This window comes from Uranotaenia lowii, chromosome 1 (genome assembly GCF_029784155.1).
Source record: "Uranotaenia lowii strain MFRU-FL chromosome 1, ASM2978415v1, whole genome shotgun sequence".
NCBI classification, from domain to species: Eukaryota; Metazoa; Arthropoda; class Insecta; order Diptera; family Culicidae; genus Uranotaenia; species Uranotaenia lowii.
In genome coordinates, this window is record NC_073691.1 from 87,474,012 (window position 1) to 87,546,100 (window position 72,089).

At 38.6% G+C, this 72,089-nt stretch overlaps 3 protein-coding genes across 3 annotated transcripts; 1 reads left to right on the forward strand and 2 right to left on the reverse strand.

Moving 5' to 3' along the window:
- Positions 1-12,133: 12,133 nt before the first annotated feature.
- Positions 12,134-13,354, reverse strand: LOC129737597 (uncharacterized). Its single transcript, XM_055728757.1, has one exon. It carries the CDS (start codon positions 13,352-13,354, stop codon positions 12,134-12,136), a length of 1,221 nt encoding a protein of 406 aa, XP_055584732.1.
- Positions 13,355-45,116: 31,762 nt separating this feature from the next.
- LOC129737598 (uncharacterized) lies at positions 45,117-51,681 on the forward strand. Its single transcript, XM_055728758.1, has 2 exons — positions 45,117-47,835; positions 47,894-51,681. Exons 1-2 carry the CDS (start codon positions 45,117-45,119, stop codon positions 51,679-51,681), a joined length of 6,507 nt encoding a protein of 2,168 aa, XP_055584733.1.
- Positions 51,682-64,710: 13,029 nt separating this feature from the next.
- Positions 64,711-69,153, reverse strand: LOC129737599 (uncharacterized). Its single transcript, XM_055728760.1, has one exon. It carries the CDS (start codon positions 69,151-69,153, stop codon positions 64,711-64,713), a length of 4,443 nt encoding a protein of 1,480 aa, XP_055584735.1.
- Between the last annotated feature and the right edge of the window lie 2,936 nt (positions 69,154-72,089).

A 72,089-nucleotide genomic window follows, 5' to 3' on the forward strand; every position in this document is an offset into this window, starting at 1 on the left:
TTGTTTTGACCACTTTAACGGTATACTAAAAAATTTTCGTAAAAATTTTGCTTCCAGTTGAAGATCAGTTCTAAAGTCTCGCTTTTCAAAAACGAAGCGGATAAAAAGTCTCTTTTATGCAGCCATGTAACAAAAAAACACTTTTCATGTTAAGTACGTACTTGAATTGGTATGTAAGCAAAAAGTACGATGGTTTTTTTCAGAATTATTTAAAATAAAAAGCTCCCATTTTCATTTCTAAATTCGTTTCAGTTGTGTTTTTTTGGCTGAAATAACAATTTCTAGAAGAAAACATAATTTTTATTTTTTTTAACAGAAAAAGTTGAACGTTTGAACATGTTCTAATGTTCCTTGAATGAAAAGTCGAATGCTGCCTACATTAACACGAACTAAATATGGAAGTATTTTTGCAAATCTTTCAATTGGTTTTGATTCGATTGATAAAATACCAATCCGTGTCACATCTAGGCGTCATTTATTACCACGTGCAATTAAGCAAGAAAAAAACACATCTAGGTTGCATATCGCTCCCACGTGCATAAGAAATAAAGGTACTTGGTTGAGAAAACGGCGCCTGATTTAGTTACTATCCACTTGCGACGACGACGTTTGCTTGACCATAGAGACGAAAAACAAACCCCTCAAATAAAAGAAAATCTCACAAAATGGATGCCATGACTTTTCAATTACAGTTTTGACAAAACAAAATGTAGGTATATGTTTTAATCGATCGGCAAAATGTCAACCTGGGTCTCATCTAGGCGTCATTCATAACCATGTGCTGTACAAATGAGCTTGAAATTGAGTAGAAAAAAAATTACATCAAGGCTTCATATCGCCACCCCTTGCATTGAAAATATGCTTGGTTGAGAAATACGCGCCAAAATATTCCCACTGATCAGTATGCTATGCCATGGTTACTATCCTTTTGCGACGATGGCTCGCGACGCCTCGACCATGGAGACGAAAAACAAACCGCCCAAAGGATGAAAAATCTCGAGAAAATGTATGTCATGACTTTAATTTGTTCCGAAAAACTACAAATTTAGTATGGAAGCCCCCCTTCCCTTAAGTCGGATGGAGTTTTGACTATTACAGAAACCATCCCCGGCCTCAAAAACCCTCAGATGCCAATTTTGACGATGATGGGTTCTGTAGTTTCCGAGTCTATAGGGAACAGACAGACAGACAAACATTCATTTTTATATATATATAGATTAAAAGATGGCTCCTAGTGTAAACAACAATCGCTCCGAAGAAACTAGTACGATAAAATTTGAAGGAGTCAAGCAATCTCGTTTGTACCCGGCAGTGTTGCTGGTTTATTTGAATTGCCTTCAATGCCAAAAGACATACCTTCATTAAATAGGTTATAACTTCGTTGTCTGAAGAGAGAATAAGTTACGATCTTTGAACAATGTTGTTAAGCGGAAAATTTTCTTTAACAAATTTATAAATTGGCACAAAAAGGGTTGACCACGCGCCATGTATTGGCGTCCTCGCACATCCTCCGCACGATGTTGTCGGCTGTCGTGTCCGGTCCGCAGGCGGCAAGCATGTTAGCACGTACCTCTTCGAACCTTGGACAGCTGAACACTACGTGCTCTGGCGTCTCATCTGTCTCCGCAGGTTAGACAGGATGGCGAAGCCACGTGCCCAAACCGATGGTGGTACTGCATGAAACATCCGTGACCAGTCAGGAACTGTGTCATGCAAAAGTCCACCTCACCATGTCTTCGATTCATCCAGGATCCGATATTAGGGATCAAGCGATGGGTCCACCGGCCACGTTCCGAGCTGTCCCACTGGTGCTGCCAGTTGGACAGCGAGGTCTCTCTGGCATGTTTCCGCACGTCGGGCATGTGCCTGTGCTGGTAGCAGAAGGTATCTTCCTCTAGCAAGACCGAGCTGGGCATGAACCCCGCCACAACATCAGCAGCTACCGAGGACACCGTTCGGTATGCGCTATTTACACGCAGGTTCATCAGCCGCTGCACACTGCAGAGCTTTTGCAGATTACACTGCCTGCTCAAGGCTGCCACTCCGTAACGCAGAATGGACGAGGCCACACTCGCCAGGACCCTCCTTCTGCTGCAGCGGATCGCCGAGTTGTTCGACATGGCCCGTGAGAGGGCTGCTGTCGCCATTGCCGCTCTTTTGCAGGCGTAGTCGACGTGGGCCGTGAAGCTCAGCCGGTCGTCGATCATCACCCCCAGGTATTTTACCGCACGCTTGGACTCAATTGTGCACGGTCCAACTGCGATCGTCCTTGATTGTGCTGAAATCAGGTTGGTGATCAGCACCATCTCGGTCTTGTGGTGAGCCAGGCGTAGGCTCTTGGAGCGCATCCAGTTTTCCACCTTGTCAATAGCTACTGTGGCGAGTAGCTGGACTTCCTCCGTTGACGGGCCCGATGCCAGGAGAACTACATCGTCGGCGAATCCCACAAGTCTCACTCCTGTGGGGAGACGCAGTCTCAGCAGTTCGTCGTAGACGATGTTCCACAATACCGGGCCAAGTATCGATCCTTGTGGAACCCCTGCCGAGACTCTCACTGTTTCCAGTCCCTCGCTGGTCATATACTGTAGTTGGCGGTCACGGAAGTAACACTCCACCATCCTACAGATATATGCCGGAATCCTCATGTTGATGAGCGACGACGCAATCGCTGCCCAACTGACGCTGTTAAACGCCGTTCTTGACGTCGAGAGTGACCACTGCGCTCTCCTCTCCGTTTTTTCAACCTGGCTTCATCTGCCCTTTCGATGACCAGTCGAATGGCATCCACCGTGCTACGACCTTTCCGGAAACCGAACTGTTTGTCGGAAAGGCCGTTCGCACCTTCGTTGTAGAGCTGGATCCTACTCTGTAACACCTTTTCCAGAACCTTGCCAGCAGTGCCCAAAAGAAATATCGGGCGATACGCTGATGGTCCACCAGGTGGCTTGCCCGGTTTTGGCAGGAGCACCAATCGCTGCCGCTTCCACACATCTGGGAAGACCCTATCATCCACATACTGTTGCAGTGAAGACCGGAACATTTCGGAATGTTCCATGAGCGCAGCCTTCACTGCCACATTAGGGATGCCATCCGGACCCGGAGCTTTGTTCAGCTGAAGGGACTTAGTGATGTCGCGCAGTTCCTCCAGTGAAATCTGCTCATCTTCACTCGTATCCCAGTCGAATGGGACCCTCGGCCATGTCACTACCTCGTGCTGTGCTTCCTGTGGCGCACCTCCGCTCCGCGTTTTGACCATGACAATCCTGTAAGCGTCGCCCCAGGGGTTGTCGTTGGCGTCCTCGCAGAGTTGCCTGAATCGTGCCTTTTTACTCGCCTTAATTGCCCTGCAGAGAGCAGACCTCACAATTGCGTAGGGTACTCTCTGCTCCGCTCTCGCTGACGGGGACGTCGCTCTATGTCGCATATGTCGCCTAGCCCGTAGGCAGCTAGTACGTAGGTCTGCGATTTCAGCCGTCCACCAGTAGACGGGTTGTCGAGTGTCCTTCCGCTTCGCCCTCCTTGTCATCGCAGCGTCGCATGCGCGTGCGAGTACCCTCGCTAAGTCTTCCGCGGACAGGTTTTCCAAGGTCCTCTCCCAGTTTAACACCTCGACAAAGATGTTCTGGTCGAATTGTGTTGTCTTCCAGAGACGTGCTCCTGTTGTCGTACCTCTTCTACCTGCCGCTAACTTGTGCCCACACGATAACGGATCGCGAAGTAATCGCTATCGGTGAACACGTCGCTTACCCTCCAGTCGCTCGTCCAGCCCGGACTGCTGAAGGTGACGTTGATGATGGACTCGCTCCCATTCCTGTGGTAGGTCCTCGTGTTGCCTACATTTCCCAGGTCAACGTAGGCGTAGCAGCTACAGACGAAGATCCCGTTGACCTTGGCTATAACGAAGCCTTCCTCACCAGCGGAAACCACCTCTTGTACGGGGTATCTTCCTGTAACCCATATCGCGGCCAGTTTGGCTCTATCGGTTACCCAATTGCTGCCATCCGTGGTCCTACGATACGGGTCTGCTACTAACGCCAGGTCCAACTTTTCCTCAAACGCCAACTGGCACAACAGCTGGTGTGCCGAGTGGCAGTGGTTGAGGTTGAGCTGAACCGCTTCTATCCCCGCGAAGGTGCAGCCGACGCCTTTTGAAAGGCGGGACACCTAGGGTTGCCAGCCCTGTGTCCTCCACCGCAGTGGAGACACTTTGCGTTTTTGGTGCAGCCAGCCGCCTGATGGCCAGCTTCGCCGCACCGCCAACACAACCCGCTCCTATCTGCGCCCTTGCACGCAAAAGACTTGTGCCCATATTCTACACACCTGAAACACCTTTCCGGTTGCTGGGGGATGGCTATCTGGCAGATAGACCAACCCACCTTTAGCCGCCCACACTTGAGTGCGGCTTTTGCTGCCGCAACCGGAAGCTTCACGAAGGCCACCTGTGTCTCGCATCTCGACCGAGATCTGGTCAGTCCCGATCTTGCACAGATCCCTCAGCGCATTCTGCACCTCAACATCCGTGGCTATCTCGTCAAGGTTTTTCACCCTGACGGTAACCGTGGTCTGGAGGCACTCTTTCATGTACACTTGTCCGTTCATCGTGTCCTGGGTCACGTGCGAGAAGCGGGGTGCACTTCTCGCGCGTGCAGATGGCTTGCCAAACCAGGAATGTTTGGACATCTTCTGAGGGCGGACATTCTCCAAAATGCTGAACTTATCCTTGCCCGTGAAAAACAGGTAGCCGGGGATCAGTTTGAAGTCGGCCTTCACATATGTTTCGTCGTCCATGATGCAGCATTCAACTTTCATCAGCATGTTGAGGTACAACTTCCTGGCACGGATTTTTGCGGACTTGTTCTGCTTCTCGTCGCGATTAGGTGACTTTTTTACCTTGAACGTTCGAAGTCCAGCCTTATTTTTGGCCTGCTGGACAAAACTTCAGCTTAGATGCAGCATCTTAGCCACATACCGAACGGAGGCGTTCGGGCTTCGGTTAAAGGCCCCAACTACGCGGTTGTGATTTTTGCTGTTGTACGGAATACTTTTCCCTTCACTCCTGGGCTTCCGATCGGTGATCAATCGTTCCTCGTACCACTTAATCACTCGTGATACCGTGGAATTCGCAATTCTCAACGTTTTTTTATTTTTTAATGTCTTTATTATAGAGATTTTCAGCTTTCAGCTGCTTCATCTCCCCCAACGTTTTAGCGATGGAATGATGCGAAAGGTCCTTGTTTTTGTGATGAATGCGCAAGATTTTATCACGTACGTTCTGTTCTTTCGACTCCATTTCCGCGAGTTGTGATCACAGGACTTTAAAATTTGCAGGATGTAAACAATGCACTATGAACTAAATCGACCCAAAATTTCATTAAATTCTACCAACGGCTAAAAAGTTAGAGCAATTTCATTGTGTGGCAATTTCATCGTGGACACCCTTTAAGACCTTGCTCGCGAACGTTTCGGCAAAATTCCTTATATAAGATTAATGTTCGTCTCTAGCGAATAAGAAAAGATGGACAAAACATTTTTCATTTAGCATAAGAAAACTTTACAGATAGTAAAAACGTATTTTAAGTTCTAAATGTGTCTAAAAACACCAAAACAAAAGTTGCCCAAGATACCCCACAAAATGTGGCCCACGATTTCCCACAAGCAATGATTTGGAAATTGGTTGCGTTTGTGTGACTTATTGATGTTTCATCAAAAATTCCTTTTCCACGTGAAAGAACATGACAAAAATTAGATCATAAGCATATGAGCATATTTTTGTTATGTACTTTAGGTCTCCCACGGATGCAATTTTGCGGGTGCTTGTTTAATTATGTAAGTATATTTTTCTAGGCTAGGTAAATAAAAGAAGCATATGATACGTACATAAGTCAACAACATATAGAAAAACATGCTTACGCAATGCGACGACGATGACAGTTGGATTGAGTTTGATGTCTCAACACACAGTTGAGAATTTTAGAGTGGCTCACGTTACCCCACTCTCCCCTAGTAATGTTGTTGGTGAAAGTTTTCATGAAGAGCTCGTGGCCCACCTACGAAATACAAAATTTAGTTTGATTGTTGACGAGTCAACAGACATAAGTTGCAAGAAGTCGCCGGGTGATGATCGTGAGAACTTTTCTCACATGTTTTGGTTCAACTGCCTCTAACCAATTCTATCGAACACAATCTCATGTGTTCGATTCGTCTGTAGCTGGTTGTGGGTAGCATGTGGCTTCTTCGTCACTTGCTACAAAAATTTAGCTGGCACTGGGACAGAGAATCACACAAATACAGTAGAACCCCGCTAATCCGTACTCAGGTAATCCGAGCTTCCTCGTAATCCGAACCACCATGTTCACACAAACTCCATGTTGTTACGAGTTATGCGCCTGGATGATATGTGTTGGGGCTTAGGTTTGGCTTACCAGATGTTCGAAGGGTTTGCTACAGTTATACACCGCTATATGCTACAAACGGCCCAGAAAAATAGCAGACGTATATCGCACTTCCAACAACTTGGATGATGATGAAAATTTACCGCAATGACACCGATATTCCGCAATCTGCGACTGCACTTAACACCGCACAACAACGGCACACCTTGCCGGCATAAATCAACGGGTTTTCAACGAAATTAAATAGGGTTTTTTTACTTCTTTTGGGGAATTTTAGGCTTAATCTTTGGTGGATAAATAAACGCGCAACCGAGCAGCATAAGGTTCTAACTATACTGGTTTATTGAACTTTGTACATTTCTGTTGTACCTTGTACAAAGGTACACAATTTGAGAGCTTTACTCAGAGCTTACTTTAAGCAATTTCGATTGTGAGTAGGCTCTATTAAGATGACAAAAATAAATTATTTAGAATTTTACGTTTCATTTCAAAGATCTTTTCGTTAAGGTTTTTGATTGGTACCAACATTCCGGCCACCTTGAAATGGCTTATTTCAAAATAACAAAAAATGATACTTCTCCTTCGACATATCTTGGGACTGCTGATCTTCAGCAGGGCTAGCTGGAAGCTGGATTGCTATAGCGTAGGGGGTTGGCCGCAACATAGGGAACACGGCCGTCTTCAGGTGGATGCCAACTATCGCAGTCAGCGTACGTACAGATGATCAACACTTCTGGCTGGATGGATGATCACGGGAATTGTCGACCGTTTGGAACATCGACAGGACAAGGCTCACTCACGGACTTGGATCTTGGAATTTGGCAGCGTTACTTGCTACCAGGCCACTCGGGCGGATACGGATAGGCACAACACTGTGCCACGGAACCTCTGCAACTGGGAAAAGAAAGAACAGGTAGATCGAACGATTGGATTGGAGTATTTGGAACCGCAATTACCTGTGATATTCCCACGAGCGCCTCGAGCAAATTTCGGCGTGCTCTACCAGGTCTTCATTTCAGGATTCATTGTTCAGCTGGCGGATCTGGCATTGGAAGCAGGGCCAGCTTGTTGACACACCTCCTTACATCTTCTCGTTTTCCGGTTCGTAGCGTTACCACTCGAACAACGCCGTCCTTACCGAGGTGCAGTTTCTTGACGATACCAAGCGGCCATTGAGCGGGTGGCAACAAGTCATCGTGGATTACGACCATACTTCCTTCTTGGATGACTGTTGCTGGCTTCTGGTGCTTCGTTGCTCGGGATTGTAGTTGCTGAAGGTATTCTGGGTACCATCTCCTCCATATACGCTGGAACCTTTTTTGGGTTAGCTTCCAGTGTGTCAAATGGTTATCGGGAACTTCAGCAACATCTTCATCGGGTGGTGCTCGCAGGCTTCCTCCAACTAGGAAGTGTCCAGGCTTAAGAGCTTCTATGTCGTCGGGCTCAGTTGGAATTGGGATGAGTGGTCTTGAGTTTAAACACATTTCAAATTCTAATGTTGTCATGTCTTCATACGTGATGTTGGTTTGCCCAATCTCCCGGAGCAAGTGATGTTTTGCCGATTTAACCGCTGCTTCCCACAATCCTCCAAAGTGGGGGGAGCGAGGTGGGATAAATTTCCAACATATACCTGCTTCGGCACACCAGTCGAGAATCTGTTTTCTACCATCAGCGTCGGACTTCAACATCTAGTGAATACGTCTCAGTTCGTTGTGGGCACCTCGGAAAGCTGTTCCATTATCGCTATGGATTTCGTGTGGTGTGTTCCTTCGAGCGGCAAAACGTCGTAAGGCTGCGATGAAAGCTGATGTTGACAGGTCTGAAACCAGCTCTATATGCACAGCTCGGGTAGTGAAACAAACAAAAATTGCTATGTTGGACCTCGGTTCCGCACCAGGGATTTAATGTACACTGGGCCGCAGTAGTCAACACCACAAACTGCAAATGGTCGTCTTGGAGCAACTCGGGAAGTTGGAAGATCTGCGGAAACACCTATGGCACTGGTGATAAACACGACGGGCTAAATCACGTGCACCTATGACCCAGAACTTTTGGCGAATTGTTGCTAACATTAGCTGCGGGCCGGCGTGGAGTACACCCAAAATTCAGCCTCTGTGCCTATGGCGTGTAGTCAATTACATAGCATCATTGGTACAAGAAGATAACGCGACCGGTGCTGATTCGCTTTGCTCCCACCGGCATTAACCTCCCAAGTCAACCGAATTGCTTATGTCTGAAAGAAACAAAATAAAAACGTTTGCACGTCCCTCCCTATCGCATCATAAGACGAAGAAAGATGGAAACAAATACCGGCCAACATCAGGCAGCCAGCGAACCGAGCACTGTGCGTGTGAATGTAGCAAAAGCAACAACAAAAACATCCTTCTAATTCAATCCCTTCAATCAACCGGCAAACAACCACGGCCAAGCTGTGCGTGTGTATGCAGTAAAAGCAACAAAAAAGACATTGCTTCAATTCAATCAACCGGCAAACAACCACGGCTAAGCTGTGCGTTTGTATGTAGCAAAAGCAACAACAAAAACATTCCTTCAATTCAACCGGCAAAGCTGCCCGGCTTTAGCAGCTGTGTATATGTAGCGTGTGTATGTAATAGCAGGCAGTAAGCAAAGCACAGTTCTCATTCAATGGGTTTCCCTTTGCCTTCACTCCCGTTCCCTTTCCCGTTACCATCGCAAGACAAAGGACTACCTTGAAAGGCGGCCAAACGCCGGGAAGCCACCGCACAGTGGGGATTTTTGATCAAAAAAAGGTACCTATTTCTGTGACGATCGCCTAAACTGTTCTAAATTTTGGAAAACTATTATTTCTTATGCAAAAAAACACGAGGAATCGAATGGTCTACACCGCTTTCTGATAAAATGACTCTTAACGTCGCATTTTGCCCAATTTCCCCTATTTTTTTGGGTGCAAAGATATAATTTCGATTGTAGCCATCTACCTTGCCACCAAAAAATCATACAAACCATACTTATTTATGTAAAAATGTCAGCTGAATCGATTGGTGTACTCCAATTTTTGTTTCTACTACGACAAGTGGCTCATTTTGCCTCTTTTCCCCTTATTTAAGAATTTTTTCAAAGAAATGCAGTCAAACAAAGTGTAATCCAACAATTTTTCATCATGAATGATCATTTTTGGTAGATTTATTCATATTATAGCTAATCGCGTCACTTTTTTGGACTAGAATGAATATAAATGGCTAAATATCCCCAACCTCCCCTAGCTTTTTTAAATTTATGCATAAATTTCACTGTAACAATCGAGCGATTCACATACCAAATGCAAAAACCAAGTGATTTAGTGTAAAATTTGTCGCTGAATTGAGTGATGTACACCGCTTAGTGCTCAGCTTACGAGAATGGCCGCAATCACCCCGATTTCCCCTAAAATCGAGCGATATGTGAAAAAAATCATTATAACTAATGACAATGTATCATAAAATGCACAAAAATGATTGAAACAGGTGTAAAACTTATTGCAGAATCGAATGATGTACACCGCTTAACGTTCAGTTGACGAGAAGAGCCTCAATCACCCCGATTTCCCCTAAATTCATTAAATTTCTTTGAAAAATACATTGTTACAAACGAGAATTTAATTTAACAGATACAAAAAACATTAAATTGGTGTAAAACTTATTGCTGAATCAAATGATGTACACCGCTAAGCGTGAAGTTGACGAGAAGAGTCATAACCACCCCAATTTCCCCTAAATTCATATAATTTCTTCGAGAAAAAATTGTAACAAACGTGTGACTTTGAGTTTTACTGTCGAATCGATGAGAAGAACCTCATCATGTTCAAACCAATATCAATTATCAATTCAACAAATTATTTTTCAAATTTAGGGGAAAAGGGGGTGATCCAGGCTTTTTTCTTCATCTTAACGTTCAGCAGTGTACCTTTTTCTGTTCAACAATTAGTTTTTCACATGGTTCAGTTATATCTGTGCACTTTCTGATGCATGCTCGAAAGTTACAAGATTTTTTTTCTTAAATTGCAAGTGTTTAGGGGAAATTGAGTCAAATAGGACTTTATTCATCAACAGAATTTAAGCGGTGTCCATTATTTTATTCAACAGTTTGTGTCACATATGATTTAATGTTTTTGTACCTTTTTCGATGCTTTCTCATTTGTTACTACGATTTTTGGTTCATATTGTATGAGTTTATGAATGAATTTAAGATAAATTGGGAAAAATGAGACTTTTCTTGTCAACTCAGTGCTAAGCGGTGTTCTTCATTCGATTCAGCGATAAGTTATCCACCTGATTCAATATTTTTCTCATATGTTCATTTGCATTTTCGTTTGTTACAATGTTTTTTTCCAAGAAACTGCATAAATTTAGGGGAAATTGGGGTGGTTGTGACTCTTCTCGTCAACTTCACGCTTTGCGGTGTACACCATTTGATTCAGCAAAAAGTTTTACACCCGATTCAATGTTTTTTGTATCTGTTAAATTAAATTCACGTTTGTAACAATGTATTTTTCAAAGAAATTTAATGAATTTAGGGGAAATCGGGGTGATTGAGGCTCTTCTCGACAACTGAACGCTGAGCGGTGTACATCATTTGATTCAGCAATAAGTTTTACACCTGTTTCAATCATTTTTGTGCATTTTATGATACATTGTCATTTGTTATAATGATTTTTTTCCACATATCGCTCGATTTTAGGGGAAATCGGGGTGATTGCGGCCATTCTCGTAAGCTGAGCACTAAGCGGTGTACATCACTCGATTCAGCGACAAATTTTACACTAAATCACTTGGTTTTTGCATTTGGTATGTGAATCGCTCGATTGTTGCAGTGAAATTTATGCATAAATTTAAAAAAGCTAGGGGAGGTTGGGGATATTTAGCCATTTGTATTCATTCTAGTCCAAAAAAGTGACGCGAATAGCTAGAATATGAATAAATCTACCAAAAATGATCATTCTTGATGAAAAATTGTTGGATTACACTTTGTTTGACTGCATTTCTTTGAAAAAATTCTTGAATAAGGGGAAAAGAGGCAAAATGAGCCACTTGTCGTAGTAGAAACAAAAATTGGAGTACACCAATCGATTCAGCTGACATTTTTACATAAATAAGTATGGTTTGTATGACTTTTTGGTGGCAAGGTAGATGGCTACAATCGAAATTATATCTTTGAACCCAAAAAAATAGGGGAAATTGGGCAAAATGAGACGTTAAGAGTCATTTTATCAGAAAGCGGTGTAGACCATTCGATTCCTCGTGTTTTTTACATATAGAATGGTTGTTTTTTCATGCAAGGCGTTCTTGCCTGAATTGGGTACCTTTTTTGGCTCGAAAATCCCCACTGTGCACCGTCTTGCGTTTTTTTTTGTGATTGTTCGGCGGCAGAAAGCCTATGACAAATATCCCTCGTCCTGTATGAAGCTCAAATAGTACACTGGTTAGAATGTCGGACTGGCTAGACGATCTTGTTGGTGATGTGAGTTCGACTCTCCCTACGGGCGCTGTAGTTTATATTTTTATTTTCTTGTTTCTGGGATGAATTATCCAATAGGAAGGAAATCCCATAAAATGTTTTTCTTGTTTCGCTTCAATGTAGTGGTCATGCATAATTTTAGTTGGGAGCCGAGTCCTTATGCCAGTTACGGTTTTTCAAACATATCATCTTCGACACAGTGCACATTTCAGCGCATTATCGGCACAGAGATTTGCTAAATAGGCATTGGATTTTTGCAACCTCTTCTATGGGTGTAGAGTTCGGTGATAGTAATCGGATAACAGGCTCGCCAATGGGTGCTTAGCAAGCAGAACTATTGAATGTTTGACATGATCAGGAAGGTGTGCATTGCTCAGAACACCACGGAGTCGGATTATTCCGTCAGGGTCGAGTCTAGCGCGTAGATATTTCAATGGCGATGATGCAGAAACACGACCGCTCTTAGTTAGGCTGGCTATCTCTTCTGACAAGTGCTGCTTCTGAGCTAGACGACACAAAGCTAGTTCTGCGTCCTTCAAATCGGTAGATTCCAGATACTGAAATGGTTCGAGTCTCTCGTTTCGCCTAACAGCCTTCACGGCACGTAGATATCTCATACAGTAGGCGACAGTGCGGCGCAATTTGCTGTAACTGGAGTATAAGCCGAATAATCTAGAGGCGAAATCTTCTGTTTGATCGGATACAGCTAAAGACACCACAGATGTTCTTTCTTCGGGGATGGAAACTGTTTTAGCACTTGATAGTTCTGTTTGAGGCCAATCCTTCGTTGGCAAGGCAAGCCATGGAGCTCCAGTCCACCAGAGTGGATGGTCAGAGATTTCGGTTGGACTGATTCCACGTGATAAGGCATCGGCGGGGTTTGATACACCGGGGACGTGTTTCCAAGATTTGATATCGGTTTTGTTCTGAATCACGGATACTCTGTTCGCAACAAATGTCTTCCAACGTGCCGTGGTGGACTGTAACCAATGGAGAACGGTGGTGGAATCTGTCCAAAAATAAACGTCAGCGCTAACCTGGAGAGCACGTGAAACCTTCTCATACACCGTAGTCGACAAAACTGCTCCACACAGTTCTAGGCGGGCTATAGAGTGGTGGCTGGTTAGGGGGGCTACCTTCGACTTCGATGTTAACAGACAAACTCGTACTGTTCCGGCACATTCGGAACGCATGTAGCAGCAGCTGCCGTACGCCTTCTCAGAGGCATCTGAGAAAAAATGCAGCTGGATCGACGTTGCCTGGGCGAGTGATGTGAATCGTGGAACCTTACTGGTGGTGATGGTCTCTAGCGTCCTGTGGAATGTTTTCCAATCAACCTTGTACTGCGGCGGTAGTGGACGATCCCATTCGTATGTGTGGCCTTCTTCGGTTTTAAGCGACCATAACAACTGCATGAACAGTTTAGCAACTGTGATTATAGGACCCACCAACCCGAGGGGATCAAAGATCTGGGCAATATAGGACATTATTTTCAAGACTGTGAAAGCGACGTTCAGCGATAGCACGGGAGGTTAACTTATGTTAGCTCGAAAGAAATTCCATTTTCAAAGCCATTACTAGAAGCGTTGAACAAAGGCAACAGTCTTCGTCAAGAGCCTTCAAAATGGCTTTATAGTTAGACTTTTGCTTAAATTTTGCGTGTTTGAATCACTTCAGTAACGAGGAAGAACAAGAAATTCATAGAAATGTAACAAAATAAAGGAATGAAAGTAATTTCATATTATTGAATGATATACCGTATGACCCTTAAAAAATTCGAAAACTTTAAGCAGTCTTTTGTGGGTTGTTCTTTACGATAAGTTCTAACTTTCGTCTGACGTTCGTTGACGTTAACAATGCAGTAGTACAGTATACGCTTTATCGATAAGATGTACGCAAAGGAGATAGTGACCAGTTAGATAAAATAGCTAGAAACAATTCAAATAGAGAAGTTAATTAAATCCATTTTATTTTTTAAATACGAGGTACGAGTTATGTTTTGCCAAAAAAAACAGAAAACAGCTATTCTACTAATTAAAGCTACATTAATAATGCATTAAATCAAAAGAGAAAAAAACAATTTTAATACCAATACCGGCATTTCCAGGTAGTGATGAACGGCACGACCTTTTGACTTTTTTCGACTGACCTTTCTCGATAATCATCAATTGGAAGCCTTTGATTCCGGTAGGATTTTCTGAAAATCCCCCGGCCGCCAAACGGCAACAGAAATTAATCGAAAGAGGACAAAACGGGGGCGATGGCGATGCACGTTTTGTCTCAACAACAGTTGAACCATAATTAGGGGTTTGTTACTTGACGAAGGGTTGTTGTCCCTTCCTTGGTTCGGGAGGAAAAAGGGTTCACCTCCTACCCTTGTAGCGCCCTTTCTTCTGGCGTTTCGGCTTCGAAGCTTTTTTCAGTTATGTTGGTGCCCAACCAAAGCTTCAACGAGTTCATGTTGCCGTTGGAAGTTCTCGGATCCCTCAGATTGGATACACACCCCGGGAAACCCGTTATCCCGAAGGTCGGAGGCCGGTGTTCCGGTATGGGTATTAATTACCGAACCCAAAGAGTGAAACGTGACAGAGTGCTGACTCGTGGTTAAGTGAGAAATTTTACGATACCTACTCGTGTTCTTTCTGAGGACGATGGATTCGGAACATTATGATTTCTGTGCACCACACTGCTGGGACAAATAATTGCACGACGACGCCTATCGGTTGAAAGGACGTTCTCCTGGAAAATAGAGGAAATGCTGTTGGGTTGATGGGGGAAAATGTGACAACGTCGTCGTCGTCATTGTCAGACCTGTCATCGCACCTTTTCAGCCAAGTGACAGGCGTCAGAATGTCCTTGTTTGGAAAATATTGTTTTAAATATGAATGTTACCGGGTTGTCTTCCGATATTATCACACACACAAATGTTTTCATCAGAATAACCATTTTCGGTACATATGTTTAATCTTTCGTAGAAGCAGTTACGTGCGGAATTAAATGCATTTACCCATCATCGTACACACATAATATCGCTTGCGTTCATCTGACAATCACTTAAAATTCATTAACATGCACTTAACTCAAATTGAATGACACTTTCGTTGCCGTTTAATCGATACGTCACGAAGAACATACAAACGATTCATTATTTCGAACGTTTGCTCATTAAACAGATTTCTCAAACAGTGCACACAATCCAACTTTCAATGCGAAGCATTTGATTTTAAATTTTTGTTCTCAGTCTGATAGTGACACTTTGAGGAACACTCAAAATTTGCATTATTAATAATGAAACAATCTTCTTCAAAATTAGTCACGACATTTCAGATAACGTAAAATGCCATATTTGTATAATTTGGTCCAACATACAGCACTTTGAATTTCGGATTTTTTCCTACTGATTTCCTAGCAGTTGTTAATGTTTAGCTAAATTTAGTTCCTCATTTGAGTTCAACATTTCGAATAACATAATTTATTTGTTAGTTAAGTAATTTTTTTTCATTTCAGGCAAATTTAAAATTGTATGATGAACTTAAATATTTTTGTTCTTAATTAATGACAGAAATAAGGAAAATTTTATTATAAAGACTGGGTGAACGATTATAGATTCCTTATCGTCATGACTCATCGAAATTCTGATTCTGGAACAGCATTTTTGTGCGTTTTTTTCAATAACTGATTTTGTAAGATTTTTGTGTCCTCAAAATCTTTCACAGTTTTCGCCAATCACTAGTCCGGTAATTCTAAAAATTAAGATTATAACTTGTTCTGACATCATTGAAGACAGTTATTGAATATTGGATATTAAAAATCATAATTTATTCAACAACTTTGTTGAAAACTGCGGAATGATTTGACTTGACTTACGGTTTTCAAAATGAGGTACCGTAAACTGGGGGAACTTTGATCACTTTTTTCATTCATTTTTGAATATTTTGGAAGGGGTTGCTTTTTCGTAATACCTAAAAGCTTTAAAACCCTTACTGAGGTGAGGAGTATCAAACATGATCATTGATTGCAGTAAATTCAAACGACATTTGTGGTCATAATTAAATGTTTGTTACAAAACCAGATTTCGAGTTTCGGGGTAACTTTGACCACTTTGGTTTAAACGTATCTCAACATCTTCAAATTTATTGTTTTGATGCCATTTAGCACAGAAGGCTCAAAATATCGATAACAGTATTTTTTGTTTGGACTCGATTGAATTTTTCAACGTTTTCTTTCGAAAACAAATATACTCAAAAGATGGACAATGTTGCTGCATACATTTAGGGGCAATAATTATAAACATTTCTTTATATATTTTGGCCTCAAAAACAAATGAAATTTTATCTTCATGCAATTCGCTGAATCCTCGCACTGTTCCTATGTTCTTTTTTTCTTCAAACTTAATCATTTTATAGGGTTTTTAGCCATTTTTTCTATACGAGTTTTTCATAGAAAATGACCGTTTTTTTTTCAATATCCAAAAATTATCATCAAATTACCATAAAAATAACACTTCAACTAAACCCAAACCAAGAAAAAAGTGGAACTTTCACATTTGACAACCCATTTGCTTCTAAATGCTTAAATTTGATCAGGAGAGATATTTGTTTGTGAGTCTTCAAAAACCAAGACATTTTAAGATTTAAAAATTACATTTGAAATAATATAAAAAAATTTCATATAAAAACCAAATTTAGCTTATTTGTAACTAAATTTATAGGCTTTCAAACGTAGTAAACAGTTTTTAGATATTTTAACTTTAAACTTAGTTAATGATGATTATCTGCAAAAAAAATCATGTTGATCAAAGTTACCCCGCTGATCAAAGTTCCCCCAGTTTACGGTATCTCAATTAGAGATCTAACCGAATAGTGGTATTCGGCGAACGGCCGAATACCGAATATTGACCTTTTCAACTATTCGGCAAAACGAATATTCGGCTGAATATGTGGTCAAATATTCTGTTGGGTTTTTAATAAGAATACAAAAACGATTATTTTAATATCAATTCCATCTCAATGCCCCCCATGTTCTTGAGTTGATTTTTATTTTCATCTTGATGATATAACCAGTTGATTTAGGGGTGTCTCTGGTTTAAAAAAATGTCACCAATAACTGAAAAGGTATCAGATGACTTTTCGCTGCTAGGGCCTTTTTAACCAAAGAGAATGGGTTCCGGTGAAATCTGGGACAAAACATATCGAAACAATAGGGATGGTGGTAGGCTCAGTCAGTTAACTGGTGAGATTTTCAATCAGACGGTTAGAAGTTCAATTCCTCACCCCCCTATCAAAAAGTTAGCATTAAGTTAAGTTAATTTAAGGGTAAACAGAATAAAGGTCTTCGGACAAAAAAAAAAACCACAAGAATTAAGAATGTCCCCGGAAGAAACAAGAAAGTGTAAACTCCCTCGGAGTATTAACACAAGAAAACACAATCGGACCTCGCCCACAATAACCGGCACAGCAGCAATATTAAAATCATATCTAAGGATTATAAATTTAAAAGAGAAATTAGAGTTTTTTATATGGTTTACCAAAGATTTTGAATGAAGCCGGGCATCCCAGCCAGATTTAATATATCTCGAAATCTTGATTGGATTTATGGATATTTCGAGAAAATCTGGAATAAACGATAATCAAAGTAAAAAAAGTTACTTGTCAGCATTCTCCTGTACAATCTAAACGAACACAAACACATACAGGATCTCAATTAAACATGATGTTTCCTCGAAGAGATTCCTTTTTTCTTAACTCTATATAATATATATATATATATATATATATATATTTATATATAACTCTATATAAAGATACAGTGTATCTTTAACTGTAGATCGTACAGGGAATGCTGACTATTATTATTAAGCAGAGCTGCATATTTTCTTTTAATTTAGCGGTTTAATGAAAAATCCAGTTTTTTTCGTCGTGGTGTCCTGTTTTTTTTTTTCTTTCGAAACACCTGGCACCTTTGTTAGTGAATCACATGCATGCTCTTAGACTATTTCACTTTTTGGCTTTTTTCGCCGATCAAAGCCGGACACATATTGGTTTGTTCCTCATGCATTTTTAAGTATTTCTGCCAAATTTGAGATCTATTGAACTTATCTCTGTTCTGCGCAATGAGTTTTTGTGAAAAAAGTCCACTTTTCTTGAAATTTTTTATAAGAGTTTTAGCAAGCCCCTGTTAATATAAATGGTGGTTGATTTTATTACTTTACTAGCAGACCCGGTAAACTTCGTCTTACCATGTTCAATTTGGCGTCCATTTTCTATTTTTCCTAGTTTTCTTTACATTTCCCTTCTATACCTTTCCCGCTCAATTCTATCAAAATTAAACCAGAGAATTTAAACTCAACGAGTCTTTTAGAATCCAATTTTTGTAACTTGTTAAATAAATAACTGTATGTTGATAATATGTATGTTTCATTTGCTGTATTCCATTCAGTAGATTTATTTCGTTTTGTTCTATTGTTTTTAATATCGGGACAATTTTTGGAGTATTTGCCGAACATTTTGCCTAACGCAGCGCTTTCAGCTGCCAATAAGCTTTGGATGGTGTATTATTAGAGCTGTAGAAATGAAACACATAAGAAAAGATATTTTACTAACCATTTTCAAACAGCTTATTATTCACCATTCACATGCTTCGAAGAAGTTTGAATTAAAAATCATATTTTCACCAAATCATTTCCAAAAAGTTTCGCCTGATACTAAAGTTATAGACTTTACACATTTCAACTTAAAGTGTTCCCAACAGCACTTGTCATGGCATTAAATCTGGTGATTTTGTGTATTGCTAATTCCTTTTTTTTTATTCAAGCAAAAAATGCAAATTAATTCCTTTGAACTTTAACTCAATGAATCAAAGAAACGATTGGTTTTGAAAAGAGATTTGAATTCAAGCAGTTCTGATTTCTAAATTTCCTGAACATTGTTGGTGGTGATCTGCGATTTCATTTACGATTACGTTATATTTTTAAGATTTAATAACATTTAATTGATAAGCAGATTTTTTTTTCAAATTTAATAGATTAAAAATAAATTTTCTGTTCAGGCTACGATGGTTTCATGAGTTCATTTTATTTCCTGGAAATTATCATATAAACAAAACCTTAATAAAAATTATGTGTCTTTTTTACTTTAAATCTTAATTTTCAAAAATGAAACACCGGTCAAATCCTAACGAATATCACCATAGTTCAACTTTTATATGCTCTGGAAAAAGTAATATTTTCAAAAAAAAAAAAAAATTAGTTATGTGGACAAAAAGAAATATCGAAGTATATATTGGTCCCATTTATTGGGGCAAGTGAAAACACATAGGTCTTTTAAGATGCGTCAGTGAAAAGACTTTAAAATTAATTTAATACTTGTTCTTGTTTGTCTGTTTTATCAACTTTCATTGCTATATCCTAAGTTTTTCTCCGGAATAAATTAATGCTTGGTACTTCAATTTCACTGAATGCTGTTCAACCAAAAGACCTTGATTTACAAAGACCTTTATGATAATTTTGAATATCAGCTTCAGATTCAACACTCGGGATATCCTTTCTGGCCATTTAGAAGTTAAAATTCTTAAATTGTAGATGTTTCATAGCTAAATTGCGCGTTTTCACTTATTCCACCTAAGATATTACAGGAATTAATATTATTTTTAACACTGTCAGGTCATATTAAAAGTTCATCATAAAAATCTGCTGCCCCTGGAATATCAATCACAAAAAAACTTTTCAACAAAAAAGTGAATCAAAAGTCTCTTCTATATAGCCAAAATATGTAAAACAAAAACACACTTTTCATGTTAAGTTTGTACTTGAATTGTGTGTAAACAAACAGTAAACGTGTACACAGTTTTGGTGAATGATTTAAAAAAAAATTAAGTTTATTTTATCAAATTTTTTTTTGGGCCCAACATTTTTTAGATGAAAAAATAATGTATACATTTTTTGTAAAAGTTGATAGTTTGCTTAATTAGTTTGATAGTTGATAGTTAGGAATTCTTCCGGAAAATGCATATCCTCACTTTTTGTTATTAAAAAGTAGATTATTTTATTGATAACTTCAATTTACGTTTGCAAAAAATCAAATAGTTCATTCGGCCTTTTAAAACTTCAATTCTATCTAATCTATTTCAAGGAACAGACTCTTGTTGAGAGGACGAATGGCCAAGTTGGTTAAAATCCTCTATAATTAAACAAATTAGAAGAGAATAGACTCTTGTTCAGTTAATGTGTCTAGCATTCTAGGCGTATTGGATTATACGAAAATGAATGTAAAGCTTCCCAATTTCTTATTTTCAAACGTCCTCAAAGTGTCATAACATTATTTCATATTTATCTTTACCAAATTCATATTTTTTAGCAACAATTTACTACTTAAATAACACGAATTAAAAATGGTTTTGATATTTGAAATCGTTTATATGGTTTTGATTTGATCGATAAAATATCAATCCGTGTCACATCTAGGCGTCATTTATTACCATGTGCTGTGTACAAATAAAATAAGCAAGAAAAAAAACACATCTAGATTGCATATCGCCCCCACGTGCATAAGAAATATAGGTACTTGGTTGAGAAATAGGCGCTTAATTTTTAAATTTTTCCAGCGATCAATGAACAGTATGCTTTGGTTACTATTATCTTGCAACGACGTTTGCTAGCGACGCCTCGCCCATGGAGACGAAAAACAAACCACTCGAAGAAAAAAAATCTCTAAAAATGGATGCCTGACTTTTCAATTTCAGATTTTGGCAAAACAAATCATATAATATTTGTTTTTTATTCGATCAGCAAAATGTCAACCTGAGTCACATCTTGGCGTCATTCATAACCATGTGCTGTAGAAATGAGCTAGGAACCAAGAACAAAAAAATCACATCAGGGCTTCAAATCGCCACCACTTGCATTGAAAATATGCTTGGTTGAGAAATACGCGCCAAAATATTCTCACTGATCAGTATGCTATGCCATGGTTACTATCTTCTAACGACGTCTGCTCGCGACGCCTCGACCTTGGAGACGAAAAACAAACCACCCAAAGGAAAACAAACTCAAAAAAATGGAAGCCATGACTTTAATTTCATTCAAAAAACTACAAATTTAATTATTACGGACAACTGATGCAACTTTGTGTTGTTTTTATTCGATATAAACCGATTCGCATGGCTACAAAATATTCTAAAAATAATTTGATTCGAATCGTTTGGGTCATTTCGGAGGAGTAGTACTACAAACACCGTTACAAGAGAATTTTATATAATAGATTTATAGATCTGTTTTAGATAATCGTTCAAAACAAACCGAAAAAAAACACATACTACCAACTTGAACAGAAATTGTGATTAATTGAGTTTCAAATAGACAAAATGTGGATTGTATTTGAAATTGTTTTCTATTAGTAAAAATGTAATTTCAAAATCCTAAAATATCTATTTTTCCAAGGCTCGCAAACAAACAGCTCTCCTGATGATAACAAAAAGTATTTAGAAGCAAAAAAGTTGTTGAGTGTGAAAGAAAAACCATTCCATTAAGTTTTCAGGCACTCGGGCTGGCTAACCTACACTTCTGCTGGTTAATAATCATGTAGTATGGATAAGTAAATAAGAGAAATGAAATATATGTATAATAATAAAATAAATTGCTAAATTTATTCCGTTTATTCGAAAGAAAAGAAAAAGAAGCGTGTTATATTATTGCATAATAACATGCTACCGGTTTTCCTAACACCTTTCATAGAAAATAATAAAGAGAGAAAAAAAAACTAAACGAAATGTTATTGTAATTAATAAATTTTATGGGTGTACCAAAGGTTAAGAAACGTCAAGTCCAGCGCCAGACTAGGTGCGCTAGAGGACTAAGAAGGTATAAATACGGAGGCGATTTCGAATCTGACTCATTCTCTTATAAAAGAAAAAAAATCTGACTCATTCGTTTACGCATAGTTGAAGGAGAAGAAACACTAACGGAGCAAGCGGTGCAAGCAGAGCAAGCAGAACTAGGAGAACAAGTTTTCTCCTAGAGTCGGAATAGATCGTTCGGTAAGCTCTCACATTTTGTGAAAGAGTTTAGTGGGAGTTACCGAGCGCTCTGTTTCGACTCTAGGAGAAAGTTAGACGAAAACCAGGAAACATTTCCGAAACCAAATGGACCAACCAGTCGGAAAAATGGAAGACGGCAAGAAACACGACAAATCACACTTCACATTTGTCTATTAAAGTTATAGAAAAGGCACTTGTTAATGACATAACAATGCTCTCTTTTCCTCCGCATTGCACACATCGGATGCAGCCGTTAGATGTCTCTGTTTTCGGTCCATTTAAGAAGATATACGCAAGAAAACAAAATGCGTGGAAACGGGCTAATGTTAGTGTAAACTTTGATATTCACCATATTCCACTTGTGGTTGACCAATGCCTTGATATTGCCGTCACTCCAAAAATCAAAAAATGGGGTTCAAAGCTAGCGAAATTTTTCCATTTGATGCTGACGTGTTCTCTGAATTGGATTTTATCTCTTCAGAACAACAAAAGGAGTGTCAAGGCGACGTCAGCGCCGAAGAAATTTCGGATGAACCGCGCAGAATTCGACACAAAGTTGATGCCGGAAATTGTGAACATGGAGCAAATTCCACTTCAGAGCCTGTGGCAGTGGCTAGTTCTTCTGTTTCAATGATAGAAAAGCTGCGACAATCGGGTCCACTTAAACCAGTTATCAAATCAAATCGAGGCCGTAAGCCTATGAGAAGCGCCATTTTGACATCGACAGACTTCGTTTCCGAATTGCGCCAGAAGGCTAAGCGCAGTATTCCAGAAAAAGATGCAAAGGAAGCACCTGCACTAAAAAAAGGAAAAGCGAGGAAACGCACTGATTCTTCAGATGACGATGAGGACTTCTGTATATGTTGTTTTGAAGTTATGCCGAAGGAACTGACGAAACAAAATTCGATCAAATGCATTGAATGTGGTCGAGAAGTCCATGCAAAATGTGTTCTTAACTCTTCCTATATTTTTGTTTGTAAAAATTGTGATACTGATTGATCGTGTATGAATTTTTTTAAAATTTTCCTCAAATGAATAAAAAAAAAATAGTGAATTAGATTTAAAAATAACATTATCAAGATAATAAATTAAAATTTCTAGCATTATTGGTTGTTTTATTACCTCGTTCATGGGGTGGCCAACGAGTCCCGCCATTTTTGAAAACACACAAAAAATTACCTTTTTTTTTAAAACTATTATAACAAGAGAAAAAAATCAAAAAATAAATGGAATACTTAAAAAGAAAGATTTTATTACCAAGCACACAATAAATTTGAAACTGGCATGATTGATGATATTCTGTTGAAGTTATGAAGCAAGAAAAAAAGGGGCCCACGATACCCCACCCTCCCCTACATTTATGCTGGATTCTGAGAGGGCATGGCTCAAACCGCAGAGGATCTGATATGTCCGCTAAATTATTGGTAGCTAACTTGTTGTTCGTCGTTCAATTGGTGAACTAATGAGAAACAAAATGTATCTTACACCCGTAAAGCAGTTTGGAAGAACCTCTTGGATGAACTATAAATTTATTATTTCTAAAGTTAAGCCTTTGGATGCAGCCACAGTTTGTACGGTGGATTTTAAAACACATGAAATTAGGTCCAAATATGTATGTTATCAGTTATTAAAGATAATGTTTATTAAGAATTTTTTCTTTATTAACTGATTCAAAATTTTACTTGCAGGGAGGACTACGAAGAATAAACAGGTTTGACTGCCCAACGATATGCAGTATTAATATCCCTGACAAGTTTTTCGCAGCTGACATGTATTTAACGCCTGTTTGTTTGCAATAAGTGATACATGCATCGCAGTTCAATCGAATGATGTGAAAAATATTCAGTAGACGATTCCAAAAAAAAAAAATAAATAATAAATCTATCAGGAAGAGGCAAACATTTCAAAACAATCATGTTATCATTTGAAGGTCGAAGTACATATACTAATTGCTCAATTTTTACTGCCAACGTGGGACCTGCTAACCTTTTGATAGTCTCCTTATTATTGCTTACGAAGCTTTTTCCCGGATGCCGGTCTGGTTTGGTATTATTGTGACCGCATGGTCGTGCCTTGCTAGCAACATAAAAGCTCCCGAAAATGATGGCAATCCAGCACGACAAATTTGGCTTTTACATATCCGCAACAAATAACCGCTATTCTTCACAAAAACAACAGCTAACGCACATTCCTGGGGTTAGGCAAATGTGTGAAATACTTTCCCAGCACATCGCATCGTGTGCTAAATAACATTTATGGCCTCGTACGTACGTAAACCAGGCCCGTAAATATGCCGTCGGGTTTGGCTGGCATATTTGATGGCGGCGCCTGGTGAGGGGAATTTGAAGACAAGCCCTCCGGAATGAAATACGCAACATCAGAAGAGGTGTACATGTGGTTAATAAAATGTCTATCCGACTCCAGCTCCAGCATAAGAAGCTGTTACGCGAGATGGATTTGGCCACGCTCATCGCCATCGTACGCATGACATCCGTTAATTATTACGAATGTGGAATTCTGTTTCGTGTTCCTCCAGAGGGTTTCTTTCTTTTTTATTTCTGTTTCTGGGACTCACCTCTACGCAACCTGCTATTATTCAACTCGGTCTTATTTGTGCTAACCGTTTCATTGTGTGGTTGACTTAAGAGTAAAAATGGTCCAGTACATTCTGGATTAGAAATTATTGTTAATGAGCGAACCATGTCAAGACTTGACACTAATTTTACAAAGAAATTTATTCTGCACGTGATAAGAACTTCAAAATTAATTGATCGCCTAGTTTCCATTAAATTATCTCAAGAAATCCGAATCCATTTTCGTGAATTCGATAAGCGCCTGAGAGTACGCAATGTTTATATAGGTAATATCTTTTAGAAATAATAATAAAAAAAACTCTTCTAATTTCAATGAAAAATTCTGATTAGAGCTTAGATTTTAGAATTCAATGATAAAAAGAAGAAATTTTGAATAGTTAACCTATTTGTTTTCTTAATAGAGGCATTTAACCTGCTCGATATAGGCATTCAAAACCTGTCTCCTATTTTGAAATCTTTAGTATCATTTATAACTTTGCTAAAAGCTTAAAATTGTTGAATTTTGTATTTTTGATAAGAAAGAAAAATCACAAACATTTTTGATTAGAGATTTTGTACACATGATTTTTAAAGTTCAATGTATAACATTAACCCTAACCCGCTCTTGAGTGTCAATATGACACTAGACCGCTGCAAAAATGCAGTGTAAATCAGCATCAGTGTAAAATTTAACCCTTCATTTCATGATTTTTTATTTTTTCTCGAAAAAATTCACAATAGTGCGCAATAATGAATACATGAAGGGAAAAATAATGAAAAAATATTATTTTCACATATTTCGGTTATTTGGCAAAAATATTAATTGTTGCAAATTTGCAACAACATGAAACGGTTACACCCTTTTTGTTCTTCACACTAGACAACTGGAAATAAATGCTTATTCCTAATTTCTTTTGCACTAATAATAGATTTCACACAGGAACTTCGCAAATCTAGATTTCTGGACACCGTGAAAGTTGAGAATTCAGCTCGGAGTAGTTATGTATGTTGGTTATCCACCATGGGTGCACGAATTCACCGCAGTTTCTGCCTAAGTATGTGAAGTATGTGCTCACATGCATTATTGGACTGACCCCATGGCTTCGTATGAACTGTTATGGAGTGAAGTATTGTGTTGATGTAGGTATATTTTGGAAGAACGAGTCAATCAGGTTACTTAGAGGTATTCCGGCATCCGTGTATATACCTGGCCAGCTGGCAGCTGGTTAAACATTCATATAATCAGTTATAAGAGGAAACACATCTTACCTGTCGATTGGGATTCGAACCCAAAAGTTTTCTCGCCGATACCGGGAATCGAATCCAGCCTGGCACATCGGAACCAGACTCGCACCAGCTTATCCACTAGACCACAAAGGTTAGCTAGGAGTAGTTATGCGATAATATACCACCTACTGAGGAAATTATTCCTTACGTTTGCTTGAAGGTGATAAATAGAAAGCTTCTTACCTATACAACTTTTCTGAACATAACCTTGAACAAATCAACACAAATCAATTCCGAAAACGTATTTAAATTGGTTCTGATAAAGATTCTAAATCTTAAATCTTATCATAACTATATGCCAGTTTTAATAAACAAACTTGAGTATTGAAGAGCAAAGTCTCAATTTAGTTTTGAAGGAATGATCCAATTACAAATTTCATTAAACTATCTAACTATCTATCGTTAACTATCATTCGTTAGCAAAATTAAAGGAACAATAATGATTTCTTCGGAATGAGCATTAGAATATGGAACATGATTCTAAAATTAGAATTCAAACTTGAAATCAGTTTAAAAATAGAAATAAAAATAAAACTTAATTCAATAACAAAAAGTTTCAAATTAAAATCCACTTCCAGAGCTCTCAGGAAAAGGTTGAATAAGTTTAAATAAAGAGCATTTTTCGTCGATTCATTATATGAATCGGGTTATACTTTAGTGAAAAATAATGGGGATTGTAATTTTCAATCAAACCATTCATTCATCTCTAAGAAAAAAAAGCAAAACAATACTTCAAACCTCGGTTATCGAATGTTGGCAGGTAGTACTGAATTTTCAAGTGGAAAATGAAAAAAAGTATACGTTGTTTGTTATTATTTTAAACTCTCTGGATAAAGCCCCGTACTTGAATTTCAATCATGTTCAATATTGCAGAACTTTTGAAAATTGGTGTATACTTATTTTGCAAGTTATGAAGGAATCTGACAATTTTTTTATTCAAAATATGTATTTGTAATATCAACGAGCCATGAAAAAAAAACAAAATAATGTGTTTTACATACGCTGAATTACAAATCATAAATAAGTTAATTATTCGGACCCGTCCTAGTTTAAGATTTGTTAAATTTTGAACTTTTAGTAATATTTTTCTAGTTTTTGATAACGGTTTAGAGAAAAACTTTTTATTTTTTCACCTCGGGGCCATGTTTATCCAGGGGGGGGGGGGGGGTTCAATTTCACCCATCCCCTCCCCCCCCTCTCCTAATACAGCTATAACATGATAATAAATCATTAATAACGAAAACACTTTTACCGGGAAACAAATACACTGTTTAAACGATGCAAGTTTCGAAAACACACTATGGAACCCATGTAACTAGCTAGGGTACTACCGTTGCATGGTGTTGCAAATTTGCAACAATTATTGAAAACCCATTATATCAGAGAAAAAAACAAAAAAAAATTCTCAAATTTTGTTTAATATGTGAATTACTTTAGTGGGAATTCGAAAATATTTTTTTTGAGTCGAAAAAAAATTCTCAATATGAATTACACTAGGCCAGAAGTTTGAAAAATAAGGCTTTTTCCACATTCCATATTTTTCAGATTCAAGTTGGTTTTTTTTGTACCTTTAAACCCTGAAAATATTTTTTTTTTAATTGAACGTGATCTTGAAGTTAGAAATATTATACCCATCGAAAAAAAAATTGACTTTTTAGCTAAATGTGAAATTTAGAACAGTTTTAATTAATTGTTGCAGATTTGTAGCTTTATGAAACGAAGGGTTAATAATTTGGTTGATTCCTGAGTTAGCGCAACGTGTTTCAATTTTTGTATGGAAACTTGTATGTAAGAAGAAATTTTTGCACATTAAGTCACCCAGAAAATTCAAATAAGCTTGATATGAAGTGGGCTTTTGATTTTTGATTTTGACTATTATTAAGCTTCATTTTTTGCTAACATCACAAGCAGCTAAGAATTTCATGAAAAAAGTTTCAACCATTTCAAAATAAAAAATCTGAATCCATTGAAAAGTATTTAAAAATTGCGGATTTTGTTTGCTAGAGCTGTTAATGATAGCATGAAATGTTTTTGCAAAGGTTATATAAACCAATAAATTCTCTGGCAATGCAAAGCAGTTTTTGGGGTTTTTTTGTTACCATCCTATGGTTACACAGCTTGCAAATAAGCAGGAAAAAACGCAGAAATTTGAAAAAAATATTTTGAAAATTTTTTTTTATTACATCGAATAACTTTTCTGAATAGTACTTTCACATGAATAGTACTGCAAGAAATAAGGAATATTTTTCATCCAGAGTTAAATTTTTTGGAACTCACAGTAAATACATCTCTCGCGATTTTTGAATGAAAAATTTTGTTTTCCAATACAAATTCCCATACAAAATTAAAACTCGTTGCGCTAATACAGGACTGAATAGAGTTGTTTTTGACATTTCTTACGCATACTTGCTGAGCGTGTACAGATGAGTCGGGACAATTAACCTCAAAAACTCTCGGTACAAATTTCAGTGCCAAAACCAGCCGACGAACATGGTCGTTTTTGAGGTTAATGTTCCCAAAATTGAAAAGTAGTAGTGACACTTCCTGAATTATGACACGAATACTACTAGCGGCAAATAGGACTATGGGTCGCTTCCAAAATTTTTATTGCTATTTTTGGCAGAAAAAACAACCAAAAAAAGTAATGGGAGGTGTAAAATTTTAAAAATTTGAAATTTCCATACAAAGCTTGCAGCGGTCTAATATGACACTATTGGAAGTTTGGCGGCTTGTAACTTCATTTTGGTGCATCAAAAAAAAACAATTTCTTCAGGGATGCTCAATGAATTCTTTAAATCTTTAATTTTGCATCAGTACGTTTTTAACGGACGCACCCTGAAAGCCCAGGAAAAAAACTCCTCAATCAGACCTTGAGTGTCAATTTGACACTCCTCACATAAAGCCGCTATATCCTTATTGTTTCTCAACCGATTTTTACAAAATTGAAAGTTTTGGAAACCTCTTAATGTAACTCCAAAATATGTTTATCAGACAAGGTAGATACAATATTTCAATTTTCCGTTATTCGAAGTCTATGAAAAAAAAAATCGAAAAAACTTGCTTCGGAAAAAGGACAGTAGATCAGCTTCAGAATGCTCAAAATAAAAATCACTCAGTGTCCAAGAAAGCTGAAGTTAGAAGCTATACGTTGCATATAAGGATATATTTTTTTGATTTTTTATTTCAAGATCATAAAGTATCGCAGCACTTATGTAATTACACCATTATAATCGGTATGAAATTGACTTTCTGGTAAATATAAATATTGCGGAAATCTTTCGTTAATATACTTAAAATCCAGTGCTAAGTTGAATTCAAGTGTAAGAAAATCTGAGAAATTGCAAATTCACAAAAAGTTTGAAAAAAAACAGCTATCTTTGAAAAATCGAGAAAAAAACACATGTTTCGTATTTTCACAATAAAAAGACAGCAAAAGTGTACCAAATTACGTCAACTTTTCAATCCTTTTTTCAACTTTCCAATCCTCGTTTCAAAATTTATCCTGATTGACTTTAAAAATTTTGACGATTCATGTTTGAGAAGTATGGTTTTCACACCACTTTTTTACATTTTTTGTGGTCATGATCTTAAAAAAAAAAAAAAAAACTAGAGTTTTGTGCAACTATAGGGGAGAGTGGGGATACTTGATCCCCTTTTCTTATTTTCACCATATCTTTTTGGAAAAATTCAGCAACTCGCCTTCTTTGACATTTTCTGACAGCTTGTAACTTCAAGTTTCTATGCTCCAAAAATTAGAACGATACTTGAACCCGTTGATGAACTAGAAGCATTTTCGTGGGAGTAAAAAAATTGCGATTTTTCTCAAGTTAGGGGAGACTTGATCCCCTTTTGAAGGAGACTTGATCTTTTATTCAGGAAGCCCTAATCTATATATAGGGGAGAGTGGGGATACTTGATCCCCTTTTCCTATTTTCACCATATCTTTTTGGAAAAATTTAGCAACTCGCCGTCTTTGACATTTTCTGACAGCTTGTAACTTCAAGTTTCTATGCTCCAAAAAATTAGAACGATACTTGAACCCGTTGATGAACTAGAAGCATTTTCGTGGGAGTAAAAAAATTGCGATTTTTCTGAAGTTAGGGGAGACTTGATCCCCTTTTGAAGGAGACTTGATCTTTTATTCAGGAACTCCTAATCCTTGTATAAAAATCAAACAAAACCCCACGATAGAATGTTAATTGACTATTTTGGTCATGTTTGTTCTCATTTCACAATTCATGGCAGACATAAGAAGAAAATTTCATCACTTTGTCTCAACGCTAATAACATTGTATACTTAAAGGCGCTATCTATATATATAAAAATGAATGTTTGTCTGTCTGTCTGTTCCCTATAGACTCGGAAACTACTGAACCGATCACCGTCAAAACTGGCATCTGAGGGTTTTTGAGGCCGGGGATGGTTTCTGTAATAGTCAAAACTCCATCTGACTTAAGGAAGCAGAGGCTTCCATACAAAATTTGTAGTTTTTCGAAACAAATTAAAGTCATGACATCCATTTTCTTGAAATTTTTTTTCCCTTTGGGCGGTTTGTTTTTCGTCTCTATGGTCGAGGCGTCGTCGCCAACGTCGCAAAAGGAAAGTAACCCAGGCATAGCATACTGATCAGTAGGAATATTTTGGCGCGTATTTCTCAACCAAGCATATTTTCTTTGAGGGGTTTGTTTTTCGTCTCCATGGGCGAGCAAACGTCGTTGCAAGAGGATAGTAACCAAAGCACACTGTTCATTGATTGCTGGAAAATTTAACAATAAGGCGCCAGTTTCTCAAACACGTGGGGCGATATGCAACCTAGATGTGTTTTTTTCTTGCTTATTTGATTTGTACACAGCACGTGGTAATAAATGACGCCTAGATGTGACACGGATTGGTATTTTATCAATCAAATCGAAACCGATTGAAAGATTTGCAAAAATACTTCCATATTTAGTTCGTGTTAATGTAGGTAGCATTCGACTTTTCATTCAAGGAACATTAGAACATGTTCAAACGTTCAACTTTTTCTGTTAAAAAAAATTAAAAAAATATGTTTTCTTCTAGAAATTGTTACTTCGGCCCAAATACACAACTGAAACAAATTTAGAAATGAAAATGGGAGCTATTTATTTTAAACAATTCTGAAAAAACTATCGTACTTTTTGCTAACATACCAACTCAAGTACGTACTTAACATGAAAAGTGTTTTTGTGTTACATGGCTGCATAAAAGAGACTTTTGATTCGCTTCGTTTTTGAAAAGCGAGACTTTAGAACTGATATTCAACTGGACGCAAAATTTTTAAGAGAAATTTTTAGTTTACCCTTAAAATGTTAAAAACAATATTCCCTTCTGTCAACTTACACGGTGGGGCAAGGGCAAACGTCGAAATTTTAAGAAATTCATCTTCAAAATGATTCAATATGTTGGAAAGACCGAATTCCGAATGTTGAAACTGCAGCGGATATTGAAAATTCTTAAATGTCTTTGTAAATGAAGGTTATTCCCTTTGAACAGCATTCGATTTTAAAGCCATTACTCTGACGCATCTGTAAATAAGCTTTGCATTAACACTTGCCCCAATATACGGGACAAATGTTTTTGCCTACATTTTGAAATATTTGACTTTCAAAGAGAAAATTTAAAAAAAACCGCTGAGAACTTATTTAGTGATGCAACTGATATTTTTTTAAAATATTTATATGTTTACCGGAGTAAATTTATTTAAAAAAAAAAGAAATTTGCACTGTATTTGATACATAACTAATTTAATATTTTTTTCATTACCATGATAAGTGCTGTTTGGGTATCGAGCCGGTTCAATTTGCCTACCTTCTTCAAGCAGTGGGGGACAAAATTGAAAAAGATGGGAAAGCTCCCATGTAAATTTCAGATATAGATCTTTTCAAAGAAGGGACCATATTTAAAAAGGTTTTTTTTTTTGGGTACAGAGTACAAATTTCAGATCTTGAAAAACGAGTTTAGAGATCAAGTTTCAGTAAATAATAAATACCATCTTTGAATTGCAATTCAGAACTGCAGCTGCAGCTCTCATTTCAAAGTTGTTGGTTCTGAAGTATGATGAGGTTTGATTCAAATAAATGCTCTCTAAAATCTAAATTTGAATAAATTTTTACAAATTACATTTATTTCCGGAAGGTGTAGCAAAGCACAACGGGTCAGCTAGTTTTTCTTCTTCTTCTTCTTCTTCTTTTACCAACATAGCCAAAACGAGTAAGCATCCTGGAAAATGAAAAGACTTGCGCCCTTCATTTTTCTTTTCGACGTTATCTCTGTTACATAAAACATGCATTGCAGAGATAACTACGGCCAGGCCAACCATGTGGTAATTACCGCAAAAGATTCTGGAGCAAGGGGAGGAATAAAGCGTGGAGTTCCCTACCAAACGCTTCATATGGATGACTTAAATGCCTACAGCATAATTTTAAAATAGCTACACTAATCTAATGCCAATGTATATTAGGAAAATAACGTTTAATATAATAAAAAAGGTTAGATCTCACCAAATAAGTCTTGAAAGTTTTCAACTAGAAACCTTTTCCTCTAGTCCGGAGCAGCTGACTTTAAAATTCCTTCCGAAATCCCCCAACCAGGATTCAGCAGGCCGAAACAAAATACGAAGCACTCCGGGAACAACCACCAGTCACTTAATCTATCATTTTCCACTGTTCAATTTTAAAATTTCTAGTTTTATTGTAATTTAATTAAAAAAAATTTATGGACGAAAACAAAAACGCGTGCGATGCCCAAAAATCATGGCTTACTCCCTCCACACAACGGGTCAGCTAGTTTTTTATAATTAAGAGAAAATTAATTATTTTTGTTCTTTTCTTCAGACAATTGTTTGATCAATATTAGTTTTTGGATACAAATTAGTAATTTCGTAATCATCTATCACAACGATCAATTCAGAAGAAGAATATGCCGTTTGGAAGGGGGATCAATTGTTCCCAACTCTAGGGGATCCATTGTACCCATAATCAACATTTTAGAAAACTTTTTCTGAAAAAAGTTGAGAGTTTTCCATTGCTTTGAAAATATGGCATTATGAAGTTCATTTTACGCTCGAACGATTGATACATTGGAACCAATATTTTTTTCATATTTTCCCATTAAAGGAACATTTTAAAGTGATGAAAAAAGATCTTAAAGCTTAGTTCTTTTAGAAATGGGACAGTTACGAATGCGTGTATCTCAAAAACCATTCGTTTGATCGAAATACTTTCTATGAAGAAAATGAACGTAATGTTATGATATTTCATGAAAAAAATTTAAAAAAAATTACTTATCGTTTTTTGTTAGAGAAATTTCTATTTTATTCTTGGTATCTCCCATTGGCCGGCGCACACTTTTTTCAGTCATGGTATTGATCAGTTTTTTCAACTTATACTTCGTCAAATCTATATTTTAGGTGGCTTCACCCTCATTCTTCAATTTCTGATACTTTTCGGTCCAATACTTATCTTTTAAAAGAAACTGAAAGCATTTTTGTGGATAAAGTTGTTTCGAAATGAACAAATTTAATTATTTTTGACCACATTTTTGAACGTTTTTAATAGAATTTCTTCTGGAAAAATCTGACAATAGCGAAATAAAACCATCATAAGATTGAACTTGAAGTAAAATCGGTTAGTATAAATCGTAGGTTGCGGATGGTACATACAAGATTACTCTTTTTAGGCTTTTAAAAACAGCGAAAACCAAAGTTTCGTTTTGAAAATTTTTGTTTTTTTTTTCGCAGGAGCAGAATTTTGGCAAATCATTATAGTTTTATACAAAATATCCAGCAAATACATACTTTAATATACTCGGGATCTTGCAACGAGCAGACATGGTATAGGATTCAAACGCTGGAATTTGTTAAAAATAGGGTATTTCCTAAGTTTAGTCGTTCATCAGAAATCATCTGTCCCATAGCCTCGGTACCGCGGCTTTACAGCTTACGAGCTCTGGAACTAGCAAAAAATGGTTGTTTGAGGTTGGGTTTCAATGAGTCATCACTAGGCAACACTTTCAGCTTATCGGAGAAAATTGTTTTGGACATTTCAGCGATCTACCCTAAGTTTTTCGCTCATTGAAAATTAAAAAGGCTGGTATGAGACTTGGCTTCCCTGATGACCTTCAACTGTAGTTGCCGATCATGTGCTTCACTCCAATGCTTGATTTGAACTTTGTGGACATTATTGACAGTGTTTGCATACTTATCCACCACAAAAACTCAGCAATTCTTTGAATAATCAACGGTTTTGTCAGCTAACAATTTGATAATCACGAATTTTAAAGGAAACTGTGCGAAATTATTTTTTTCTTTTTCTCTTGCATCTGTCGTATCTCATGATGAAAAAAGATCTTAAAGTTAAATTTTATGAAATTTTTCAAACAAAGTTCAATTACTCAAACAATTATTTTGTTAAAAAATTTTAAACTACAAACATTGTTATTTTGCTAATTTTGGCACATTTTTCTAGAACATTTGATCTTTGTAAGACATTCCAGTTTCGAGATATAGCTAAGGAATCAAGTATCCCCAGGGATCAAGTATCCTCATTCTCCCCTATAAAAAGCAATTTCTGTATGTTTGTTTGTTTGTTTGTTTGTTTGTTTGTTTGTTTGTTTGTCCGCTATAGACTCAGCCGTCTTAAGGGCTAGAGGGCTGAAATTTGGCATGGATGCTCATTAGGACCAGGAAGGATGAAAAATGTTTTCAGATTTTCGGATGACCCCTTCTGAAGGGGGTCGTCCATAGAAGACAAATATTGTTTTCGCGATATTGACGTTACTTTTCGTCGGATCGTGTTGAAAATTAGCACATGAGTGTTTTGAAAGACGAGCAATTGATTTCAGGTGTCAAGTTTTGTGTAAGGGGTCAGCCAAAGGGGTCATCCATATTAACTTTTTGCTGTTTTTGCGATATTGACGTAATTATACATCGAATTCAGATGAAAATTGGTACACGAGGGTTTTGAGTGACGTGCTATCGATTTGAGGTATCAAATTCAGTGTAAGGGGCCGGCAGAAGGGGTCGTCCATATTAAATTTTCAGTATCTTAGTGATATAGACGTTTTTATACATCGGATTGGGGTGAAAATTTGCACACGGGAGTTTTGAGGGAAGGGCAATCGATTTCAGTCATCAAAGATTGTATAAGAGCCCCCGAAAGGGGTTTAGCTTTTTGGCAATAATTGCGTTGTTATGCAATGATCGAGTCGAAATTTATACACGTGGTTTTTTGGCACGGTAAAAGGATTTCTGATATCAAATTTAGTAGCAGACGACAGACAAAGTGATCGACCAATATTTTTGCAATTATTACTTAACAATGAATTCAGAAGTGCATCTGGAAAATGCTTGGCAATTGGCTTTCATACAAACTGTTCATGACATATTCCAAGTTAAAAGCGAAACGGAGTTCGTATGGGATCAGCTAGTCTATAGGGGAGAGTGGGGATACTTGATCCCCTTTTCTTATTTTCACCATATCTGTCTGGAAAAATTTAGCAACTCGCCGTCTTTGACATTTTCTGACAGCTTTTAACTTCAAGTTTCCATGCTCCAAAAATTAGATCGATACTTGAACCCGTTGATGAACTAGAAGCATTTTCGTGGGAGTAAAAAAATTGCGATTTTTCTGAAGCTAGGGGAGACTTGATCCCCTATTGAAGGAGACTTGATCTTTTATTCAGGAAGCCGTAATCCTTGTATAAAAATCAAACAAAACCCCAAGATAGAATGTTAATTGACTTTTTGGTCATGTTTGTTCTCATTTCACAATTTATAGCAGACATAAGATGAAAATTCTATAACTTTGTCTCAACGCTAATAACATTGCATACTTAAAGGCGCTATTTTTTATAATTAAGAGAAAATTAATTATTTTTGCTCTTTTCTTCAGACAATTGTTTGATAAATATTAGTTTTTGGATACAAATTAGTAATTTCGTAATCAACATTCATAACGATCTATTCAGAAGAAGAATATGCCGTTTAGAAGGGGGATCAATTGTACCCAACTCTAGGGGATCAATTAGACCCATAATCAACATTTTAGAAAACTTTTTCTGAAAAAAGTTGAGAGTTTTCCATTGCTTTGAAAATATGGCATTATGAAGTTCATTTAACGCTCGAACGAATGATACATTGGAACAAATATTTTTTTCATAATTTTCCCTTGTAAGGAACATTTTAAAGTGATGAAAAAAGATCTTCAAGTTACACTTTGTGAAATTTTTCAAACAAAGTTCAATTACTCAAACAATTATTTTGTTAAAAATTTTTAAACTACAAGCATTGTTATTTTGCTCATTTTGGCACATTTTTCTAGAACATTTGATCTTTGTAAGACATTCCAGTTTCGAGATATAGCTTAGGAATCAAGAATCCCCAGGGATCATGTTTTTAGATTTTCGGATGACCCCTTCTGAAGGGGGTCGTCCATACAAAACAAATATTGTTTTCGCAATATTGACGTTATTTTTCGTCGGATTGTGATGAAAATTTGCACATGAGGGGTTTGAGGGATGGCCAATCGATTTCAGGCATTGCATTTTGGGTCAGGGGTCGGCAAAAGAGGTCGTCCATATCAACTGTTTATTGTTTTTGCGATATCGGCGTTATTATACATCGGATTGAGATGAAACTTTGCCCATAGTAGTTTTGAATGACGAGCAATCAATTCGAAATGCTAAATGGGGAATCAGTGGTCGTCCATATTAACTTTCAATATCTTAGTGATAATGACGTTTTCATACATCGGATTGGGATAAAAATTTGCACATAGGAGTTATTAGGGACAAACAATAGATTTAACTGATCCAAATGAAAGTCAGGGGTCGGCCAAAGGGGTCGTCCATATTAACAATTCACTGTTAATGCGATTTTGTAGTTATTATACAACGGATTCAGATGAAAATTGGCACACGAGAGTTTTGAGGGACGGGTAATCGATTTCAGGTACCAAATTCAGTGTAAGGGGTCGGCGAAGGGGGTCGTCCATATTAACCTTTCCATATTTTTGCAATATCGTCGTTATTATACATAGGATTAGGATGAAAATTTGCAAACGATAGTTTTCAGGGACGGGCAATCGCTTTCAGATGTCAAATGTTTTGCCAGGGGTCGTCGAAAGGGGTCGTACACATTTATTAAATTTCCCACTGTTTTGGCAATATTGACTGTGGTAGAATATATGTGGAAGAATTGGAATGTATAGAAGTTGTTGAATAAGAGTTAAACTTAAATATGTATTTCCAAATAATTAAATGCTGTTAGTCATGTAAAAGAAATTGCCAGATAAATAAAAAAAAATATTATTTGAATTCAATCTCTGATAAAATGTTTACTCTGATTTTGGGGTTTGTCAAAATTTAATAACAGAAATACAATGTATAGAGAAAAACTTAAAAAGCGTTAAAAAGAAAGGAAATTTGCTATTATTCATGCAACGTGCAAAATTCGAAGAATGTGAAAAAGAAAAAAAAGTGAGTTCGGCAGCACTGATAGAACAAGTTCTGCGACGGAATGACGTTCTGTAATCCGTGGTGTAGAAGGAAAAAGAAAAACGGCACGGATCGGGTTAAAACAAAAGTGGATTCACCACATTGACGTTATTATGCAATGGATTGCTTAGGAAATTTACTCACGGGAGTTTTAAGGGAAGGGTAATCGATTTCAGATATCAAAGATTGTATGAAAGGTTACCAAAAGGGGTTTGTTTTTTGACAATAATTGCGTTGTTATGCAACGATCGAGTCGAAATTTATACACGGGGGTTTTCGCCACGGTCAATTGATTCATGATTTCAAATGAAGTAGCAGACTTCAGAAAAGTGATCGTCTAATATTTTTGCGATTATTACTTAACGATGTACTCGGAAGTGCATCTGGAAAATGCTTGGCAATTGACTTTCATACAAACTGTTCATAACATATTCCAAGTTAAAAGCGAAACGGAGTTCGTATGGGATCAGCTAGTCCTTGTATAAAAATCAAACAAACCCCCAAGATAGAATGTTAGTTGACTATTTTGGTCATGTTTGTTCTCATTTCACAATTTATAGCAGACATAAGAAGAAAATTCTATAACTGTGTCTCAACGCTAATAACATTGCATACTTAAAGGCGCTATTTTTTATAATTAAGAGAAAATTAATTATTTTTGCTCTTTTCTTCAGACAATTGTTTGATAAATATTAGTTTTTGGATAAATATTAGTAATTTCGTTATCAGCAATCATAACGATCAATTCAGAAGAAGAATATGCCGTTTGGAAGGGGGATCAATTGTACCCAACTCTAGGGGATCAATTGTACCCATAATCAACATTTTAGAAAACTTTTCTGAAAAAAGTTGAGAGTTTTCCATTGCTTTGAAAATATGGCATTATGAAGTTCATTTTACGCTCGAACATGACGAGACATGAGACATGAGACATGAGACATGAGAAATGAGACATGAGACATGAGACATGAGACATGAGACATGAGACATGAGACATGAGACATGAGACATGAGACATGAGACATGAGACATGAGACATGAGACATGAGACATGAGACATGAGACATGAGACCTTAGACATGAGACATGAGACTTGAGACATGAGACATGGGACATGAGACAGGAGACAGGAGAAATGAGACATGAGACATGAGACATGAGACATGAGACATGAGACATGAGACATGAGACATGAGACATGAGACATGGGACATGAGACATGAGACATGAGACATGAGACATGAGACATGAGACATGAGACATGAGACATGAGACATGAGACATGAGACATGAGACATGAGACATGAGACATGAGACATGAGACATGAGACATGAGACATGAGACATGAGACATGAGACATGAGACTCGAGATCTGAGACACGAGACATGAGACATGAGACATGAGACATGAGACATGAGACATGAGGCATGAGACATGAGACCTTAGACATGAGACATGAGAGATGAGACATGAGACATGAGACATGAGACCTGGACATGGGACATGAGACCTGAGACAAAAGACATGTGACAGGAGACGATCTGAATTCCACACTATCAATTAAGCTCCACTTTATTCTACTATTCTATTAATCTAATTGATTTTGTTTTCTATCTTAAAAATAAACTATCATTGTACGCAAATTTTTAAATAATCATGGTTCTTACGCGTTTTTTTTTTTTCGTAACGTGCTTTTTTGCGCAGATTTTTTATTTAAAATGGAATGTTTACGTGGATTTTCGAATTACGGGTTTTTTTACGCGGATTTTCGAATTAACGCAGTTTTTTTTTACGCGGATTTTCGAATTAATACGGATTTTCGAATTAACGCGGTTTTTTTACGCGGATTTTTTTACACGGTACGAAACTCTCGCGTAAAAAAAACCTCAGTGTACTTAGAATAACGGAAAACTGAAGTGTTGTAATTGAATATTGTCTGCGAAACATATTTACATAGTTACATAACAAGGTTTTTAATTTGATAAAGAGTGTTAAATTGATTTGGTGTTTTAACTATACCACCCCCCGCCCCTACACCCCTTATTTAGATTTTTTTTTCCAAATAAAATTTTCACCGTGGTATCGGCACAGAGAACGTATCGGGAAATTACTTGATCTTAAAAGTTGTTAAAAATAAGTGTTAACAAGTTAGTTAGAAATTTGGCAAACATTTTGATTTAAAACAATCTTTTATTTCAATACAAATGTTATCCTGATATGAAATATTCTTCAAGAAACCAATTTCAGCTTCAATTAAAATTTGTTCCTTCAAGTAAATTTTGATAAATTTCCCAAGGCCCAAAAAAAAGTTATAAATCAATTATCTATCAACTTTCCTCAGAAAACAAGTAGTTTCGAGTTCTGCGAAAATAGAGAGGTTTTCTTTTTGTTTACTTTTCTTCATTTCACGATTAAAAAAAATTAAAGCAAATTGAATTTAAGATAATTTTTAAAGCATCAATAAAATCATTTTTTTTTAAAACTTTCTGCAGTAATGTCAAAAATTCTTGTACCTTTTAATATTTTATCAAATTTAAGAAAATACTGCTGAATTTCACTTTTTTAGATCATGCATCATGCTCATCAAAATATTATTCCTTAACTGAATGAAGAATAACAAACAAAACCCGAATCAGATTTTTCTTAAATGTTTGTTTAATAAAATTAAACAGTTATCATAAAACTGATATTTTTTGAACCCCATATCATCGAAACCAAATGTGATAGTCCAAATTTGACAAAATATTCGAGTTCACAGAGAACCAAAATGTTTCCCCATAAATTATCAATGAAATTCAGTAAATAAGTTATTTGAATGGTAACACGTAGTTATTGAAAAACATTCCTTCTTAAATGGTTAAAAAGTTGTCTTTTAAATCTACTTATTTAACTTTTTTTTCATATTTATTAACCGAATTTTGTAGAACCGTTTTCTTAATTTTTAAATAAATTCAATGAATTTTAAAGTCAAACTATTTGAATTTCAAGGAATGGTTTTGATAAGTTTATCTATGTTTCTCAATTCTGAATATTTTGTGATCTAAAAAAATTAACCTTTATCAACCAACCCATCAGTTGAAAATGAAGTGAAGAAATATTAATTTATATGAATAATAAATAAAAACTATTATTGTTTGTTGTTTGTTATTCATGATTAATTTTGAACTTGATCAGGAAATTTTTTTAGAATACAATTTTTTTAAATATGTGATTTGGGAATTTTTATTTCAAATTTTAAAATTAAACTGCTTAAAAACTATTTTGAAGCATATTACTAGTTCAGAATAAGAAACATCATTTTGAAAAATGTATCAATAACTTATCGAAAATATCTTTGAATTGAAACTTTCATTGTGATTTGTTTTGGAAGTTTTGATTTATGTTATCAGTAATATTTTTTTTTTGAGTTTGTGTGGTAATGTGTAAGAAAATGATGTAAGAGATCCATTTCCTTATTTATTATGTACTAGCTGATTTTACCCGGCCTTGCTCGGGTTCACATAAAATATAAATCGAAATGAGTCGTTTGACTTTTTGAAATTTTGAAATCTTTTTCTTCATCATTATAACAAATTGATCTATGTTTAGCCATGTGAGCTTTGTAAGTTTTGTTAGTCTTCTTAAAGCTTAAATTGGGATTATTAGCAAAGTTTATCGTTTTCTGATTATTGAATAACTAATAGTTTTAGGTTTGCTAATAGAAATTTGAAATCATTTCCCCTGAATACTTATCCATTCTATCACAAAAAACATTTCAATCTAAGGTTGCCAGGTTGCCCAGATTTATCCGGATTTGCTAGAACATTTGAATCAAAATTTGAGGTAAGTCAGATCTGGCCAAGTTTCCCGGATTTTGTTGCAAAAAGCCCGGATTTTGTCCGGATTTATTCACATTATTTTTAAAACCTAACATAAACTGATATTTTATAATTATTATAATTTTCAATTTTAACATTCAAAAAGAAGTTTTAAATGGCAAGTTTTAGAAATAATCATGACTCGTGTTTGGAAGCTTAATATACAATTTAAAATCTGCTGATGTGGTTTTTTGAAAGAAAAGTATTGCAAGTATATTTTTCGTATTTTTACTGAATAATTCCACGGTTTTGACCCAGTTTGCCCGGATAGCCAGGATATCGGTTTGAACATTTGGAAATCAAATTCTGGCCAGGCATATTTTTCCATTTCTTAGGAAGCTTGAATTCAATTACCATTTTATCGACTAATAACATTTTTTTATCCTTTCCATGGGTTATCTAGTGAAAATCCCATGTATTAAGCTTGTAAACAAATGTTAACGACCTCTTTTCAAGATCTCTCCGTAGAATGGAATACCCATTTAAGTTTTATTTTGTACTTAGAAATTTCTAAATAGATTTCGGCTGAAACCTTTGCATGTTTTCAATGTGCTTTTTAAGTTTTCTTATAATTGGATGGTAGAATTGAACACATCGATTATCAATAATAACTTAAAATTTTAAAATTTACAATTGAAGTTGAATTGTAGAAAACTAAAAACTTCAGATTAAATTGCTTAAAGTCTGGTACGTTGGATTTGTTTATTTTTTTGCATAAAATGAACGTTTAATTGTCTAATTCCTATTGTAAATTAAATTCCTAAATGGCAATCAAAGTGTTGAGATCGCAGCCTTGAACTTAACCCTCAGTTTTATTAATTGTTTCTCTATAAGGAGTTCCGAAAATATGAAAATGGATGGTTCCTAAAAGCTAAAAAAAAATAGTTTTCAGTCCAAATAACTATTCAACTGAAGAAGTCAATTCATAATGAACATGAATTAATGTATCCATACTTTACACACTGCATATTCTAGTAGTTTCTCAACCACTGTTCTTATCAATATATTTTTAACAGGCGAGTAGTTTTTTTTTATCTTTAATGAAGGCTCATTATTGCAATCAAATGCCTTGGACCGGTGTCACGTGCTTTGAACAGTAGAAGGATAAATCACCCGCCAAAATTTCTCCTTTCAATTTGTTTTATACTCAGCAAGTTTTGATTTGCTTTCCAGTACACGTGAACTTTGGATGGTCGTTTCTAATGCCTGGCCCATGGTGATGGTGAAAACAATCCCGCCAAAGGAAACGAAAATCGGTTGACAAATGGGTGCCATGACTTTGGTTCGTGGGAAAAAAAAACGTAAGTCGTATGGGAGGGTCCTTTTACTTAGGAGGGAGGGGTCAAAAACTATTACCTCGACCTTTCTCATGTCCGTTTACATCACTGTACCAAATTTCAAGCTGATCGGTTAAGCGGTGGGGATTTGTATAAGGTGCATAGTGCATATATATATTAGACTGGCCCATATCCAAAAAAAATCCTTAAATTCCACGCGGCACCCCTTAGATGGGTGCCTTTAGGTGAAAAAATCACTTTCTGAAAGTTTCAGGTTATTTGACAGGAGCACGAGCTGGCGCAAAGGACTTAAAATTTGTATGAAGATATTCGGCAAAATGTATGAAAAATCGACATACTTTCACCCTTTGTGTTCTAAAATATGTTTCCAGTATGCTAGAAAGCTCAGAATTTCAGGAATTGTAGTTCAAACAAGGACAAACAAGTTTGTAGAAGATTGTGACGCGATACGAGTTGACTGAGATGATCCGCAATTAAATGTGTGATTTTTTCGCATTTCTTTGATATATCGTGAATTTGATATAATCGCACTCACTGGATAGCATCGTCCCACAATGCAGCAGTTCATAGTTTTTCAAACCTTTTTTTCAACTTTTTGCAAAGATATTTGTTATCAAATAAGCTACAACTTTGCCGATGACACAAACTTTCTATCTGTTATTCTCATTGTGTGACAATGCGATCAAGTTAGTACTAATAATCCACCAATAAACCGTTCACGATATATCGATGAAATGCGAAAAAGATCACACATTCAATTGCGCATAACTCATCACAGTCAACTCGTATCGCGTCACAATCTTTTACAATTTTGTTTGTCATTGTTTGAACTATAACTCCTGAAATCCTCCTGAGCTTTCTAGCATACTGTAAACACATTTTAGAATACAAAGAGTGAAAGTATGTCGATTTTTCATACATTTTGCCGAAAATCTTCATACAAATTTCAAGTCCTTTGCGCCAGCTCATGCTTCGGCCAAATGACCTGAAACTTTCAGAAAGTCATTTTTTCACCTAAAGGCACCACTCTAGGGGGTGCCGCGTTGAATAAAATGTTGTAAAAATCATCCCATACAAATATGGGCCAGTCTAATATATATATACAAACATATATAGCCCAACTCATCTTTATATATTAGATTTTTTGTGTTATTATTGTTAGCTAAATTTGAATTTAAAATCCCCCTCCCTCCATGAACGGGTCCTTCGCACGGGCCTGGTTGCATACAATCGCTCGCTGTGTGTTAGACCTCATAAATCGACATGACTTAAATTCTACTTCATTTGCGTGCCACTTCGCAAACCAGCGGAAGAACTTGCGATTTCGAGATTCATTGCAGCGATTTCTAACGTCGTTCAAATGGCCAAATGAAGTCGTCGTCGGCTGCAGGGTTACCAAACGTGAAAACGCTTTAAACAGTATTTAGAATTAGATCTTAATTAGTAAATTTAGAATTAAATTTCCGTTTCAATGTTTATAACGTGATAGTTCTGATATTAGCCACCAAAAAGATCATTTTTTTTGCTTTTTTTTGTTTCATGATATCGATAAGCTTATTGCATAAGCAAAGGGGAAATTTTAAAGTTTTTATTAACGATATTTTTGAAAACTTTTGATTGAATTTGTGGAGTGCCTCCTACACACCTTCAGCTAATTTTGTCAGAAATGTTTGAAAAATAATTAAACATGCACCAAAATTCATATCTGAGTCGAAAGGTCTCAGCTCAAAGAGAGAAACAAGCATCACATAAATGCCCTCGAAAGTCACTCTATCGCTCAAGTGGTTTCTACCTTGGTGCAGAAAAGACGAACAGAGTGGAGTTGACTGCTCGAAATACCTAAAGGTTAGTGTGACACCTTCCAGCAGACTACCGAATAAATGTGTCTGACAAATAGTGGAATGATAAAGTCTGCTTCATTTAATATTGGAACAAATTCTTTTGCTCATTGTGACGCTCCTAGTGGACGGATTTGGAAACTTTTTTCACCCACGTGTCGGGAAATTCATTACCTTTTACCATGTATTTATGTCATAACACCAAACGATAGCATTTTGTAAACAACCGCCATGGAAGCCGAACGAAGAGATCAAATTGTGCACAGTTTTCTTGAAAATCCATTGTTGTCGGCATCGAAGCTAGCTAAACAGCTTAAAATGCCCAGAAATACCGTATGGCGTGTTATCAAGCAGTACAAGGAAACTGTTGCGCGCGCCACGTCGACCAGCGAGCCTAGTCCGTCCCTGGTTGTCGACAACAAACGTCAGCCGTGACAACCGTTGGCGAACAAGCGAACCGGCCGCCGAACTGTGTGGAGAAAAAGAAAACTGGAGAAGGCGAAACGAGTGAAACGTGTTCGATTCAGTTAGAAAGCTTCTTATAAAAATCCGAATTAATTATTCTAAAGTTGCTAGGTTGTTATTTTTCTTTTATTCCTATTTGGATCTACGTGCAAATTGGATAACCTAGAAAACCTTAACCTAAATTTGTTGACTAGAACGTACAAGGACAGGTTCCTACGAACAGACTTCTTCTAAGTTGCCCGTAAAAGTGTTGCACGATAGCGAAGAGCTACTACAGAATTTTGTAATTCTTTTTCTTCGTGAAATATACACAAGTCTTCACAAAACTGAGAAGTTTTAATTCTATCGGCAATAAATTTACAAAATTCTGTAAATAAATTGGAATGGCAAGTCAACCCAAAGGCTCCCAGTCACGACGTCCTGCCAGTGTGTCCGGTGGCTCAGCCAATGTTGGTGGGCATGTTGCGATCGGCGTAAACCATCCGATGATGTCATTTCTTTCGGAGACGGCGAGCCAACAAGTAACCGCAGCCGAAATGGTAAACACTGCAAAAGGAGCCATCCCCAAGGTACAGCCGCGACGTTTCTCCAGTGCGCCAGGTATGCTAACCGATGTTGGCCGTCAGGTCGTAAATCGCGGAAACCATCCGGAGGAATCATTCCCTTCGGAGACGACGACCCACCAGGTAAACGCTACCGGAACGGTGAGAACCACAGCTGAAGCCATTCCTAAAGTACAAAAGAAGGCAACTAAGATTAGAAGTAAACGAATATCAGTCCCTGTCAGACGAAACCCCCCTCGCCGCGTTCGCTTAAATCCAGTCAGCAGTTGCGGGCTATGTAATGAGCCTGATAATTTTGCCATGGTACAGTGCGACGAATGCGACTGGTGGTACCATTTCGCGTGTGTCGAAGTGAGTCAGTCAGTGGAAAACATAAGCTGGTCGTGCCCCGGGTGCGCAAGTGTAGTCGTGGTGAGGACCCCCCGAGCAGCAGCGAAAAGTGTGCCCGAGATCCAGCAGCCCAACCAGAATCAACAACAACAAAATCCACCCCCCAACGTCACAGCATCGGTGAAATCGTACGGGAAATCAAGTAGGCGAAGTGAGAAAAGGAGAATCGAGCTGCAGCTACAAAAACTGGAAGAAGAACGTACTTGCCAGTGGAAGTACCTGGAGGAGAAGTACAGCCTGCTTCAGGAGCTGGAAAGCGAAACTTCATCTCTAGTCAGCCATCCGGATTCGATGTTGGAGAATGCAACAAAGGTTCGGCAGTGGATAGAGGATACGGAGAAATGTGGCGACGATTCAGGCCTCGTCGACGTAGGACCGGAAAACGAACCAGTGCTGTGCAACTCGTCGAAGCCCCAAGCGCTCGAGAATTCAAATCAAGAGCAACCAGTCGATGATGGATCCGAGATCGCTTCATTACTCCGCGAACTGCTAGCTGTAGATCGCCGAGCACCACCGGCGTGTGCTGTCCCGGTGATGAATTCCAGTAATGCGGTCTCGCGCCCGATTTTGAATAAAGGTTCTGGCGCAGAACGAGGAATGTCGGCCCCTAGACGGAATTCAGAGACGATTGTTGAAATGTTGAGGCAGTTTTCGGAAAGGATCGTTCCACCGGCAGACCAGCGGAGTCGTCGTACTACTCCGTCAAATTTCCCTGAAGAAACAATTGCAAATCAGCGGGAACCGGAATGCCGTCCGAATGTTCAACCCGGTGTATGTGCGCAACAAGAGGAACGTAGGGAAACTGGAACCTTCACCGGCGGATTAAATTTCATTCCCGGACAAGGATCTACCCCGGTCGCTCCAGTCCTGCAGCAGCAGCCACCGATGCCCCCCGTAGCCGGAACCTTCGCCGGCGGATTAAATTTTGTTTCTGGGCAAGGATCTACTCCGGTTGCTCCAGTCTTACAGCCACGGCCATCGATACCTCCCGTAATCGGATTCGACGACGGAGATACTACCCACCGGCTGAATAGAAGTCAGCTGGCCGCTAGACAAGCCGTGTCCAAGGATCTGCCGGACTTCAATGGGAATCCTGAAGATTGGCCGCTTTTCTTTTCGATCTTCAACTCGTCCTCCCAGCTATGCGGATTCTCGAATGAAGAAAACATGCTGAGATTGCGGAAATGCCTTAGAGGAAAAGCGCTAGAGGCAGTCAAGTGCCGCATGCTCCATCCATCGAACGTACAGGGAGTTATGGACACCCTTAAGATGTTGTATGGACGACCAGAAACGATCATTCAGGCTATCGTCAGGAAGATTCGGGCATTACCGTCTCCTAACATCGAAAGGTTGGATACGGTGATCCAATTCGCCCTCAGTGTCGAGAATCTGGTGGCGATGGTGGAAGCATGCGAAATTGGGGATTTTATCTACAACGCTTCCTTGAGATACGAGTTAGTGGAACGATTGCCGCCAACGCTGAAGCTAGACTGGGCAAGAAATTCCCGAAATACACTCAACCCAAATCTCTTGGACTTCAGCTCGTGGCTCCGTTTTATCGCCGAGGATGCTAGCGCGGTTTCAATTTCTGCTGGCAGTGATAACCGTTTTAGATCTTCGAAAAAGGATGGGTTTTTGAATCATCACGCAGAAGAAGACCGTCAACAATCGGAGAAACCGTCGGTCGCTCAAGGGAGCAACAAACCCTTTTCAAAAGACTTCGCCAAGGCATGCCCCGGATGTAAAGGAAGCTGTTCATCATTGGCGGAATGCAAACGGTTCAAGGAGCTCAGCTACGATTCCAGATGGGCGGTAATACGAGAATTCAACGTTTGTCGGAAATGCCTGCGCAAACATTACGGTCCATGCAAGCAGAAAAAAGCGTGTGGTGTCAATGGCTGTACGTATTTGCATCACTCTCTTCTACACAGCGAAGCAAGGAAATCGACGACCACAACAGCTACTCCTTCAACACCAACTCCTCAAGCTCCAGCAAATACCAGCTGCAACGTACACCAAGGACAGTCCGAAATCCTGTTCAGATTCGTTCCAGTTCTTCTACATGGTCCGGCAAAGTCGATTCGAACCTACGCCTTTGTAGACGACGGTTCGGAACTCACACTGATGGAACAGAGGCCTGTCACAGAAGGTTAACTTCCAGATTTCAAGCATCCTAAATCCATCAAAAAAGTTTCCGCTTCACGAAGTTCACACTGTTAGGAGTCTGCAGTTGCGACCACAGACGCTGCAAATTCCTCAGCTGCAGGAGAAGTATCGGCATCTTGGAGGTTTGCCGGTGGAATCTTCCGAAGAAGTCAGCCCGCGACTCCTCATCGGATTGGATCATGCAAGTCTGGGAAATGCGATGAAATCCCGCGAAGGCAAGCCAAACGAGCCCATAGCCGTCAAAACTAGGTTGGGATGGATGATTTACGGGTGCTGTTGCAAAACGAACGACGATGTCAGCCATGTCAATCATCACAGCGTTCAGCTATGCCAGTGCGAGACCGATACGGACCAGGAGTTGCACGAAGCCATGAAAAAGTACTTCTCTCTGGAGAGCCTCGGAATCAGCAAACCGGAAAAACTGCTCCTGTCTAAAGACGATCAACGAGCCAACGAACTCCTGGCAACGCTGACGACACGCAAGAATGGCCGTTATGAATCCGGTCTTCTGTGGCGTTATGACAACGTGCGGCTTCCGGACAGTAGAGCGATGGCATTACGGCGATGGGAATGTTTGTATCGACGGATGCAGAAGGATAAAAACCTTGCGCAAGCAATGAATGCGAAAATGCAAGAGTACCTGACCAAAGGATACATACGGAAGTTAACGAAGGAAGAGCTAGAGATGTCCAACAACCGAGTCTGGTATCTTCCGATATTTCCGGTAGTCAACCCTAACAAGCCCAAAAAGATACGGGTTGTGTGGGACGCAGCTGCAAGCTGTTATGGAGTATCCCTTAATTCCGTTCTGCTCAAAGGACCCGACCTGCTGGCTTCTCTTCTTTCAGTTCTGGTGCGATTTCGGGAGTTCCGCGTAGCTGTTTCCGGTGACCTCAGGGAAATGTACCACCAAGTCCTGATGAGACTTCAGGACCAGCACTGCCTACGGTTCTTTTGGAAGGAGAATCCAGATGACGCTACACCCAGCGTATACGTGCTGCAAGTAATGTCCTTTGGGGCGTGCTGCTCTCCAAGTACCGCCCAATACGTCAAGAACACCCACGCAAAGCAGTTCGAGCAGGAATATCCGAATGCGGTCGACGCTATCATTCACCAGCATTACGTGGACGATATGCTCATCAGTGCCGAAACGGAGGAGGAAGCAATCCAGCTAGCTACGGACGTGAAGAAGATCCACGAGTCCGGTGGATTTGAGATGCGGAACTGGATATCAAACTCACCGGCGGTAGTTGCTGCGCTTGACGGAGAAGGGACCAACGAGAAGAATCTGAGCATAGGGGAAGCGGAGACCACCGGAAAAGTGCTCGGAATGTGGTGGGATACGAAAGCCGACTACTTCACATACAAGGTATCCGCCCGCCATGACGCTGAGTTATTGGCTGGTAATAGACGACCGACGAAGCGTGAAGTGCTTCGGACCCTGATGATGGTGTTCGACCCACTCGGGTTGATCAGCCACTTCCTCATGTTCCTTCGAAGCCTTCTGCAGGAGATTTGGAGAGCGTCCGTCGACTGGGATGAGGAAATTCACGACTGTCACTTCGAAAAATGGCTGACCTGGTTGCGGATTCTCCCTCAAGTTTCGAACGTGAAAATTCCCCGCTGCTATCGCATCGCAACTTCTGCAGGAGAGAACACCGTCGTACAAATGCACACTTTCGTGGACGCAAGCGAGAATGGATTTGCGGCCGTCGTCTATCTGCGATTCCAAGAAGGAAGTACCGTGGAGTGTTCGCTAGCTGGAGCAAAAACCAGGGTCGCTCCGCTAAAATTTCTATCTATTCCGCGATCTGAGCTGCAGACGGCCGTCATTGGAGTCAGACTGGCGGATTCGATTCTGGCATCTCTTTCGATAAAGGTTCAAAGGCGCTACTTCTGGACAGATGCGAGGGACGTGATGTGCTGGTTGCATTCGGATCACCGGCGCTACAGCCAGTTTGTAGGAGTTCGAATCAGCGAGATACTGGAGTCGACGGAGATAAAAGAATGGCGGTGGGTTCCCACAAAGTTGAACGTGGCGGATGATGGGACCAAGTGGAAGGGATGTCCTGACTTGAGTGCATCCAGCAGATGGTTTTGCGGACCTGATTTTCTTCGAAACCCCGAGGAAGACTGGCCTACGACCTCGCAGATTGTGAAGGCGACCGATACGGAGCTTCGTCCGCATCTACATCTCCATTTCAAGGCTTTCGACCCGATCATCGATGCTAGCCGGTTCAGCAAATGGACAGTCCTTTTGAAAACTACTGCGTATGTGTTCAGAGCCATCAAAAATATGCAACGGTCCTTCCGAAACTCTCCGAAGGCGCACAGACCTTTCTCCCGTGATGAGTTCATCATGGCCGAGAGCTATCTCTACCAGGTGGCCCAAAGGAGCACGTATATGGAGGAAATCGCCATCCTGTCTACGAAGCTCCAAAAACCGTGTGAAAAACCGATTCCCAAAAGCAGCTCCCTCTACCGCCTCTGTCCGATCATGGATGAAAAGGGGATTCTACGGATTCGCGGACGAACCAACGCTTGCCAGTTCATCGATAGCAGCATCGCCAATCCCGTCATTCTGCCACGAGACCACCATATTACTCGGCTTATCGTACTGGACGTCCATCAACGCTTCCTGCATCAGAACCACGAAACCATCGTAAATGAGCTGAAACAACGCTTCTACATTCCTCACCTCAAGGCAGTCTACAAGTCGGTCCGCAATAGCTGTCAAACCTGCAAGAACGAAGGAGCTCGACCACAAGCACCGCTGATGAGCGATCTGCCGCCTGCTCGTCTAGCGGCCTACAGTCGACCTTTCAGCCACATGGGGGTGGATTATTTCGGCCCAATGACGGTATCCATAGGCCGCCGAACGGAGAAACGCTGGGGAGTCTTAGTCACTTGCCTGACCGTACGGGCAATCCACCTGGAAGTCGCGCACTCACTGACAACTGATTCGTGTATCATGGCTCTGCGCAACGTCATGGGCAGGAGGGGAGTACCAGTCGCCATATACAGCGACCATGGTACGAATTTCGTAGGGGCCAAGAAGGAGCTACAGGCCGCACTCGAACAATTGGACCACGATAGGATCGTAGCGGAATTTACTTCATCTCAAACCACCTGGCACTTCATCCCTCCTATGTCCCCTCACATGGGAGGAGCTTGGGAGAGGCTGATTCGGACGGTCAAACAGAACCTGGAGAAGCTGCTTCCGAGTCGTCTGCCATCCGACGAAACGCTGCGGAGTACGCTCATTGAGGTGGAAAGTATCGTCAACTCGAGACCCCTGACGGAAATACCTCTTGGCGACGATCAATCTCCTGTGCTGACACCTAACCATTTCATCATGGGGTCGTCGAATGGAATGCTGCCGTGGACCTGCTTCGATGACAACCCCACCCGATTGCGGCAGAACTGGCGGATGTCACAAAGCCTAGCGGATCAATTTTGGAAGCAATGGCTGCATGACTACCTCCCTTCACTGACTCGTCGAGCGAAGTGGTTCACTGAAGCGAAGCCGATCAAGGTCAACGACATCGTGATCATTGTTGACGCACGGTTTCCTCGCAACTGCTGGCCCAAGGGGCGAGTGATCGCCACTAATGTAGCACCAGATGGGCAAGTCAGGTGGGCTACAGTGCAGACCGCTAAAGGTATATACGAGCGACCATCCGTCAAACTCGCGGTGCTCGACGTCGGCGTAGGAGGAAATGCAACTCAGATGGATCTTCGGTGCATTGAAGGGGGGAGTGTTGCGCGCGCCACGTCGACCAGCGAGCCTAGTCCGTCCCTGGTTGTCGACAACAAACGTCAGCCGTGACAACCGTTGGCGAACAAGCGAACCGGCCGCCGAACTGTGTGGAGAAAAAGAAAACTGGAGAAGGCGAAACGAGTGAAACGTGTTCGATTCAGTTAGAAAGCTTCTTATAAAAATCCGAATTAATTATTCTAAAGTTGCTAGGTTGTTATTTTTCTTTTATTCCTATTTGGATCTACGTGCAAATTGGATAACCTAGAAAACCTTAACCTAAATTTGTTGACTAGAACGTACAAGGACAGGTTCCTACGAACAGACTTCTTCTAAGTTGCCCGTAAAAGTGTTGCACGATAGCGAAGAGCTACTACAGAATTTTGTAATTCTTTTTCTTCGTGAAATATACACAAGTCTTCACAAAACTGAGAAGTTTTAATTCTATCGGCAATAGAAACATTGACGACGGCTCGGAAGCCGCATTCGAAGCGTCGGAGTGGAACTGTCGACCGGAAACTGCGTGGGAAAGTCATCAAGGCCGTCAAGAAGAACCCCAATCTTTCAGACCGCGATTTGGCCAATAAGTTCCAGGCCGCTCACAGTACGGTGCGACGAATTCGTCTCCGGGAAGGAATAAGGTCATTCCGAGCCAGCAAACAGCCAAATCGGCTGAAGCAGAACAATGTTGTCAGAATCCGTGCTCGAAAGCTGTACGACCAAGTGCTGACCAAGTTCGACGGATGTAAAGTCTGCTTCATTTAATATTGGAACACAAACAATAGCGTGTAGTTCAGTCATTTATTAACGAATTCATAATTTGTTTTTCATACAAATGTTGCATTTTCTTTTCAAAAAATTAAAAAAATTATTCATTGCTGTTTCGAAGAAATTCTCGTACTGGCACTCGTAAGAAAACTGTGCACAATTTGATCTCTCCGTTCGGCTTCCATGGCGGTTGTTTACAAAATGCTATCGTTTGGTGTTATGACATAAATACATGGTGAAAGGTAATGAATTTCCCGACACGTGGGGGAAAAAAGTTTCCAAATCCGTCCACTAGGAGCGCCACAATGAGCAAAAGAATTTGTTCCAATATTAAATGAAGCAGATTTTAAGCACGATTTCGAGAAAAATCAACCACGCGTCTGCATTATAACTAGGGGAGCTAGGTGAAATAATTTTTCGCAATTCGACTGTCAGCAGCAGACAATTCTGATAAGAGAAAACCTAGAGCGGACATGACACTTAAAAAAAAATCCGATCATTTTCTGGCTTTTTTTCCACCTACAGTCGGTATTGCGAACCTGCAAAATTTGACGAACAAATGCCCTGTAGAAAAAATTTACCTGTTTAGCCCGATTTTGTTAGCAAAATTGCCTATTTTTTCTCGAAAGTTGGATGGCACTTTCCAACTGGGAGAGCATTCCATCGAAAGCGATCGATGCACACTAGACTGCCCCAAATTTGTATGGGAAATTTAAAACTTGTGAAATGTTATACGCTGCAGGCTAAAACTGATCCTGGGCCTAGTACAAGATCTCATGCCAAATTTGGGCCAGATCGGACCAAGGGAAGGGGTCGCTCAACGAGCCTGAAGTTTGTATGGGATTTTGAGACATTTTGTTCGAGAGAAACATGAAAAACCAGTTTTTCGTCAATAACTTTTGTCTCCTTCGACCGATTTCTTTCAAAAACGGGTTTTCCTGAAGCCTTAATTATGAAAAATATTTCATCAGAAGGTTGCATTTCAATTGAAGTTAAGATAAAAAAGTTATTAAGCTTCATAAATTGGCTAACTTTTTTAAGGGTGACATTCATCACTGTTTTTATGAGGCGACTTAATGTCCGACCAGGACACTCAATGTGAAATGCATGCCGTTTCGTCAAATAATGACCGATTTTAACATCTGTTGTTGCGCTCGATTGCAATTTTTAATGTTTTTCTAATATTTTAGATTGGATGATATTCACTTGATAGTTCGGAAAGAAGTAAGGGCGGAAAAATGCTTAACAATTAAAAAAAATTGCATAACCACAGGGGCTTAGGAACATGACTGGACGATTCGTGATGCCAAGTTTGCCAAGTGATGCCAGTTTTTCATCAATAGCTTTGGTTCCCGCAGGCCGATTTCTTTCAAAAACAACTTTTCCAAAAGCTTAAATTATGAAAAATATTTCATCCCAAGACTGTATATCGATAATAGTTAAGATAACAAAGTTATTAGGCTTCAAAAATGGGCTAAACTTTTTACGGTGGTATTCATTACATATTATTACAGCGACCAAAGTTATTGACGAAAAACTGGTTTTTCATGTTCCCCTCGATCAAAATGTCTCAAAATCCCATACAAACTTCAGGCTCGTTGAGCGACCCCTTCCCGTGGTCTGATGTGGCCCAAATTTGGCATCAGATCTTGTACTAGGCCCAGGATCAATTTTAGCCTGCAGCGTAAAACATTTCACAGGTTTTAAATTTACCATACAAATTTGAGGCAGTCTATTGTACATATTTCCGCCTTTGGGCGGGGTTCATGTTTCATCATTTCTACCTAACTCAGGATCATTTTTTTCTCTAAAAATCTATTCAGAATGGTTGTTACTCTCAGAACCAAAGGTCCTTTTACATTTTTCTCACGTTTTTATTATATTAGCTGTAGCTTTCTTTTGATAGACAATGAAGGTGAATCTTTTTATTGGCATTGGCAGTCATGTCCCTAAGCGCCTGTGGTTATGCAATTTTTTTTAAACTGTCAAGCATTTTTCCGCCCTTACTTCTTTCCGAACTATCAAGTGAATATCATCCAAACTCAAATATTAAAAAAACATTAAAAATTGCAGTCGAGCGCAACAACAATGGTTAAAATCGGTCATTATTTGACGAAACGGCATGCACTTCACATTGAGTGTCCTGGTCGGAAATTAAGTCGCCTCATAAAAACAGTGATGAATGTCACCCTTAAAAAAGTTAGCCAATTTTTTAAGCTTAATAACTTTTTTATCTTAACTTTAATTGAAATGCAACCTTCTGATGAAATATTTTTCATAATTAAGGCTTCAGGAAAACCCGTTTTTGAAAGAAATCGGTCGAAGAAGACAAAAGTTATTGACGAAAAACTGGTTTTTCATGTTTCTCTCGAACAAAATGTCTCAAAATCCTATACAAACTTCAGGCTCGTTGAGCGACCCCTTCCCATGATCCGATCTGGCCCGAATTTGGCATCAGACCTTGTACTAGGCCTAGGATCAGTTTAAGCCTGCAGCGTATAACTTTTTTAAGAGTCGGGTCATTTGGGGCAGTCTAATGCACACTCTGAAATTGACATTGCGTACTGCTGGAAAAATTATCCAACAAACGAAATCGAGTGTCCAGTCAAAAAGTGTCCAGTTGAAAAAATCATGATTCAACCGATTCAACCATTGAGAAACCAGAATGATTGTTGTGTTAGTGTGCAATCAACCATACTTCTCTAGGTTTTAAAGGTCCTCCCATGAATTACAGTTTTGGGCTACTATTAGTTGTTAAAAAAATCTCTAAGAATACATTTAGTAAGACCCTGAGCTAGCACGACAGTAGTGGAAACTAGCGAATTTTCTTACGATTTGCACTGAAATATTTCGCAGATGCGTAATCTTTTTTCGAGTTGTTTACCCGAGTTGTTTGTTAAAACATGAATACACAAATGAAAAGCTAAGGGCATTAATAGTTACTTACTTACTGTACACCTCCATTAATATCCTACATATATTTGTTCAGGCATTCTGAGCATTCAAAATTGATGAAATTTTGATCGCTAGAGAGATCGATCGGAAATTTTGTCACCCATAATGTCATAATAATTTTTATGTAAATTGAGATACTTTTGTTTCTCTCGTGATTAATTCTGCTGGGTCCCAAGTAAACACAATTTCATTTGCAATGATTCGTAAATACATGATTTTTTTGTGCGAATTCACACAAGTCATAAATTTAGTGAATTGCTTATCAAATATTTGCTGTCAACTTTAAAATAGTATATACTAACAAAACGAACTATCAGCTGTGCTCACATCCGTTGGTTGGTTTAGCTGCAGTGATTCAGCCTAATCGGCATTGCAGAGTATCAGCCCAATCAAAATTCCACTGAGCACACAACAACTGCACCCGAAATAAGCTTACCACGTTGACGGAAATGGAGGATAGCTGCATGGATTATTTGGACAACTGGGCTGTTCAATTATCATCTAACACTTCCGATATCAAACAGCTGCCCACAATTGCTAGCATAACCCCTCGCTGCTAACTTTAAAGGCTGGTTCCGGGGAAGCGATTTGATAGTTTGCAAAATTTGGAAACTATTTAATGTTCCTCCCACAAACAAGGGAAGCTGGCTGAACTCATTTCCGGCAATCTGGCAATTGTGGTATTCAATTTAATAAGCTTTCTACTGATTATTGGACCGTTACGCTTTAGAAATTGAATATTTGTTTTGATTTAACGCTGCCAAGCTGCCAAGTTCGCAACATCCGTTGAACAATAAGAACATCCATAGTCAAAATACAATGAATATTCAAATAAGGAGTGCCGAGAGCCATATTGGATTTTTTGTGACGTCACAAAAACGATTATATCAAAAATTAATGAGAGAATTGCAAAATTTTTCAAAGAAAAACACTTTTTTAAACGGAAATGAATTCTGATTTCATTTTGATTGTGTTGTACGGTCTCTAATTGATTATGTTACGAAGTTTGTTTGTTCTTTGAAGTTTGCATTCGGTTTTTTTCCTATTTTATTATTGAATGCAGAGTCATCTTGAAGCTAAATAAAAAAAATCAACATTAAAAAGATCTCTTTGGAAATAATTGAGGGTTCAACTGCTTGAGATGATTTTGATCCAACCGGTTCACCATATACAATTCTTATGTAGAACAATAAACATCGATAAATTGATTGTCAAATCAGTTTACTTAAATACTTATAATAGATTGTGGTTTCGGTAGTAAACATTTATTTTTGATTTCTTTTTGTTCAACTCCTGACTTGAATATTTTAATGGAATATTTTTAATTAATTCTAAAGTTTCTAAAATTTGAGTTGGGTAAATCCAAAATTTTCTCAAACTTAACAGTAGACTGCCCCAAATGACCCGACTTTTGAAAAAGTTATACGCTGCAGGCTAAAATTGATCCTGGGCCTATTTAGTACAAGATCTCATGCCAAATTTGGGCCAGATCGGACCACGGGAAGGGTGCAACGAGCCTGAAGTTTGTATGGGATTTCGAGACATTTTGTCCGGAAGAAACATGAAAAACCTGTTTTTCATCAATAACTTTGGTTCCCGTTGGCCAATTTCTTTCAAAACCGGTTTTTTTAAAGGATGGTATTCATCACTGTCAACGAGTATGGCTGTGGAACATATTGACGCCTCATTAACATAGGCTTACCAGATACTTTTAGAAAAAAGCGGGACATTTCACGAAAAAAAAGCGGGACATCGTCGAAAAAAGCGGGACATTTTACAAAAAAAATCAAAACCTAAATTTTATGACCATTCCTATACATATGTATACGTTTCTCTAGCTAAAATAGTGCATAGAAATTAATGAAATGTCGTTAAATAAATTTGATTTGAAAATTCAATAAACATGGAAACTCCCATCTTTTTAAACTGCGAACACACAAGTTGAAAATGATGTAGTTCAGAGTAATTTAAAATCCGAAATTTGAAAAAAGTTTTTAAATTTCTTAACAGCCATTTTTGATCATCTCCCAAGTTTATTCAATTTAATTCGTCCATTCAGTCAATGTTTGATTGAAAATAGTTTATTTCGCTCAGTAGTCCTGTTTTTTTTATCCGGAATTTGTTTTTTTTCCTTAATTTTACACTCAAAGAATTTTTTTAGGATTCCGGAGAAACATCTGGAGCCACCATCAAAGAACGCTTGACAGAACCAGATTGTTAAGATGATGCTAGGACAAGTTTACTAGATTACCCGGTTTTATCAGGATTTGCCCGGATATTTGACACAAAATTTAAGAAAAGTTCGGTCCGAGTGGTTGCCCAGATTTCGTATAAAAAAGCCTGGATTTTTCTCAGATTTATTCACTTTTTTCGGAAATTGAACAAAAAATCTTTGATTTAGTTATTATAATTTTTTTTAGGATCTTTTTGAGCAAGTTTTGTCTGAATAATCATGAATATTTTTTGGGAGCCTAAAATACGACAAAAAATATGCAGTAGTGTTTTGAAGAAAATTTTTTTTTCAACTATGTTCTTTTTGTTTATTATTGAATAATCCCGAGATTTTGATCAAATATGCCGGATATTGCCCAGATTTTAGGTTGAAAATTTTGAAATCCATTGCCCGGATTTTACAAGGTTTTTAGATAAAAAAAAATGCTCGGATTCGCTCGTTTTGGATATGTCTGGAGAATATTCTGGCATCCTTAAATGCTAAGAACTAAACAAGTTATTTATTCTTGTCTTTTACAAACTTGAAAAAAAATGCTGCTTATTTTGAGAAAGAAAAACATAAAAACCATTATATTAGAATGATTTCCTGTGTTGAACCAATGATTTGCTAGTCAGTAGAACATTATAAAAGTGTTATTTAATTTTACAGCCTTATCGGTGAATATCATTTTCCTCAGGTAAAAACATTTCTAATTTAGAAAATGATAGATAAATAAAAGAAGATTAGAAAAAAATGACAGGAGCTGAAAATGATCGAGGAGAGATTTTATAAGAAGCATTTTCACAAACACAGAACGAATATTTTGAAGTGGTTGAATCGGAGAGGGTTGAGTCTACCACAAAAGTGTTCTCAGAAAAAAGCGGGACATTTTGAGGAAAAAGCGGGACGGCGGGACATTTTCTAAAAAAGCGGGACATTTTCTAAAAAAGCGGGACATGTCCCGCTTTTGCGGGACGGATGGCAACCCTACATTAACAGTAATGAATACCACCGTAAAAAAGTTAGCCCATTTTCGAAGCCTAATAACTTTTTTATCTTAACTCTTATCGAAATGCAGTCATGGGATGAAATATTCATAATAATTTAGGCTTTTAGGAAAATTGTTTTGGAAAGAAATTGACCGACGGGAAACAAAGTTATTGATGAAAAACTGTTTTTTTTTATTGGCATCACAAATCGTCCAGTCATGTTCCTAAGCCCCTGTGGTTATGCATTTTTTTTTAAACTGTCAAGCATTTTTCTGCCCTTACTTCTATCCGAACTATCAAGTGAATATCATCCAAACTCAAATATTAGAAAAACATCAAAAATTGCGCAACAACAATGGTTAAAATCGGTCATTATTTGACGAAACGGCATGCATTTCACATTGAGTGTCCTGGTCGGACATTTAGTCGCCTCATTAAAACAGTGATGAATCACCCTTAAAAAACTTTGAAGCCAACTTTGAAGTCAATTTTTGAAGCTTAATAACTTTTTTATCTTAACTTTGATTGAAATGAAACCTTCGGATGAAATATTTGTCATAATTTAGGCTTCAAGAAAATCTATTTTTGAAAGAAATTGGTCAAAGGAGACAAAAGTTATTGACGAAAAACTGCTTTTTCATGTTTCTCTCGAACAAAATGTCTCAAAATCCCATACAAACTTCAGGCTCGTTGAGCGACCCTTTCCCGTGGTCCGATCTGGCCCAAATTTGGCATGAGATCTTGAACCAGGCCCAGGATCAATTTTAGCCTGCAGCGCATAACATTTCACAGGTTTTAAAATTCCCATACAAATTTGGGGCAGTCTATTCAACAGTCTATTTTATAGAAAAAATAATCGGAAATCAAACTTTTGTTTTGTATCGAATCAGGGGTAAGATTGATAACTTTTTTTCTATATTATTCGATTATTTTTTCTGGCCTACAAAATATTTTAATATTATGATTTCTTACAATATTTTTTGATTTATCCATGTTTTGTATGCAAAATTCACGAGGCAAAATCCTTGTGACTGAAAAATTTGATGCAAAAATAATAAAATTGTCACTCATTTCATTACACAAATGTCAAAAAATTATCAAAACAAACAAAAGCATAGAGAATATCGCTTGAAACACTTTCAAAGTTCACGATAAAATATGTCAAAAGATTTGATTTAATAAAATAGTAAATTTCGGTAATACCTATGTATATGATTGTATTGCTATTTTTCACTTATTTTCAAGAATGGACATCAAGGAATTGTAAAAAAAAACAAATTTCCATTCAGTGAAAAAACGTTAAATATAAAAGTCCTTCCCACTTTTATTCACGTTGCAGAAAGTTCTGCTGCAACTTGGCTAAGATTCATTCTCGTGGCCGCTCGTATGATAATAAAAATTTGCCTTCTATAGCCACAGGACAGTAATCTCATTCTGGGTTTCCCTTTCTCATTTCCCATTCACGATTTGATGGTTTCGTTTCATAAACTTGTGAGCATATAAACATATCCGAGTGGTTGGTATTTTGTGGTTGCTCGCTGCTTCTGCGGTTGTTCCTTCGAATAATCTGAATCATGAGCCGGCCATAAACGTGAATAAGTGAATTACCAGCCGTGAAATTGACTCCAAAGGGTGATACTTTTTATTATAATATAAACAGAACAGAAACATATTCACACACACATAAACATTAGTACGTATCTGAAGGCAAGCCTGGCCTGGGTTGTAGGATGACGATCCGGATTGGATGGCAGCCACGGGCATTCGTAAGCTTTCTCGTAGGAATTCGGTCAGATCCATTTCACCGGTTCGCTGGCCACTGCCATGTCATCATGATATATCATACATTTTATTCGCGGTTTTTCGTTTCGGGCGGAATCCCGTTCCGCAGTTAGGGGCTTTGTGGTCCTCCGAATGGCCATCTCGAGACCAGCGGCAGCACCGGCATCGAACGGATGGACGGACATTGGCGTTGATATGCCAGTGACATTGGTTGGTTAGTTGATCTGAGCTGCACCGAAAACAGAAAAAAAGTCATCCCCCCGTGAAAGAATCGGGCCAGCACGTGCGCATTTGCCGGCCATCGGTGATTCGGGGATCCGGACTCCGGTATCAGACATCGGACGGTGATAGCCAGCGTCCTACACTCTTCAATTACGGTCGACGAACTTGCGGTCACCAGAATTCCGAAACGGGCTCATGCAAGGTAAGATTTTGACAGCAGGTCGTTGCGGTTTTTGAATTTTGTGGAAATTTACATAATTCGATTTATCTGTCTAACTTTTACTGAAGGCTTCAAGTTAAACGACAGAGCTGATTTCGTTTTATATTGATTTAATTTGTCTCATGCTGTGTATTTATTGTGTTGTTTTCCAATTCTGGTTCCTGACGAAATTATTTTATTTTTTGCTTAAAAATACTATCATTTGATATTTGGTTTCTAGTATTTAGCCCACAATTAGCTATAGATGGTGATATTTGTGGACCTTAGAAAAATTAAATCAATGAAATAATGTAAAAGGGGAAATATTTTCTGACTTGCTCTTTCGAATGGAAGACACAAACACATTTTTTAGTTTGTAAGTAAAATGAAACAAAAGTCAAATATATTTTAATAATTATGTAATAATTGTTTTCAAAGAAGCCTTTTGTGATGATTTCTGGAACAGTGGAAGCTTTAATAATTCTTATTTATCTTGAAATCCGGCAAATCAAACGGTTAAATAATTAAATCTCCCAAATAGCCGCTAATTCAATAACAAAATGTTCAAAAGGGCAGTATTTAGTCTTTTCGTAAAGAAATGAAATGAAAAACTCGGCCGAAAACCTTGGCCCAGGATGTTCCAATCACCGGCTGGGTCCGGTCATCCTCAAGTCATAATTATGAACTGATTAATGACACTGAAAAATTAAAACAAATCGTTAGCTTAATTGTTAATCAATAGCTGAAGCATCGGAAGCATCTACTCACCGAACTTAAGTCTTTCAATTTCCACTCAGTAGAATTTTACCTCCAGAAAAAAACTAGTCCGAGTCTGGCAGATCGATTGCTGATTTTTCAGCAATACCAATCGATTGCTGAACATTTCCAAGAAACAAGAATAAGTACTGGAAAAATAAGCAATACGGAGAATGTTTGCTAGATTCCAGCAAAATTTGGATTGCTAGACGTTTCCAGCTATTTTTGTTGTGCTGGAAATCAAGGCAACAATTTATTGTGTATGGTTTTAACGTATCTCAACATCTTCAAAATTATTGCTTTGATGCCAATTAGCACAGAAGTCTTGAAACATCAATAACTTAATTTTTTGTTTGGACTCAATTGAATTTTTCAACGTTTTCTTTCAAAAACAAATATACCGTTAACTGGGACAACGAAACAATTTTCAACTTCAATGGCTTCTAATAAACTGATGTTCATAGTTTATCTAACCTCTTATGCATAAAAAATTTCAAGGATGATGGGACATCAAATTTGCATAGTCAGAAAAATTATTGGTTTCCTTAGTTATTTTTAATTTTCTAAAAACATGCGATTTTCACCCTCCACAGAAAATGGGGTAGCTTGCAACAAACTTTGTTTTTAATGAAAAATCTTATAAACACATATGATAATTTAGAATTTTTAATATATTTTCTATGCCTGTAAGACCATTACGCATGAAAACACCAATTGCAGTAGTTTTTGGTCTGTAAAAACTTATTTTCAATTTTTTTTTTCTAAAAATAAGGGTGATGCATACATTTAGGGGTTAAACTATACTACAAAAAATTCTATAAGCTGAAATCATAAAAGTAAATGTTTGGATGAATGAAATTTCAATGTTTACAAACGCGTGAAACAAAACATTAATATTTCAACACACGGAAACGAGATTTACAAGGTGTTCCTTTGATTTGCATTTTGTTGCATTTCACCTCAGACACATAACTGAATTATAAAAATATTAAAAATATAAAATATATAAACCCCGCTGTTTCAGGATGCCCCGTTTGACGGTACTCAAAAGATAGACAACTTTTCTGCATACATTTAGGGGCAAAAATTATGAACATCTCTCAATATTTTTTGGCCTCAAAAACAAATGAAATTGAACCATTCTTTTTTTTTATTTAAACTTTACCATTTGATAGGGGGTTGCGTTAATTTTTCTATACTGGCTTTCTCAAAGAAAATGTTCGTTTTTTAAATATCCAAAAATTATCACAGAATGACCATAAAAATAACACTAAAACTATACCTAAACAAAGGAAGTAAGTGAAACTTTCATATTAAACAACCCATCTACATATAAATGCTATCATTTTATCAGGAGGTGTGTTTGTTTATGAGTCTGCAAAAAAAACTGATATTTTAAAACTTTTGAATTATATTTTAAGTTATTTATAGAATTTCCAACTACAAACTAAATTAAGCCTTCTTGAAACTCAATTTATAGACTTTCAAACGTAGCAAACAGTTTTCCGATATTTTTTTCTTCAGACTTAGTTAATGATGATTATCTGCAGAAATTTCATATTGATCAAAGCTACCCCGGTGATCAAATTTCCCTCAGTCTACGGTAGTTTAAGGGTAATCGAAAATGGAAGAATATGGTGGCCTGAAATCCGACCTAAGTTAAGCTACGGTGCTTATCAACAAGCTTGAATCTATAATCATTCGAACTAACGCGAAATTTGAAAAAAAAAATTAAAAGGTAACGTCAACTGGGGCATCATTCAACACTTTTCAACTTCAATGGCTTCTAAAAACTTAATGTCCACAGAAAATTATACGACAAATACATAAAAAGTTTCAAGGTTCATGGATCATCAAATCGATGAGGTCAGAAAAGTTATTGGTTTCACCAATTATCTTTAAATTTACAAAAACATGCGATTTTCACCACTAATAACTTAGAAAAAGGAGAAAGTTGCTTGTTGCAAATTTTTGTTTTTAATGAAAAATTAAATCAAAACGTTTGAAAATTAATAGTTTTTGATATATTTGTGATGACATGACGCGTAAAACACCAAGTGCAGTAATTTTAGATTTTGTGTGAATTAAATTTTACATGTTTGCTGTCAAAAATATTTATTAAGAAAAAGCACAAGGCTACTGCATACATTTAGGGGTAAAAATACAACACAATTTTCTACTAGCTAAAATCATCAAAAATAATGTATGGGTGTGTGAAATTTTTAAATTTCGGCGATTGTCCAGGAAATGTTTCTACCGCAACAGTGTTGATAAAGCATAATAAAAGGAATAATTATAACTGTTGGTACAAACTTTTCCAAAGACACGACTGAATTTTTGACAGCTTTATTGATGTGCTCCAAAACTAAAATATAATAATAATAATGAATATTTCTGAACATTATTTCTCAAAGTTCTCAAACTCACTATTTCAGTGGCCTTCTGCGGCTTATGTTCGATACCAACAATCTTACAGCTTAGGTTCGATAGATGCCTGTGTTAAACAAAACTTCAGTATACTTGTAAAGGCATATATAATAAACAAATATTTACGCTATGCTCTATCTGGCTTTTCTGGTGATGAAGGAAAGGCCTATCTACAGGCCATGTAACAAAGTGTTACGACGTAGCGACTTTATAGTTGATGGAAAACGTTTTCAAACTTTCTCGTTTCCTATACATGGAGGTTAGAAAAGTTAGGTTATAAAGGTCTATATGAGGAAATTATAAGCAACCAAGCCTACCAATTGGAAATCAAATCACTTTCACGACTGCTTGTACCGCTATTTATCTACTGCTGATCTTCACAAGATCCCAACTTAAACTTCAACTAAACTTCAACTTCAACTAACTTTTACAAAATAATCCAACCACTCGTGGCAACCTGCTATCGTTCACCTCTGTCTACATTCTACCCTTACTAGTTCCGGTTTTGCTATCTGTCAGTTTAGCACTTGACAGTTCTCCTGTCACAGTGACTTCTTCATTTTGAGACTCTGTTGCCCTTGCAGCAACATCCTCCCCCCGGTGGAATCCGAATCCGGTTCCACTTCCGTCCTGAACTTCTAGTACTGCCAATCGGGATACTGGGCGACGACATATAGTACCTGACGCTAGCTGCACTATCGCCTGCCGAACTCGTCCGTCTGGTGAGGAAACCACTTCTAGAACTCGACCTCTGGCCCAATTGTTACGTCGTGAACCTTCTACAATGATAACTAGTTCTCCTTTTTCGAATTTTTCGTCTCTCCGAACCACTTCGTTCTTTTTGTTAGAGTCGGAAGATATTCTAAGGTCCACCTCTTCCAAAATGAACCAATCTGTTTTTGAAGTGTATCCCAGGATCGACTTAACAGCTTACGGTCACACACTGCATGCTGTTCCGGTTGATGAACGCCTGTTGAGTTGCCTAACAATAGGTGGTTCGGCGTAAGGGCTTCCTGCTCAGCTGAATCCAAGGGCAGATAGGTCAGCGGCCGACAGTTGACTATTGATTCGGCTTCAATAAGCAATGTAAGAAGACGTTCGTCATCCAAATTTTCGTTGTATGCATCTGATATTGCCACCTTGATGGACCTGACCATTCTCTCCCAGGAACCGCCCATATGGGGGGCTCCAGGAGGAATGAATAACCATTTGGTGTTCGTATTGGTGAACGTAAACTCGAGTCCCATGTTGATTTGCTCGCGCAACAATCTTTCAGCGCCTTGAAAGTTTGTACCATTGTCACTATGGAATTCAACAGGGGAACCCCGACGACCAATGAATCGACGAATTCCCATGATGCAGGCTTCGGTAGTTAAGCTGTAGATCACCTCGAGATGTACGGCCCTGATAGTTAGACAGGTGAACAGTGCCACCCATCTTTTGACGGTTGCTCTTCCTACCTTTACTTGCAAGGGCCCAAAATAGTCCACACCAACGTAAGCGAATGGTCGAACACCGGCAGACAATCGAGCCAACGGAAGAGGTCCCATTCTCGGAACTACAGGGCGTGCCTTGCTCACTTTACAGTACTGACATTTCTTTACCACATCCTTGACGAACCCACGGATAGAAGGAATGTGAAAACGTTGTCTGATCTCATTTACAATGGTTTCGTTATTCCCGTGATGAAATCTTTTATGGTAGTCATCGACGAGTAGATAGGTCACATGATGGTTTTTTGGAAGGATAATAGGATACTTACAATCCAGTTCGACTTTAGGAGCATTTCGGATTCTTCCATCCACCCTTAGAACTCCGTGTTCATCTAGAACCGGAGACAGATGATAGATGCTACTGGAACGATCGACTAATTGCTGGTTTTTTCCGTCTAGATTACACTTGGACAGGATAATCATTTCATCTGGATAAATTTGCCACTGTGCTTGTTTGAACAACGTTCTTTCCGCCGACTGCAATTCGTTTTGCTTGAGAATTTCTAAAGGGCGGTTTTCATTTGGGTGAATTTTCTTAGACAAGAGACGATGTAAGTATGCTGTGGTCCTGAGAAGACGGTTCCAGTTCGAAAACCTTTCGGGTTCTAGTTGCGGTTCTGGGAGGAAAATTTCAGTATGTGCGTAACAAGGACGAAGCTCTTCGGTCGCGGGCGATGCCGTTTTCCTGGCAGGCCATTGATCTTCGGAATACGAAAGGAAATCTGGTCCACTGTACCAGATGCTTTTATCATTAAAGTGAGGTCCAACGCCCCACTTGGTTGCTTCATCAGCTGGATTTTGTTTGGTCGGGACCCATCTCCACTCGCTACGTGTTGTCAACTCTAATATTTCGGTTATACGGAAAGCAACGAATCGATGAAGTTTACGAGGATCTGAGTTTATCCAGCTTAGGGCCGTACTAGAGTCGGACCACATGACTCGTTTTGTGAAGCGTAGTGAATGACCTTCTTCGAGGAATCGAGTAAATCTGGAACCTAACACACATCCTTGAAGCTCAAGTCGGGGTATGGACCATGGCTTCAGAGGGGCTACTTTTGTTTTGGCTCCAACCAACGCAACTTCCACTGCGCCTAACGGATCCATGCATCGGACATAGCTGACACATGAATAAGCAGCTTCGCTGGCATCAACAAACGTGTGAATTTCGACTTCATCAACGGCTCTCGAAAAATAGCATCTTGGTATTCTGACATCGTGAATATGCTGGATCATCTCAATCCACCTGCGCCACAGCTCAAAAGTTTCATCATCAATCGGATCATCCCATCCATGACCCTTCCGCCAAACTTCTTGGATGAGAATTTTTCCGAAAATTAAGTATGGTGCAAGAAGTCCCAGAGGATCGAACATGGACATAACACATCGTAAAATTTCTCTTTTAGTCGGTCTTCGTCCGGTTTTTATCACTTGTTCGATATCCTCACGCATTTTCGTTGAGAACCTTAACTCATCTGATACCGTTTCCCATTGTATCCCCAGAACGTTCTCAGGAGCCAGTTTTGTTTTTGAATTAAACTCCTTTACATTTTCCAGTTGCTGTTCTCCGAGGTGTTGAAGCACTTCAGTGTTATTGGAGCAGAAATTCCGGAGCTCGAACCCGCCACTCTTATGTATAGTTCTCACCTGTTCCGACACCAGTTTGGCTTCTTGAGGAGTTTTAAAGCTGATGACATAATCGTCTACGTAGTGGGCGTTGAGGATATTCTCGACTGCAGCCGGATACTTCTCAGTGAACCGTTTTGCGTTACTATTCTTCACGAATTGCGCTGTCGCCGGAGAACAGCTTGACCCGAAGGTTGCCACATCCATAAAAAATATTTCGGGCTTTTTTTCGGGATCACTGCGCCACAAAAATCTTTGAGAATTCCGGTCTTCTTTGCGTATACGTATTTGATGGTACATTTCCTTTATGTCCGCACATACCGCTACCGGGAACTGGCGGAATCGGAAAAGTACCACCGGAAGAGCCGTTAACTGGTCAGGTCCTTTTAGTAAAACCGAATTTAATGAAACCCCGTCTACAGTTGCGGCAGCGTCCCAGACCAGGCGCACCTTGCCTGGCTTCTTGGGGTTGGACACTGTACCTAGAGGAAGGTACCATGAACGCCTCGGGTCAGCTGCTTCTAGCTCCTCATTCGTAGCTCGATGACAGTAGCCCTTCTCCTGGTACTCTTTAATTTGCCGCTTGACGTTTTCTTGCAGTAACGGATCCTTCGACAACTTCCTTTCCAGGCACTTTAATCTGGCTAGTGCCATAGGGTAACTATCTGGTAGGTCTATGTGATCATATTTCCATAGCAATGTGGATTCAAATCGGTCTCCTATAAACACAGTGGCTTTTTGTAACTGTTCCATCGCTCGCTTATCTTCTTCACTTGATTCAAGACAAACTGCCTTTGTTCCCGTTTCATCGGCGGAAAAATACTCCTTCAAAGTTTCGTTCAAATTTTGATCGTGCTGACAATCACAAATGTGAAAACTGGTTGCTAACGTTGCGTTACTTCCACCTCCATATACGCACCAGCCAAGACGTGTTCGAACTGCCGTGGGGCAACCTGTGCTCCCTTCTCTTGCTACCAATGGAACAACGACTCTAAGGTTATCGACGCCAATCAGAAGCTGGGGCTTAGCGTTGATGTAACCCTCGATTGGTAAATTTCGTAAGTGCTTGAAGCGTTGTTTCAACATATCGATCGGTAACGATTGTTCCGGCAAATCCAATGCATGAATCGTTCCAACATTTCTTAATGGGTAACGTTTGGTACTGTTTTTCCCCGATATCTCAAAAGACACACGTTGAGAATCGGCTTCAGTTCTAGTAAAATTACCTGTCCATTTTAAACAAAGTGGTCGGGCATGTCCGCTCAATCCTAACTTAGTTGCTAACTCAGTGTCCAACATCGTCAGTGAAGAACCTTCGTCTACGAAAGCGTAGGTATCGATAGACCTTTCCTCTTTGTATAGCTTCACCGGAATTATGCGGAACAACAAAGAACAGGAAGGCGCTTGATGTATATTATGAATCACAGAATTTTCAGTGTGAGAAGGCGAACTAGGTTTTAATACATTATGGAGAAGAGGATGGTGACGCTGCTCACATCCGTTTGTACCACACCTGTTCGTATTTCGGCATGTGCGGCGGCCATGGTCATACAAACATGTTTTGCAGAGGTCCAGTTTTTGTATGCACTTCCACCTGTCATCAACCGTTAATGATCGGAAGGTTGAACAGTCCCGTGATCGATGTCCCTCACCTTGGCATACGGCACACACAGTTCTATTCGTCACGTTACAAATTTCATCAGCTGCTTTTCGTCCATCGATACCTAAACCACCATCGACGGGCTCCGAATAAATAAGACTTCTATCCTGTTTCGAGCGCGTGGGACGTTCCATCGCAAATGATGTTACGCTGTATGCATCGGCTACTATTTCGTCCATAAACGTACCGAAGGTTCTAAGATTGATCATCTGACAATTTCGTCGGTAGCTTGCCCATCTCATTTTGTATTCAGCCGGAAGTTTCACAACTAAATCTTTAAGAAGGGTTGGGTTGGACAAATGTTCACCCAGATCGGCTGCCTCTATATGGTCACAAAGTGCTTGCACCTTGGTGCCAAATTCGATAAGAGTGTCTAATTTGTCAGCTTTTGGTGATATAGTGGTTTTAACACTTTCTATTAACGACTCAATCAGAAGCTCTGGTCTGCCAAAACGCATCCTGAGTGCTTCTATTACATGGGGAACTGATGCTGGTAGAATCAGCCTACTTCGAACCGCTTCCCAAGCTGCTCCTTTGAGGCATCGCTGCAACCGGATCATGTTCTCTCCGTTGCTAAATCCGCACGCTTCCGAAGTTTATGTATAATGGCTTATGAAAACGGGCCAATCTGCAGGGCTTCCAAAAAATGTCGGCAACTCCCTGGCAAGCGTCTGCCTGGCCGCCAACTGCTGCTGTGTGAGCTTTCTGCCAAGAATGTCATCCGGCTGTAGAAGTACGTTACCTACTAATGCATCCGAGTTGACTGCTACATTTTTATTTGGTTTCCTTCGCACTCCGGAATTGGTTTCCTGTGCGGTTGATTGCATCGTAACTTCTGGAATTGTAGCCAGCGGGAGGGAAGCTGACTTATTACGTGGTTTGCTTTGTTTCGGAATTGCTCCTTTGGATAACGTTTTCAAGTGATGAGCCGACTTAGGTGCAACATTGAACTCCTGTGGACAAGGTTCTCCAATCGGCACGATAACCTCCGTTTGGTTCAATTCGAGTTGACACATTTTTAACGTCTCTTGAAGCGCATGCATCTGGGCCAAACTAGGATGCGAGGCGCCTTGGCAATCTTGTAATTGCTGCTGAAGGTTCTTAAGTGCGTCTGATGACAACCTTCTGCCACCGGCCTCTTCTCTCGGGTGGTTTTGCTGTGGAGGTGAATTGAGTTTTCCTGTTCCTACTGCTCCTTCTAATTCTGGGACTGATTGAACTTTTACCCATTCAGCGGTTCGCTTCTGTTTTTCAATCGGCAGAACGCTCCGGCGAGATTTTACACTGCGACGTTCATCGTCATTCTCCTGCAATGACTCTTCCAGCTTCTTGTATCGTTTATCTATGTACTGATGTTCTAGTTGTTTTTCTTCTTCTAGGCGTTTGAGATCTAGTTCGAGCTTAGCCTTCCTGGCAGACGCTGACGTGTGTACCGATGCAGCATCTGGCGGGGGATCAGAACACTTTTTGCACACCCAGGGTTGATCTTTCACTTCCGGACCTACACCAGCACATGAATAATGCAGCCACTCGGAACATTTATCGCAGGCAACTATGTTATCTGCGGAATCAGGTCGGTCGCATTCTCGGCAGTTGAAGGAATTTTCTAAATCCGTAGTATTAAAGTCGTCTTCACTGCTACTGGGCATTGTTGAAATATTTTGGAGAATGTTGGTACAAACTTTTCCAAAGACACGACTGAATTTTTGACAGCTTTATTGATGTGCTCCAAAACTAAAATATAATAATAATAATGAATATTTCTGAACATTATTTCTCAAAGTTCTCAAACTCACTATTTCAGTGGCCTTCTGCGGCTTATGTTCGATACCAACAATCTTACAGCTTAGGTTCGATAGATGCCTGTGTTAAACAAAACTTCAGTATACTTGTAAAGGCATATATAATAAACAAATATTTACGCTATGCTCTATATGGCTTTTCTGGTGATGAAGGAAAGGCCTATCTACAGGCCATGTAACAAAGTGTTACGACGTAGCGACTTTATAGTTGATGGAAAACGTTTTCAAACTTTCTCGTTTCCTATACATGGAGGTTAGAAAAGTTAGGTTATAAAGGTCTATATGAGGAAATTATAAGCAACCAAGCCTACCAATTGGAAATCAAATCACTTTCACGACTGCTTGTACCGCTATTTATCTACTGCTGATCTTCACAAGATCCCAACTTAAACTTCAACTAAACTTCAACTTCAACTAACTTTTACAAAATAATCCAACCACTCGTGGCAACCTGCTATCGTTCACCTCTGTCTACATTCTACCCTTACTAGTTCCGGTTTTGCTATCTGTCAGTTTAGCACTTGACAGTTCTCCTGTCACAGTGACTGCTTCATTTTGAGACTCTGTTGCCCTTGCAGCAACAATAACCCTGCTGTTACATGATGTCCCGTTTGATAATCTATTTTGTCATTTTTTTCAGCATCGTCGAGCTTTAAATTTCATCTTTTCTACTTACCTAACTTGGGCTCATTTTTCTTATGAAAAAAAAAAAATCAATCCAGATTGGTTGCTAGACCTATCAGTCAATTTTTTTTAAATAACTTATAAACTTGGAAAAGTCACCAATTGTATCAATTGTTCGATTAACATGTTTTGAAACATTCTGCTCAAAAGTAAATTAATGTGTTAACAGTTTATCACCGCTGGTTTATGATTTTAATTTAATGATTAATGGCATTTCGGTGAATTATACATTCTGATAGGAAGAATTTCAAATGAAAGTAATGAAAATTATAGACGGATAGATTAGATTAGGAAGCATGAAAGGTGTTGAAAATGAGCCAAGAGCGTGATTTGAGAAAACTTCTTGCCGCACAAGACCATTTGTCCCACATCGTATTACTGTCTAGAAGAAGCAAAGTCGATAGGCTGACTTTGCATTGATCTATACAATGATACATGGATGGATCGAAGCACGTGTTTTTCGTACCCCGATCGGACTTTGCTTCTTCTAGACAGTAATACGATGTGGGACAAATGGTCTTGTGCGGCAAGAAGTTTTCTCAAATCACGCTCTTGGCTCATTTTCAACACCTTTCATGCTTCCTAATCTAATCTATCCGTCTATAATTTTCATTACTTTCATTTGAAATTCTTCCTATCAGAATGTATAATTCACCGAAATGCCATTAATCATTAAATTAAAGTAAATTAATATATTGATAGACTTTCGTTGTATGCCGATTTAAGTACAACCCATATGAAGGCGAGGATTAGTTTCAGAGGGTTCTCATAACGGAAATAAAATGATTTTTATGTGAATTTTCGGCAAATTTCTTTATCAATTGTAGTATTGATACCTAGAATTTGATTTAAAAAGGCAACTTACATAATGAAAACTAATAATATAATGTTAGTTTACATAGGATTTT

Excerpts from the sequence above, each read along its gene's own strand:
- LOC129737597 (XM_055728757.1), bottom strand. The coding sequence starts at position 13,354 with ATGTCCTATATTGCCCAGATCTTTGATCCCCTCGGGTTGGTGGGTCCT.
- LOC129737598 (XM_055728758.1), top strand. The coding sequence starts at position 45,117 with ATGGCAAGTCAACCCAAAGGCTCCCAGTCACGACGTCCTGCCAGTGTG. Across the intron at positions 47,836-47,893 it reads ACAGAGGCCTGTCACAGAAG|TTCACACTGTTAGGAGTCTG; the intron begins GTTAACTTCCAG and ends CGCTTCACGAAG.
- LOC129737599 (XM_055728760.1), bottom strand. The coding sequence starts at position 69,153 with ATGCGTTTTGGCAGACCAGAGCTTCTGATTGAGTCGTTAATAGAAAGT.